Raw genomic sequence first — 72,089 nt, forward strand, 5'->3', positions numbered from 1 at the left:
TCATATACTATTCATCAGCGATTCTAAAGAAATTGTGCATTCAAAAAATGAGCCTATTGAATTTGTTTCTACCACTTGCACATATGGTTGAGTATTGTTAGCAAATTGTCCTCTTATTTATTGAAAATAATATATCTTGAGCCTTAATGGCTTTATTGCCCTGTAATCAAGGAGATGGCAGACACTTAGAATCTTTTCTGAGAGCATGGTAACCTAGCCACTATTGGAAGATCCAGGTAATTAAGAATAGTCTACTTAATTATCAGGAGCACTTATGAATACAAGACCGTCAGCATGTGGGCTTATAAAGAGGCTGAAAAAAAAGTACATGCGTGATATTCATCTGAATTGTAGGAAGACTCAGCAGCCTTAAATGGGAAAGTCTGTAACGCAAGTAAAAACAGGATAGATGGCCACACTCTTTGCTCGAATTAACCCAACTTTAAAGGTAGGCACTCTTGCCATTTGATTATGCAGTAGGAAGACAGTTTGGGATATTAATTTAACCAACAAATAGCAAGAGATGCCTCATAAGAATTGTTATAGTAGAACAAAGGAACCAAATTCTTGGCTTGTTTTGTAAGCTTTAAAAATGAAGGTGTGCCCATACAACACTGATGAAGTAAGAGACAGCAACCTCTTTCTCTACGTATCTTTCCCTTCGAAGATAAAGATTCCATGGGCTTGGCATGAGGTGAAAATCAAATTTGAAAAAGAAACTTTTGATTCTGGTAGGTTCTTGGCCCAGATCTAGCTTGGGCAAAGAGGAGAGAACACACAACTGAAACCTCAGGTGTATGAGCTCACTTGAGAGTTGAGGAGACCTACTCTTTGCTTCCTGGGCACAGCTGTTAGATATGACAATTTGCTCAGTTTATAAGACACTCTTCATGGCAGGGGTACTCTGAGCAGAAGTGTTTGGACACATGGGTCAGAAATCACTATGCAGAGTTTCTTCACTCCTAGTCATAGATTTCCTGTGTGTTCATGAGGCACTTGGATATGGAACTGGGGATGTCTTAGGCCAAGAGGAAGAGAGACCACAGGAGCTCTGCAGATCCACCATTGAAGAGCTGAGACCCTGAAAACATCTCATGGACACGGACAGTTGGTGTGTCCGTGCTTCTAAGTCTTGATCTTTGCATGCCTGTGGGACCAAAGGGCTATCTCTGGGGACAACTCTGCATTTCGTGAGATTGTGTTTCTCTCTTCCTTATCTTTGCCCAAGGAAACGGACATTCCAAATGAAAATGTGAGTTTTTTTGATTGTTTCCTTGGCAGTGCAGAAACTTTTGATCTTGACGAAGTCCCAGTTAGTTCATTTTTGCTTTTATTTCCTTTGTCTTTGGAGATGTGTCAAGTAAGAAGTTGCTGCAGCTGAGGTCAAAGAGGTTGTTGCCTCTAACTCATCATCAGGGAAATACAAATCAAAACCACATTGAGATACCACCTCACACTGGTCAGAGTGGCTAAAATGAACAACTCAGGAAACAACAGATGATGGCGAGGATGTGAAGAAACGGGAACCCTCTTGCATTGTTGGTGAGAATGCAAATGCAAACTGGTGCAGCTGCTCTGGAAAACAGTGTGGAGTTTCCTCAAAAAATTAAAAATAGAACTGCCCTATGACCCAGCAAAAGCACTACTAGGAATTTATCCAAAGGATACAGGAGTGCTGATTCATAGGGGCACATGTATGCCAATGTTTATAGCAGCGCTTTCAACAAATAGCCAAATTATGGAAAGAGCCCAAATGTCCATCAACTGACGAATGGATAAAGAAATTGTGGTTTGTATACACAATGGAATACTACTTGGCAATGAGAAAGAATGAAATCCTGCCATTTGCAACAACGTGGACGGAACTGGAGGGTATTGTGTTAAGTGAAATAAATCAGTCAGAGAAAAACAGATCTCATGTTTTCACTCATATGTGGAACTTGAGAAACTTAACTGAAGACCATGGGGAAGGGAAGGGGAAAAAATAGTTTCAAACAGAGAAGGAGGAAAACCATAAGAGCCTCTTAAATACAGAGAACAAACTGGGGGTTGACAGGGGGTTGGGGGAGAGGAGAAAAAGTGTGATGGGCACTGAGGAGGGCACTTGTTGGGATGAGCACTGGGTGCTCTATGTAAGCAATGAATCACGGGAATCTACCCCTGAAATCAGGAGCACACTGTATACACTGTATATCAGGTAACTTGACAATAAATTATATTACAAAAAAGAAAACATGAGTTTATTGTAAAAATAAAAAAGGTTTCTTTCTTGTAGATATGAGTTTGGGCTTGAAGGTCATGGCTACTACAACCGTACAGCAGCAGTCGATCTTAACTTGTTGCTTGTGGAAACCAGTTGCCACCAGGAAGAGTGGAAGCATTTTGTATTTGGGAGGCCTGTGTAGAAAGGAGAGAGATTGTCCAGCAGGTCCCTTTCTTGGGCCTCGAATACCCACTTCTGTAACTGACTGACTTTGAAATACTGAGAACTTATGCTCTAAAGATTGATTGCTCTACTAGGGCTTTGTGGGGGAACGTTTGCTTCTAATTCTTTATTTTTGGTCTTGTTTCAAATTCCCTGAAGAGCCTACTCACAGCCTAATCCTCAATCTGGAGATGTGTATAGATTGAAGGTTCGGTCGTGGTTTCGAGTGACTCTCGGCAAATGAGATTCTTACTACTAACCGGGGTAAATGCAGCAACAGACTGACCTTGGAGCCATGCTGGCTTTCTTAGAACATGCTGGATCTTGGAAGAACTGGATCAGGGACAGAGGCACTAGCTGGAGAACAGCCCAGGGCTTGCCCTTCCCCAGTGTGCATTCATCTTCTTGGTGTCAGCTAGAACCAGAATGGTCTCCAGGTGACTAGATCTTCCCCTACCTTCAGCCCAGAGGGCGTTCTCTTAAGTGCACGCAAACAAGTATCATTTACCCACGTGATTCCATTCCAGATTCTGTTCCAGGCCACATTCATAATGAGAGCAGATATGATATTATTCTTTGTGTGTCCTCTTATAAAAACTACCCTCCACACCCGATGCTTTGCAAATAGCTCTTTAGCTCTTTTTTGGCTTGGTAAACTCTTGAAGGTCTGCAAATATTTCCTCCTAGGGACAGAAACTCCAATTTCTCCTTTGGGCACTGTAAAAGCACAACCCACCCGGTGTATAATAAGCAAACTTTCTTACTCTTTTGCCATCTACCGATCTTCTTGAAATGGCCGGCTTCTTTTCTGCCTTCTGCTACAGAGCTGTTGTAGACAGGAAGGTAGAGAACAGGGTATACGATTTGCCAGGTGCTACCTGAATGAGTATGTTTTGTTGTTGGAGGCAGGGCTGGGGTGTGCAGTGTCAGAGAGAGCTACAGGGGAATTAATGACCTAAATAGGAGACATAGCTGGAGAGGGATTGGGTGTTGAGCACTGGGAAGAGACCCCAAGGTAGGACTAATAGCCCAAAGCTTCCTTCCGGCAATCGCCAAAGCGAAAAAAAAAAAGTTAACATATTATTTCCCAATAAGAACAGTCAATAAGGCAAGGAAATAAAGATAGAAACCAATGTAAGAATGCAAGTTAGAAGATATACTTTTGGTTCTAGTGATGTCGAACTTGTTTTTCCTCCCAGGGAGGGAGGGGCGAGTCTCGTGTATAGTTAAACAAAACTCATTAGCTGAAAACAGTGATTGCCCTCTTCCCCAACATGAACAGGATGGTACTTCCAGGCATGAGAGCCACATATTAGTTGAGATTGACAAATTGCAAAGACAAGAATGCAGTGAATCCCAACAACACCTTTGTGCAAGGGAGAACCACACCCTCAGACATTCAAATATGTTCATTTCCTCCAACCAAGAAAAAGAGTTCTGCTCACTTCCAGAGCAAGCAAAGTTTAGCAAGGGCCATAGAACAGTCGTTCTCAACCAGGGGCTATTTTCCCCACCCCTCCCTACCTGACATCACAAGGGACATTTGACCATGACTGTAGGTATTTTTGGTGATCAGAAATGGGTGTGAGGAGAATTGTACAGCCATCCATGAGCAGAGACCAGGCTTGCTGCTAAATATCCTACAATTCAAAGGTCAACCCCGGACACCCAAGAACTATCCAGCTCAAAATGTGAATACGTTGCTGTTGAGAAACTCTTGTCTAATGTTAATTCCAAATGTTTCAAAATCAAGTGGGTGCTCAAAACACAATATCGCTCATCAAAAGATTGCTTTTTAGACACCTGCTATGGACTAGACATAAAGAAAAGTGATTGATAGTTGAAATCACTGTAAAAAATGACTTACAGTTGAAATATAAGCTGACAAACCTGCTTCTCCTTTTGAAGGAACTGATTTATAAAGAAAGGAGGCTGCTTCTTTGTTGTTGTTTTTAAAATTTGTTTCTTTATTTCTGGAAGATATTCTTGCTTTTGTGTGTGTCAATGAATGTGAAGTCTTCATAGAATTTCCACACATTTTTGAACATGAATAGTGAACAGACACTTAAAAACCAATTTATTAGACTATGGGATGATTACAGCACTCTGGTGCACACACAGATTTTTTATTCCACATCTTGTAAAGAATAAAAGTGCTTATTTTAGATGAAAATGGACACTGTACTCGAATGCCCTACAGAATATGCATGCATTTCAGCCTTGAGAAAAGAATCGATCATTCAGTATGAGGAAGATTACAGCTTGTTCCTATTACATTTGAAGCCTGAGTCATTAAAGTTTAAAAGTTTCACAAGGACCTTATACTTTAACCACTTAGAAATTGTCCCATGTCCTTGGGAATGAACAGGTGGATGACTCAGTGTTTACTGTGGCATTTTACGCACGTGTGGTGGTTCACCTTGCCGTGGGACCACTCCATTTTGCCTGTGGGGAGATGACAAGGGTGTTGGAAGACTCTTAAGTCAATAAGAGCATGAGTTTCCCATATGATGTTTCATCAGGCAGTCGGATTGATAATGAAAAACATTTTCAAAGACAGAATCTTAATATAGACCTTTTAAGCTCTTATGAATTCACATCAATAGAACTAATAAGCTCACTGTCGCTAGGCTAGTGTGTATGTCTATTAAGTGAAACTAATTTCACTTAATCTTAATTAATTTTCAATTTTTATCTTGTCTCCTCAGTTCCTGAATATTCTCTTAATTACAGCTTATGCTTAGCTTTGCTTATACTGGAAATAAAAATTAAATGAGGCAAGGAAGCCAAATCCAAAGCTGCCTAGGTGGGAGGGTGTCTAGGACCAAAGCATCACTTGGAGAGGGACGTTCCTCTCTAGGTGTGCGCGTGTGCCCACGTCCGTGGGTGTGGGCGTGTCCGTGAGTGTGTGTTCACCTCCAGTTTCAATTTCCACAGAAACTAGCTCCTTTCCCAATGTTTCAGTGCCTATTTGAAATGGTTGGGGCCTTTCTTCCATCTAGAAATACCTTCTTGAACTATCGAAAATCATACTACTGCTCGTACTTAGCAGTTGTATAAACTTGCTAAATCATAAGGCATAAACTCTAGCAACCATTCTTCCTAACTGACCTATTTACTTTAATATACACACAGAACTGAAGAATCCTAGAGTCTTTCCTAAAGGGAATTGTTAACTGTCATAGCCAGTCATAAACTAGACATTCAATGTCAGTTGGTCCTTATTTAATGTAATTTCCAAGTTACATGATCTTGCTTCCCAAGTGAATGTTTTATTTTGTAGTATTGGGTTGAATTTTTTTATCTTAATTTCTGTTGTTTTTTTTTTAATCTTAGAGACTGGTTTTTAAAGATTCATCTTAGAAATTTAAAAAAAGAGTTTTTTTTTTTTTTTTTTAATTTTCTTCTGAAAAGAATCTGTATCACCCTGGGCCTGTATGAGAGCTGTCCCTGAGCTCCCTCTGCTCCTTCAAACATAGTCATACTGAGTTGCTGCAGACTGTTGTAGAAGCCACATCTTTTTTCTTTAAAAAATTTTTTTTAATGTTTATTTATTTTTGAGAGACAGAGCATGAGCAAGGGAGAGAGAAGGGAGAGAAGGAGACACAGAATCTGAGGCAGGTTCCAGGCTTTAATCTGTCAGCACAGAGCCTGACGCGGGGCTCGAACTCACGGACTGCGAGATCGTGACCTGAGCCGAAGCCCGACGCCCAACCGACTGAGCCACGCAGGTGCCCTGAAGCCTCATCTTATTCACTGCAGCTCCATGTGCTGCTAGAAGAGCTCAGGTGTCTGAACTTTCACCCTTCTGCATAACACTGTCAGAAAAGGAACACAAGTATCTCATGGCTCTGGCTAATATATTGCCACGTCTACTTTGTCACCAATAATAACGTAATGAGGGTAGAGGAAAAACCCCTTCCTTAGTATCCACTTCAGAACTTCCAACTTAAGAATAACATCTGGTTAGTGGCCCCCCCCCTCCCCACACAAACTGTTTTACAGAAAAAGGTAATAATTTATACCGGGACCCAAACGTCAAACCAAACCATTTGCCTGTGGCCGGCAGCTTGAACAGTCACAACTAAGCTTTGTTGACTGGTGGAATGAATCTGAACAATACATTCAGTGGTCCTGAAAGTGGACATGACACCCTTTTAACCATTTTCCACCCTCTGCCAGTAACGTAGAACTAAAGTCTTTATCGACCGGAAAATACGACAGCTTCCCGGGTGTCACAGGGCACCCCAGTCCTTCTTCTCTTTCTACTTCCAGACTGACACTCCCAGAAAGCGACTCACTGAAAGGGAGAAGGGGGATGAGGCAGGGGAGGGGTGGAGGGGATAATGGTAGATGCAAGCAGACACAGAGGGCATCCAGGGTGTATTGTATTTTCTTACTTACCTTTGTTCAAAGCCAGAGAGCCAAACAATGGGCTTGAGTAGATCCCTTCTCATTCATTGGAGTTATGTGTGCTAGTGAAGGGAAATTCTCCTAGGAGCTCTATATGCATCCATCTGCCATCCACATGGAGATCTGAGAAAGGAGAGAGAAATTTGACCAGAACCCAATTGGGCAAAGAACAGATCCAAAGTTAATGCATACATCCTGCCTTTTGGATGCTGGGTCTGGACAGATCTCTTATTTAAACAGAAACACACACACACACACACACACACACACTTATGTTTATATAAGCCTAGTTTTATATATCTATCTCTATATATCTATATATAGTTTCTATATATTTATATATAAATATATATTTATATAAAAACTATATATAAAATATATACTATATATAAACTATATATAAAAACTATATATGTACACACATATATCTTGTTGTGTTATATATATATATATTTATAACACAAGATATGTATAAGATATATGTAACACAAGATATATATATATATAATATATTTATAACACAAGATATATATAATATATATAACACAAGATATATATATATATAATATATTTATAACACAAGACATATATATAATATATATAACACAAGATATATATATATATATTTATAACACAAGATATATATAATGTATATATAACACAAGATACACACACACACACACACACACATACACATATTAGAGCAAGAGAAATGGAACATCATTCGGAAGACACAAAGGAAGAGCACACCCCTGAAAAAGATTTACTATAGGAATAAGAAAAAAAATGTAGAAAACTGGCATCATCTATGAGATTAAAAAACAAAAAGACATGGGCACCACAAAATAGGAACAGGAATCCATATTAGATGAAATTGTTGGGTAAATTAGAAATATATTGCAGAAAAAATAAAGATTCACTAACAGAATTAAAGCAGCAAAGAATAGAAGAGGCGTTCTAAACAATCAGAACAAAGAAGAGAGAGAAATTGTACCAGGATATAGAGGAAAAGACAAGGGTTGGGAACAATGACAGAAAATGATATGCATAAAGGATACAGAATGGAGAGCCAACCTGAGAATTATAGGTGTTCTAGGAGAAAAGTAAATAACAAGTAGAACAGAAGCAATTATTCAAAGATATAATTAAATAAAAGTTTCCTGAGTTGAAAAAGAGTGAACAAGCACAGATCAAAAGGGCTCACTGTGTTCAAAGTAAATTAAATGAAGGGAGAGCTTTGTAACATTTGAATTACAGGGACAGAAAAAAAAGAGACTATAAGCACTTGTGCAGAAAAAAATAGGTGAAAAACAAAAGAACAAAGCTATACTGGTCTTAACCAGACTTTTCCTTGGATATAATAGAGCTATGTCTTCAGAATTTGAAGGAAAAAGTTGTTACATGACCATTTAGCCAAGTTTTAACATATCTGTTAATATAAAAAAAAAGACATTTACACATACACTAGAAATATGCCAACCATCTGATTTTTTTTTTTCTGAAAAAGAAAATGATCCTTTAATGTATGAAAGTTGAGAAGAGTTAAGCCAAGTTACAAGGTGACTGCTCCAGGACCCAGTGGCACAAGAGTTGGGCACAAATACAATTTACTTCTCAAGTCCTGGGGCAAACTGTCATTCCAGCAAATGTGTTTAAACTGGCCACATTAATAAAGCTACAAGAATTTGAAGGAATTGTTGCCTCTGTCTGCAATGTTATCTGGGGGGGTAGGCTACAAGCAAATCCTTTCACTATAAATTGTTGCTCATTGTTATGGGAATAGAACTAGCCACAAGTTCATCTGAGAAAGCTCATTTTATTTTTTAGATGAAATTTACCACCGATCTCAGAAATATATACGTACAGTGATAGTGAAACAGGGAATACATACAAATATATTTGTGTTTTCTTTGCACTGGTTTCTTTTTATCTATTTATTTATTTTTTATTAAAAATTTTTTTTTTTTATAAATTACATCCAAATTAGTTAGCATATAGTGCAACAATGATTTCAGGAGTGGATTCCTTAGTGCCCCTCCCCCATTTAGCCCATCCCCCCCCCTCCCACAACCCCTCCCGTAACCCTCAGTTTGTTCTCCATATTTATGAGTCTCTTCTGTTTTGCCCCCCTCCCTGTTTTTATATTATTTTTGTTTCCCTTCCCTTATGTTCATCTGTTTGGTCTCTTAAAGTCCTCATAGGAGTGAAGTCATGTGATTTTTGTCTTTCTCTGACTGACTAGTTTCATTTAGCATAATACCCTCCAGTTCCATCCACGTAGTTGCAAATAGCAAGATTTCATTCTTTTTGATTGCCAAGTAATACTCCATTGTATGTATATACCACATCTTCTTGATCCATTCATCCATCGATGGACATTTGGGCTCTTTCCATACTTTGGATATTGTTGATAGTGCTGCTATCAACAGGGGGGTGCATGTGTCCCATCGAAATAGCACAAATTGTATCCCCTGGATAAATACCTAGTAGTGCAATTGCTGGGTCGGAGGGTAGTTCTATTTTTAGTTTTTTGAGGAATCTCCATACTGTTTTCCAGAGTGGCTGCACCAGCTTGCATTGCCACCAACAGTGCAAAAGAGATCCTCTTTCTCTGCATCCTCGCCAACATCTGTTGTTGCCGGAGTTGTTAATGTTAGCCATTCTGACAGGTGTGAGGTGACATCTCGTTGTGGTTTTGATTTGTATTTCCCTGATGATGAGTGAAGTTGAGCATTTTTTCATGTGTCGGTTGGCCACCTGGATGTCTTCTTTGGAGAAGTGTCTATTCATGTCTTTTGCCCATTTCTTCACTGGATTATTTGTTTTTTGGGTGTTGAGTTTGGTAAATTCTTTACTGGTTTTGGACACTAACCCTTTATCTGATATGTTATTTGCAAATATCTTCTCTCTTTTTTAAAATTTTAATTAAAATTTTATCTTCCTTTGAAGTATAATTGACACACAGCATTAAATAAATTTCAGGTATACAGTGTGGTGATTGGATATTTGTAATCATTGCAAAGTGATCACCACAATAAATTTAGTTAACTTTCCTCACCCTACACAGTACAAAAATTTTCTGCGTGTTGTGTAACATTTTTTTTTTAGTGTGATGAGCACTTTAAGATTTCCTCTCTTAGCAACTTCTAAATCTGCAATACAGTATTATTTACTGTACTCATCATACTGGAGATTACATCTCCATGACTTATTTATTTTATAACTGGAAGTTTATGCCTTTGACCCCTTTCATCCATTTCTCTCCCCTACTCCCTGACTTCTGACAACCAAAATGTTCTCTGAATCTATGAGCTTGTTTTTTTGTTTTTGTTTTGTTTTATTGCATTACGTTTTTAGATTTCATATATAAATAAGAGCACATAGTATTTGCTTTTCTCTGTCTGACTGATTTCACTTAGCAGAATACCCTGGAGGTCCATCCGTGTGGTCGCAAATGTTAAGACTTCGTTCATTCTTTTTTACGGCTGACTAATATCACATTGTATTTATATAGTGGTGATTTCTTTCTATATTTCTCTGGTTTACAAGATTTTGCTTAATGAACTTGCATTCCTCGTTGAACAAAGTGTAATTTTAAAGAAAAGCGGCCGTTTAAAAATAAAAACAAATTATAGTTAGATAATTCCGCACTTATTATAGCAATAATGGGCTGTGCAATTAAAGATAGCTCTTTTTTTTATTTTAAGTTTTGTTTATTTATTTTGAGAGAGAGCGAGTGAGCAGGGGAGGAGGGGCAGAGACAGAGAGGGAGAGAGAGAATCCCAAGCAGGGTTCCTGTGGTCAGCACAGAGCCCGACATGTGGCTCAATCTCATGAACTGTGAGAGATCATGACCTGAGCAGATATCAAAAGCTGTATCCTTAACCAACTGAGCCACTCAGGCTCCCCCAGGTAGTTCTAATCCTGTCACTTTTCTATTACCTGGACTTCAATTTTTCTTAGGATCTAGGAGGGTGGTGACAATGTTTCCTTTTAGGGGTTCTTGCAAGTAGACATCGTTTTTACCCTCACTTTGGTCACATTGATGATTCCAAGGCTATGCTTTCCTGTATAAAAGGTTTTGTCCTGAAAAAGTGAGTAGGAAGAAGGGTGTCTGGGTGGCTCAGTCAGTTGAGTGTCTGACTTTGGCTCAGGTCATCATCTTGCGGTTCGTGGGTTTGAGCCCATGCTGGGCTTTGTGCTGACAGTGCCCTGATTGCTTGGGCTTCTCTGTCTTCTTCTCTCTCTGCCCCTCCCTCCCCACACCCCTCAAAAATAAATAAACATTAAAAACAATTTTTAAAAAAGTGAGGGGAAGAGAGAAGAGCCAAGGAGGTCTGGGACGAAATCATTATTCAGATCTGTTCCATTTCTGACATTCCTGCTTGCTCCGTCAATCTGTCCCCAGCTACAGCAGTGAAGGAATAAATTTGTTCCAACCGCCTCTGTGGTGTTCATGGTATGGAAGCAATTCTCCACGGTCTCATACGTCCACGTTGAACATGACTGTGGAATCAAACAGCCGGCTTCTGCTTCATCCTAGCGGGAAAATTAGGCAGATTGAGGTATTTAACAGATGACCACAGTTTTGAAGCAATGGGGGAATGCTATTGTACCGGTTTGGATTTCCTAAGTTTTAATTTTGGCCCCTCGGCCTGCCCTTTGTTCTTTTGTGCGTTCTTCCAGGGTATAGAATGTGCTAGAGCACGTTTAAAAAGACCATTCTTACGTCTGTGCTATAATGCCACATCTCATTCTTACAAAACCTCTATGGTTTTAGTGGCCAGGTCCTTGACCATGTACTGCATGTCAGTAATTGAACATTTCACTTTTGGAGAAAACCAGGCATGTAACCATGGTTTGTAAGTAACTCATAAAGCATATTTTGAGATGTGTTTTTTTACCAAGCTTTTTTTTTCTTTGCACATTATCTCATTTCTTCTGAATAACAGTTTTTTGTCCAGTGTCACCGTTAACATACCGCTTACTTTGAAATCAATCTCTCCAGCTGTTTACAATTTTTCTACAATGTTTTTTTGTTTGTTTTTGTTGTTTTTGTGCATGCCTTAAGTCTCCCTGCTCGAGGATTTTAATTTGGTGTCTGAGTAACGTGCCATTGTTATTAGCATCCTTTTTATATCAGTTTTATGAAAGTCAACCTCCCAGATATGGGATAATTATAAAAACAACCCACATGGTAACTGTCTGGAGTTTTGGTTGCTAATAACGATGAGCTAAAATTATCGACAAAGTGTACTGTGTGACAGGCACTGAGCTAAGTGCTTTATTTCTGTGGATTATCTTAACAAACCCTCCCAATAACAATAAGAATCAGGCACTATTTTTGATTACTATTTTCCAAACGGGACTACTGTGGTTTAGATCCAAGTTTATGCAAAAATGACAAAGGTCTTAGGTCTGATGATTTCCTAAGCCCATTCTCGTAATTTCTAGATGAAATTGCCTCCAAATAAACAACTCCTGTGTATTTCTGCTTGGTTTCAGCGGACAAATTCTGTACCTAAGAGACCAATGCGTCTTGAACACCACAAGGATGTTTTTTCTTTACAGCTTCCAAGAAGAGTGATAAAAATCAGAAAAAAAATTTCCTAGAATCATCAAATATTAGGAGGTTCCAGGAAACTAGTTTCTGACTAGTGTTAGTAATCTGTTAACAAGTAGATCAAAACAAAATTAAATGGATTTTTAACTATATGGAAGTATTTAAAACACTGGGAGCTTTTGGGCCCCCGTGAGCTTTGGCAAGGAAGATTTGCAGGAGTCTTTCTTTTGTTTCAGTTTGGGCCCTGGACGTGTTGTGATGGAAAAGAAAAGGAAAAACATTTCAACTGCAAAAGGCGCACATTCAGAAACCACACCTCTTGTGAATATCATTATCAGCCTTTTCAGAAAAGAGGTTTTGCTCTTGAGGGCGCATGTCATAAAGCATCAAACACAGTGAGAAGCCTTACTGAGTTAAGGCTTCTGAGTTAAAAAAAAAAAAAGCATGACTTCTGAGTTTAAAAAAAAAAAAAAAAAGGCAGACCTGCCTTGTCTGAAAAATGTTTACATCACAGATAGTTTTGCTTTTGAGGTTCTAGACAAGACAAGTGACTGTACCTGCGGGAACCGACCTAACTCATCCAAATCCTTGCTCTCAATAAAGGGTGAGGGGAGGTTTGCTGGGCAAGAAATGTGCTGATGTTGTTGGGCCCAAAGCCCCACCGGGAGCAGAAATCCTTTCCACACCCTGTACTTTGACAAACCTGTTCTTGCTTTGCTGCCCATGTGCAAGTTTTCTAAATAGCTATGTTTAGATTAGAACTAGGTCTAACAGAAGTTCTAACATGTTGTACTGATTAAACACATTGAGATCAAAACAGACAGACAGAGGTACAAACAGGCATCCTTCTCTGCAATGGCCCATTTCTTAGAGGGCACGGAAAAATGTCTTTAAAATTTCAGAAAAGTTTTTCTTACCCTGAATAGAACAAAGAGCCTTTGGGCAATAGACTTGCTATTTGCTTGGTGGGGATAAATGAAATGCAGGAATAAATACAAAAAAAAAAAAAAATACTTGCGTTTGCTTTGGAGATGGGACCACGCGCGCCTGACCCTGAGAGCCTCGCTGTGAAGGATGGAGCGGTGACCCTGAGTCATTTGGGGGTCATAGCAATTGAGAATCAAGAAACCTTGCCTGGGGATGTGTCCTTGCACCAAATCCCTCCAGCCCGTTTGCCAGATGCTAACTCAATTGGAAGAGTGGGGATTATGCCCAAGGAATGGATAAATCTTCTCACTGATACTCAGACACGGATGTTATTTTATGGTTCTTTTTACAAAGGCAGATGATCGGATTTAAGGAAGGAAAGTGGAGAGCCCGGACAAGTGTAAGCTGTCATGGTGATCTTACTACTTTAATCTTTTAAGTGCATTACCTTATTTTCTATAGTAGACATAGTTCCTCAAAAGCTGCGTGCCGTGAGGTTTCTTGCAGTTTCAACAGTTTTGACACATGTATTATTTTAAAAGCATCTTGAAAAAAGAGTGCCTTAAAAAGGCAAATGGCATTTTCTAATTTAATTATTTAACAATAGTCAGTCCGTGTTCTGGGTTTATTAGAGCTCGGTGCCCTTGTAGAAGATAGGGCAGAAGTAAAACATAGCAGAGATCATGATATTTACCAAATGGCTACGTAATACTTGGTTATCTATATAATTGTAACTTGCTGAGCAATAAAGCTGAAAATTGACTTTTGAGATCCCCAGTTCCAGCTGTGTTGTATTAAAATAGGAAAGTTTTAAAACTTCTCCTGAAGCTGGACTTAGGAGTCTCCAAGCTGCTTTGCTCTGCTGTTTACTTGCTCTGATTCAGAGTAGAATACTTCTCTTTTTAAGTGGACCGAAGACGTATAATTTGGAATTTGAAATGCAGGCAGTAAGGAAAGCTATATTTAGGATAACTTCGAAGTTTAAAGGGAAAGTATTCGTATCCTAATAAAGATCTTCTTTTGCAATTCTTTTTCAGTCGTGTGCTTACTTGGGGGTGCTTAGTAAATGCACTTGTGATTGTTTTCTAACGTAATAAAGGCAATAGTATTTGAAGCTTTGATAAAGCATGACCCAGGGGGTGTAGGGAGAAGGGGCCAGGGCAGGAATGGAAACATTTTTGGCCTTTCATCACAGAGGCTAAAGCACAGTTGTTAATTGCCAGTTGTCATAGACTTTTGGATAACCTGACCTTCGACCCTGCTTAGTAGAGATCTTCCCTGCCTCCCTCTGGCTGTGCTGAATTCCTTGCCCAGTCTAGACTTGGACATATCCCTGTAGAGCATGCAGACCCTCTGTCCAGTTCTCCTGTGAGCCTCCAGTTAGGTCCCGACCCTCTGAATATCAGCTTACTCATAGTAAATCACATTGGACTCCATTGGGAAGCTTGAGCCCTGAAGAGGCAGAGCTAAGCCTTCCATCTTGTTTTCTTTCAACATGGGGGCTCATTAAGGTCAAGAGTGTTGACCTTGGTCTCCCCTGGCCCATTCCCTACTCAGATTCAGCTTGTCCTCTAAAGATGAGTCTTCAAACATACCTGGAGTTCCTAGTGATGCTACAGATGCACCTCCAACATACACACACGCACACACACACACTCACACTCTTCCTTTGAAGGCTCCCCTCCAGGTTTCTGAACCTTCCCACTTTATTTGGGGGAAGGTTACCTGGACTGGTTTAACCAAGAACTGGCTTTGGGGCTGGATCCAGAGACTTGCCAAGATGTCCTCACCCAAGATAAGGGGAGTTGGCAGTCCTGGGAAATCAGGGTAGGACAACTGAGGGCCAAATGCCAGGAGAAGAGTTCGTAGGAGCGCCAAATCCAGGAGGTACTGAAAGCAGAGAAGGAAGAGAACGAGGCAGTTGGAACAAGCTCAAGGCCAACAAAGCAGTATTCAGGAAGCAGGGAGGGCCGGATCTCTCCCTGAGAGGCCGCTTCAGCAGATAGGCAAGCTTGGGTTTGTTTTCATGGGCTATAGAAATGAGATATGTATGTGAGTGGGTTAGTGAACAGAGGTACTTGTTGACATGCTGTTTCTGTTTTTCCTTTGATCATCAAGATTCGTGAATGAATTGGCTATACCTTTCATATCCCCTTTATAATATCTACTCCCTCCTTATCTACCTGTGCAGAGGAAATCCTCAGTTCATTAAAAGCCAGGAGGAGGTTGGTTGCTAATCCCTATGTTAGTGAGCTAAGGCTGCCCTAACAGAATACCACAGTCTGGGGCATTAAACAACGGAAATTTATTTTCTCACAGTTCTGGAGGCTGGAAGTCCCAGATCAAGGTGCCGGCAGGTTTGCTTTGGTTTCTACCGTGGCCTCTCTCTTTGGCTTGTAGATGGCTGCCTTCTTGCTGTGTCCTCATGCCGTCTTTCTTCTGTAATCAAATCTCTTCTTCTTTTAAGAACACCAGTCAGATTGGATCAGGGCCCACCCTCACGAGGTTATTGAACTTACCTCTTTAAAGGTGCTATCTCCAAATATAGTCACATTCCAAGGTTCTGGGGTCTGAGATTCACCATGTGAATTTCGGGAGCGCACAATAGCTGGTAAAACTCCCCAGTCTCCAAAGCCACGCAGCCTGGCCTCAGTCCCAGCGGGTGGGTGAGGTGCCACCGTGAGGGACCCCGCAGCTCCCACGTCCCATGCCGGCACTCCACTGGCAGCTTGGCTCTTTCCTCTGTCTCCGCTGACACCTTTTCTTCCTCAAGGTTGGAACCGGCCTGGTCTTAAGCCAAGTCTGGCCTATGGCCAGGTTTCGTTGGACTTACCCTGTGTTCGAAAAGTTTAATTGGTGGCTAAGATGAAAAAGCAGATGCTGATAGTTCACATAAGTACCTCACTTTCTGGCCTTTCCTCAAAAGCTGGAAGACCTGTGAACACCGGGCTTGATTTCCGCGTGACAGCCCTCCTCGAAGAGTCTGGTGGTCGCCTCCACCCGCTAGTGCCTTCAGCTCCCATCGCTCCTGTAATTGGCCAACCTGAGCCCTGAACGTATTTGGAGTTTTGATTCCTAAATTATTGACATACCCACTAGGCACCCGCCACCCCCGCTGCTTTGACTTGGTTCTAGTCTCACGTCTTCGTTTGCAGCCAATACCTTTCCATTTGATGCCATTCTGACCCTTTTTTTATTTTTATTTTTTTTAATGCTTATTTATTTATTTATTTATTTATTTTTGAGAGCTCGATGTAGGACTCGAACTCATGAACCATGAGATCATGACCTGAGCTGATCATGACCTGAGGCGAAACCAAGAGTTGGGCACTTAACCGACTGAGCCACCCAGGCGCCCCCTATTCTGACACTTTAAATCACACCTGTTCTCATGTGTTACCACAGGTCAGTCCAAATGCCTGAATTAAAAAAAAAAAATTTAATGTTTTTATTTATTTTTGAGACAGAGAGAGACAAAGCATGAGCAGGGGAGGGGCAGAGATAGAGGGAGACACAGAATCCGAAGCAGGCTCCAGGCTCTGAGCTGTCAGCACAGAGCCCAACGTGGGGCTCGAACTCACGGACTGTGAGATCATGACCTGAGCCGAAGTCGGACGCCCAACCGACTGAGCCACCCGGGAGTCCCCCAAATGCCTGAATTTTATGTTAAGAAAACCTTCTTCTTTCACTGAGCTCCATATCCAATGTCTCCTTCTACTCTGTCTCATTCACCTGCCCAAAGTGTCTTGCCTATCTATTATTTCACTCTTGTTCAGGCCCTCAGCACCATGTTATTTCAGGCTGTTAAGAACTCCTCAGCTCCTCTCTTCTTTTCCAGATATAACATGCTGTCTCCAAAACACTGAAACATTATTTTCAATGTGTTACCTCTCTGTTTACTCTTTTGCCTACAAGTCTAGTCCTTTACAGCCTTATTTTCCATTTTAGCTTCCTTTCCTTCCTTTTTGGTCAGCAATTGGCATGTGTTCAGTCATTGTGTGTTGAGAAGTGATTGATCCATTCAGAACCCCTGAGTGTATCATTGTGCTAGCTTTGCCTTGATTCATTTCATCCATACCTTTCCACCCCCGGCTATCCAAATTTGCCTTCGTAGAACAAAAAAAAAGTGCCTTTGCTTTTTCTTTTGTGTGTGGTCCAGGGCTTTGCACATAGTAGACATTCTACCAATACTTATAAATTTTATTTTAAATCACTAACATCCCCAACAGAAGTCTCTGTGTTCTCTGATTCCCAACCTAGTTCACTTATTGTGAGATGGTCCTCAACAAACCCTGTGGTTTTCTCTTACTTGTAACCCTGGTAAATATTAATGAAATGAATACACAGCTTTTAATTACAGTGAAGATACTTTGGAATTTACCCCTCTAGTCAGTCAGTCAGCCAGGAATTACAACCTGACTTCAACTTAATGAAAGGGTGAAATTTCTACCAATCAGAAGAATGGAACAGGCTATCTCATAAGCAGGAAGCATCTCATTCATTTGTCCCTTTGTTCAACAAGAACTGTTAGGGGCATACTAATAGATTGACACAGTACGTTAAAACTGCCTTCATTTCTACTTTCTTCTTGAGAAAAGTAGGTCAAGGACACAATTTTTCAGGAAGCAGAGGAAAGTGTATTAGTTTCCTATTGTTACTATAACAAACTACCACAAATATTTGTGGTTCGAAACCACACAAATCTATTATCTTCCAGTTTTGGATTTCAGAAGGTTGAAATGGTTTTCACTGATCTAAAACCAAGGTTGTTCCCTCTGAATGTTCTGAGGGAGAATTACTTTCATTGCCCTTTTCCAGCTTCTGGAGGCTAGACTGCCCACATTCCTTATCTTTGGGTCATAGACTTCTGTTAAGTATTTAGTGATTTAAAATGAAATCTATACATATTGGTAAAATATCTACTATGTGCAAAGCCCTGGACCACACGCAAAAGGAAAGGCAGAGGCATGTTTAAGGCACTTTCTTGGATTATATTAAGAAGACCCAGATGCAAAGATAGTACAAAAGCCATAAAACAAATGAAAAAATATAATAGATTTCATGATGTTTAAGATGATTAATAAATAGACCAATATCGATGAAAAATGATCAAGTTTGAAAATAGGATACCATATTACAGGAGACCCCATCCTGGTCTCCAAGGGTGTTCAATCACTGTGAATGAGATTGCTGCCCAGGGGGAGTTCAAGGTCCATCCTTGCACCTCTGTGGACATTGGGAGGAACTTCAAATGGGCATTTTTGTGGAAAGGACTCAATGAAGAGCTCTTTATAGAAGAGGTGGAATAGTCTAGGAGCTTGAGATTGAATTGGTAAGTACTTTATTTTTGGCTGAGAAATTCTCATTTAGAATGATGCTAGAAAAGAAAGCACCGGGTGCCCAAGATGAAAGCTTCCAATCATAGGGAGAAAAAACGTGACTCACTTGGAACTCTCCTTGGTACCAGGATGTTCCTGCTTGAGTCTCTCCTGCTTTCTCAGAACCATTAGCCTAGCTTGTGTGACCTAGTGTGCTACTGATCTGCACTATACTCCTTTCTTCCGCTATGATCCTTCTTATTAAGCCTTCTATTTTGCTAGCTCTCCACGCACTGCTCTGCTCACTCTCCCACCTCTTCCTCTTCCCATCCTAATTGGCCAAGAACAACTGTCTCAAACTGAATCCTGCATATTTTTCACCTCAGCTCAAAATCGAATTTATCAAAAATTATCTAGCATAGCATGCCAACATATTAATGTAAAGTTCGTTTTACAAAATGCAAAACAGCTACTTTACATAAACACTCAAGTCTATTTTTATAAATGTACTCATTAGACACTTTCCTTTGAGAAATGGTTCAATAGAGCTCTTACTGTTTCTTCCAATTAGTAATCATTAGCGTTCTGTAACATTTCCCTGAGAAAGAATATTAAAGGGCTACAATGTCACCAGGGGCAGAACTTCTAAATTTGGAAGCTATGTGAAAATCAATGATTCTGGGATCAAACACTTAGTTGGTCTCATGACTGCATAACATGGTTCTTAGTCTTTAGGATGAAGATCATCAATATAGACAAACATTAAGAGAATAATTCTTTTGTTCTTTTGGCATATTGCAATTCAGGAAGCACTGGCTTCAGTCCAAAATTTAATTTATACTTATAAAATTACAGATTTTCTGTGAGTTACTAAAAGCTGAATAGGCATAGAAGGAAATACCACTCAACTGAAATGTTATTATTTGAATGCCAGTGATGGACTCTTTGACTCGAAATCCAGAAGGTTCTTCTCAACTTTTATTGTTAGTAATAATTAAAATACCTAACATGTATAACATTTTATAGTCCGTGGATTTTTACATAAATTATTTGATAATCCTTAACTTTTCTCTGTGTTCCTGTACAACGATATCCTGTATTGAATTGTCTGTGCTCTGGATTCTTTGAGGGCAGAAACTGTCTTTCCTCAGCACCTTTCAAAATGCCCGGATCATGGCTATGGTTCACTGCTGTTGAATGAATAAAAGGATGGTGTCCATATTCCTTATTGTTGCTCAGTCTTCTCCGTTTGAAATTTTCTTCTTCCTTGCGTTCCATCATGACACATTTCCCAGCTCTCCTGCCATGTTTCTTGACAATGCTTCCTTCTTTCTCCTTCTAACTTTCATTTCTCTCCTTAGACTCTAAAGTTCTCTCTGCTCATCCTTTGTTACATTCTCTCACTACACCCCCTTTCTTGGGTCATACACTAATAATTCTCTGTGTGTCAACTCTGGCTCTGTAACTCTCATGTTATTTTGAACCTTGAGTGCTCACCTGTATTCCAGCTCAGTACTTCTAAGGTGTCCTTCCAACATGAAGAATATAATGTTGAAATAAATACCACGGTTGTGTTGTTCAAGCCATTCAAGATTTTATCATAAAGAATTCCCAATTTCTTTAGTGCCATTAATAGTCTACATGTCACCCGATCTCAAAGTCATGAGCTCATTTGTTTTTAATGTTTATTTTTATTATTTTTGAGAAAGAGACAGAGTGTGAGCAGGGGAGGGGGCAGAGAGAGAGAGAGAGAGAGAGAGAGACAGAATCTGAAGCAGGATCCAGGCTCTGAGCTGTCAGCGCAGAGCCCAACGCAGGGCTCGAACCCATGAACTGTGAGATCATGACCTGAACCGAAGTCAGAGCTTAACCTACTGAGCCACCCAGGTGCCCTCATGAGCTCATTTTTTATTCATCTTTCCCATTCCCAATCCCACCAGATAGTTACCCCAACTTAGCCCTGAGTTTCAGTGTTTTTTGCATGGGAAAGTAATGTTTTGATCCTTCTATTTTAAACATACCATTTAGATTCAATTGTTTTTGCCTAATCTGTAAGAGATCAAGAACACTGAACCAAGAGCATGCCATTTGAGGGAAAAAGTACTCATGGACATTTTTGAAATAAGATTTTTGAGATTTTAAGGGATTTTCACAATTTGGCAATGCTGGAATAGCTAAGAAATTTTTTCATCAAAAATTTTGTATTTATTACCTGACAAATAATATAAGCTATCAGTCTATTCTTAGATTTCATAATGAATATTCTCAATGGGGTAATTAATGGAAAGTAAAACAAGCCATTGCTAAAAAGGCAAATCCAAAACTTGATAGGTCTAACAAATTGGTGGAAAAATCAAATTTTTTGACACAATTTTTTGATCCTTAGAAATGTGACCTGGGTAAGTTAGACTGGATAGGATTACTGGCCAAAAAAGAAAACTCACAATAATGGATCTGAAAGGGTAAAATTTGTTATTGAAAACAAAACAAAAAAATCCAAACAAATATACCAAAAAAAAAGGTGACTGATAAATCAATTATTGCTTTAAAACTTTGTCTGGAGAAAAATAATTTATTTTGATTACGATAATTTCAGTGAAATAAGAATAAAAATGGAACAATTAGGAGTAGTTTCTCTTCTCTGTTTACACAATTGATGAAGGAATTAAGGTGGTTTAAGGAATTATACTCTGGAGAATGCTTTCCCTTCAAAAATCCTTCAGCTGCTCTATATTCTGATTATACGTATACTCAGAATATCCTCCAGGTAAACACAATGTGAAAATATCTACTGGATGAAAATGGCGGAGTCGTAACAACATGAGCAACTGTTCCTCTCTGTTTTCCTCTGCTCACTGCCACCATTTGGAGCAAGATCTTCTTTTTCTTCTTCTTCTTTTTTTTTTTTTGTGTGCTTTTAGAGGTTCATTTTTCTTTTCTCTTTTTTTGAACTTTAATTTTATTTTTTATTTTTTAAAATTTACATTCAAATTAGTTAGCATATAGTGCAACAATGATTTCAGGAGTAGATTCCTTAGTGCCCCTTACCCATTTAGTCCATCCAGTTGCAGAAAAAAACATAAAATACCTAGGAATAAATCTAACCAAAGAGGTGAAAGATCTTCTTTTATTTCTGAAATGACTTTTGGGTTCAGTGTCCCTGCAATCGCTTTCTTCGTTCTCCAAACTTCCCCCAAATGACACGTCAACCTAAAATTTTTCAGGAATAATTCTTATATTGTCATTCTGTGTTGATGCTTAACCTTACGATTTATTTTAATTTTTAATTTTTAAATTTATTTGTTTGCTTGTTTTGTTTTTGTTTTTGTTTTTTTTTCACACAGCCTCTGGCTCAATCCCTGGGACATCACAAATGCTCTACAATTGTTCTTTCCACATTCTTTCCTTACGTCCAAATTCCTAAACCTGATTTTGAAGATGGATTCTCAATGTATTTAAATACTTTTTAAGATAGCAGTCTTTTCTTTCTCTCTTTCTTTTTGCATTCTCTTCCCCAGCCCCCTACTCTACTGGCTGGAAATCTACTCACTACTTTACTACATTTTTCTGTTTCCTGCTTTCCTCGAACAGGTGTCTCCTTTCAGATCATTCTCTTCTGTCCGTCTGAATCTTTCCTGTTCCCTGTAACTAATATTAATCCCTCCTTCTCAGAGCAACTTTCTCTTAGCTTCTCTTAAACAAATGTGAGGCCTCCCTACTAATAACCAACCTAGAGCTTGATTTTTATGAGGTGGGACTTTGCACACTTTTCTTCGATCTCCACCAGAACATCTAAGTTTCACAGGGGTACGAATTATTCTTGAACGCTTTTGAAATCTGAACAGGGCTGGCACGGTTTCTTACACAGGTTAGATGACCATTAACAATTGGCTGCTCAACTGTATGAAGACCAGAGGTGACCAGATGTTTCTGTGGAGACCAATTTGATAAGGGTTGTGGTCCCCTGTGGGGACTTGTTCAACTTGAGGCCCAGTGTAGGCAGAGGTGGAGAGATAGCTGGTGATGAATTAGACATCACTAAAAGGTAAAAATTTTCTCATAAATTCTTCTGGAGTTGCTGTTTTTTCCTTGTCTTGCACCTCCTTCCAAAATACTTTCCTTAGTGACCATGGACTTGGAAAACAAATGATGCATTGTATTCCCATTGTATTTTTTCTTTTGTTACATTCAGAAGTTTAGAGAGAGGACCTGCAAAGGTGCTTTCTGCAGGAAGGGTATTGATATTGACCCTGCAGTATTAATGGTTGGCACCTGCTTAAAAAAATAGCAGTGTTTCCAATCACTTCACAAGTGTCTGAAGGCCATCTGCTAGAAATATTCCCAATGTTCCTTGTAGTCAGAAGCTTATTTTAAATTTCTAGCTGCCTTTGAAATGAAATTTCTCTACTTACCAGATCAATGTTCAATACATTCACCTTCTTACATATTTGTCCAACTCTAAAGTTAGTCCCTGCTTCTTTACACTGTCTTGGCACCTTTTTTATTTCTTGACTTCTCACTATTACACATTTTCAAACAGTCTACTAGCCTGTTTATACTCAAGACAAGAGGTAAACATAACCATACTTTCAGAAAGCCTTAAGAGCATTTGTCTCTGGTCCTTATTACTAAGAACCTTGTTAATGATGTGCTGCCATTAAGAAGTCACAATATGCTTTAAGTATTTCCATCATGAGCTAAAAAATTGCCAATTATTTTCTCTTAATCCAGGACATGATTTTGTTATTATCTATCAGTTTAATAAGAGTAGAGATTAAGCCCATTAAGATGATCTCACTAGCTCAAATAATTGGTAAAAGAGCATGAGATAGAAAGGGTAAGTCATTTATATGTGCCCAAGTGTGTGACAAGAAAAGGGAGCGAAGTTGGCAAAGAAGGTAGCAAAAATGGCTTTGTTATTTGACTTCCAGCTCATTAGTCCCAGCCACATAAAATTGTCAGGTACCTATGGAGAGATTTAAATGCATTGCTGGTTTTCTAGCAAAATAAGCAATATGTTTACTAGCAATATATTTCTAGTCTGATGGGAAAAATGACATACGAGAACTTTGCAGATTTGAACAAATTTCTTAAGATTTCCAACCTCCTTTTACAGGAAACAATTTTCTCAAGTCCCAGACTCGAAAAATTTTCCTCACCCAAGAATAGAACCGTACTAATAAAACAGCCATTTTCTCTTTAAGTACAAACCATCCCCCAGGTTGTGGTACTAGAGACATTTTGGTTATTTCTCCCCTGTTAATTAACACATAGAAATCAATTAGGTTTGCTCCTGTAATTTTCATTTAGAATAGAGCATTAAATTTAACAGATGATCAGTCTTATTACTTTCACTGAGAGGTTTCTTGTAGCTAGTAGCCACCTGCTTGCAAGCATTTTTATATGGTGTTCCACACTTCCTTTTTTGAAAGCAGATTCCTGTAGCATCTGCATCAGAATCACCTGGGACGCTCATTAAATATGCATGTTGTTGGTTCTCAGGGACGTCTACGGAGTGTGCCTGGGGACTGTTAACCTTAACGAACACCTTCAGTGATTCTGGTATACACCAACATTTGAGAAATGATGCATCCGTGAGTATGTTTTTAGACAACTGAGATGATTCACATGACAATGAATTATGGCCATACAAATCACCAGTGTCCATAACCGGTATTAGCCAAGAATTCCTGTGTATACTCTCACTTTTGACACAAAGTGGGATGCTCATTTGTGTGTTGCCATTGAAATGAATTCAGGAAATTCACTCAAGAATTGCAAGATAATTGCCGTAGATAAAAACTTAGTTGGAAATGACAATGCCAATACAGCCTTAAGAGTATCTTTGTTTCTGAATGGAAAAGATGACCAAGGAAAAATGGTCAGAGAGAGGGAGGTAAATGCAGTTGGAGGTATAGTTTTAAGGAAACAAAAAATTTAATTGCTTTTTTAAAAAAAGCTTATTTATTGTGTGAGAGAGAGAGAGAGAGAGAGAGAGAGAGAGAGGAGAGAGAGAACATAAGCATACAAGGGGCAGAGAGAGAGAGGGACAGAGAGAATCCCAAGCAGTTTCCACACTTTTAGTGCAGAGCCCAATGCAGGACTCTATTCCATGAGTCATGAAATCATGACCCGAGCCGAAATCAAGAGTCAGATGCTCAACCAACTCAGCCACCCAGGAGCCCCCAAATTCAGTTGTTAATGAACACGTATTGTTCTAATTCAAAGAAAAGTATAAATGTGCATTGGTAAATCTTAGTATTGCATGTAGAAAATACTACTCATTGTCTTTTTAAATTATGCATAAAAGCTTAAAACAGACAAAATCAAGTGGATTTTTTAAGTTATTTTTTTGTGATTTTCTCTTCTTTTAGAATAAGAGATAGAAGTCAGAAAATGATAGAAGAATGTATCTTCAAGGGAGGATGCAAATAATTATACAATCAAAACAAATTAATAGATTTAATGCAACTAAGACTTCTTTGGTATCTGTTCCGTGAGCAGAACTGTCTTAGGTCCCAGAAAATCAAAGATTAAAAAGCCACTGATTCCACGAAGGAAACTTAAATGTGTACTACTAAAAGAAAGAAGCTGATATGAAAAAGGTGCATGCTGTAGGATTCCACGTGTAAGACATTCTGCAAAAGGCAAAACTCTGGAGATGGTAAAATGATTAGTGATAGCTGCTGAGAGTTAACGGGGAGGGATGAATAGAAAAACACAGAGGATTTTTAGGGCAGAGAAATTACTCTGTATGACACTGTAATGGTATATCACATCATTATATATTTGCCTAAATCCATAAAATGTACAACACCAAGAGTGGACTCTAATGTAAACTGTGGTCTTTGGGTGATAATGATGTGTCCGTGTAGGTTCACTGATTGTAACAAAGGTACCTTTGTGGTGAGGATGTTGATAATACAGGAAGCTATAGGTTTGGATGCGAGAGTGGGAGTTAGTGGATATATGGGAACTCTATTTTCTGCTCAATTTTGCCATGAACCTAAAACTGCTTTAACAAATAAAGTTTATTAAGAAATAGTTACTGAGATTTCTTGGAAGACACAATGGTCTAATGGTTGGGATTGATGCTGAAATACCCCATAGAGTCCAGAGTCATCAAGGCAATAGGGAAAGTAAATATTAAGAAGTGGGGCCCCATGTAAGAGGGAAGGGTCAGGGAAGACCTTCAAAAAGTGGGGCATCTGAACTGGATTGTGACAAACCTGTTAGATACATTCCATCATATTGACACTCCAGTGTATTGACCTTAGTTGGGGAACTTTAAGTCATCTGGTCTTGCTGGAGGAAAACTGGAAGGGTGGGGAGAGCAGTAAGAATGAGGATGGACAAGGAGGCAGGGGCCAAGTCAGGAAGGCTGACATGCTCACACACCCATTCATATATACATACACACACGCACATACACAAACACATACATACACATGCATATTCGCAAATATACAGACATATTCTAAAGACTAAGCCTTTTAACCTGTTGGGAAATCACTGAAAAACTTTTAGCAGGAAAATAATGTGGCCTGATTTACATTTTATAAAGAGCCGTAGGATATTTATGGGGAGATAGAAGGGAACAGATGATGGATGGAAATATCCAGTCAAGTTAACTGGATGAGGCTAAGATTCTATGACAATAAAGGAAAAGGCAGATTCAGATTCAAGAGATGTTTAAGAAATTGGGATCAGCTGAACTCGTTGAGTCCTCCCTTGTGGAAGGTAAGGGAGGGAAGAATCAGATATTTGCTCTCAAGTGTTGAGCTTAAGAAAATGAGTGGATGTTACACTTCTCATGGTGATGTCCATCCTCGGCTGGGTGCTGGGGATTCAGCAATGAACAACAGGTCCTTGTCACTGTTAGTGAGAAAAGAAGGCTTGACACAATAGCTACAAGTATGGCATCTGTCGTGAAAGAGGAAGCATAGCTATCTATCCAGGAGAAGTCTAGGATGGAGACCTCTGAAAGCCATCAGTATATAGTCAAGGGCTGACATCATAAAGATGAATGAGGTGGCCAGGAGAGGATGGCAAATGAGAGAAGGAGAGGGTTGCAGACAGAAATGTGGGCATCCCACTATGAGAAGAAGAGCAAAGGAGCCCATGAAGGAATGGTCAGCAAATCATGGAGGGAGAATCAAGGCATCAAGGGAGGAACTTCAAGAAGAAGAATGAAGTGGCCAGGACATGCTATGGAGAACTTAAATAAGATAAAGCCTCAGAGTTGTCCCTGGGTCTTGTGACGTGGAAGACTTTGTGATGCTTACAAGAACTGCTAGTGGCATGGGTGAAGCCTCATAGGAGTGTGCTGAGAATGAAGGACAAGTTTCAAGGGAAGACAACCAAAGATGACATCTTCCTGATGCTTGGTCCTTGAAGGAATGCGAGAGGAAAGGAAATAGACACAGGATAAAGGGCAAGTGCTTGAAAATGGGAGGCATTGGAACACTTTGAGTAATGAATGAAAAGAAGCTAGTAGAGAAGGAGGAGTTGAAAATGAAGCAGAGAAAGGCTAAATTATGGAGCTGTGTCCATCAAGGTCAGGAGAGCGGGGGTCCATTGATAAGTCTTGAGTGAGCTTTAAACAAGGAGAAGGTGGTTTTTCTTCAAAGCAAAATGGAGAGAGGTAAGAGTGTGTATGGATGTATGGAAATAAGGAAGGGGAGGCTGAGAGGAACCGAGGGGTTCTAAGATAGAAATTCAACTTTTTAGATGTCACGAAAATTGTCAGTCTTGATCATTTTGATATTTATATCCCATAACATACTATCCTCCTACTTCACCTTTTAGCTTATAAGATTAAGAAAAATGATAAAAAATTTAAAAAAAATAGTGGTTCCAAAACGAAGTGAATGTCAAACATGAAAAATGGACACAATTTTTAATGGTCTTCCCTAGGGCTTTATATTTAAACAAGGCAAGGGCCTCTGAACCCTATAGATCACAACAGGAACATGATTCCAGAAAATTCTGAGGTCATGTCATTCTTGGAGATTTTTCTAACAAACAGAAGCTTTGCTGTGGACTTCTATAAATATTTATCTGCCATGACTCTTACCCACAGGAGGTTAAAGATCTCTGAATTTTGGATGAGAATGCATGGCTGTGTGATTTGACCTGAATTAGCCGGCAAAAAGAAATCTTCAGATTTTAAACTACTAAGTGCAACAAAATAATGACATCTTTTGCAAACATTACAAGATAATAAGAGGTAGTCCGGTCATTTATGAAACAATGTAAGTACTGTAATAACTTTTATCATTATAATCATATTTAATACATTATATTTGCTTTCAGATCGGTTATGATTGCCTCACCAGAAAATAAAGTGGGACATATTCTTACAATGTTATGAGATGTTAACTGGGTTAATTTTAATTTTAGAAATTTGTTAACCTCCTCTTTACTTTTAAGCTGCTCCTAGTTTAAATTTGTCAGCCCGCATGCCATTTTATTCAAAGATTTGCCACGCATTCCTATTAAAATGCATGATCGTTTTTTACTTTACAATGTTAAGATTTTTCAGCTTCCAAACATCGGTAACTTCTTGATGCTTTTATTACACAGGTAGATCATTTTATTGATTTAAAAATAGACATAAGACAATGTATTCAATAGGTCATTCAAGAGAATGAAATATGAAGAATAGAAAGAAAAAGATACCGTTATCAATTTTTTTAGAAATGTATTTATTTGTTATTAGCTTGATCACCAGCACGGTGTGTCAGAATCCTTGAAAGAATATTAACCTGAAACAAATGCAATTTTTCTCTTGCAATTTTGTGGTGTTTATTGAGATAAACAGAAAGGTTTTGGTGTGAGGCAAAGTGGAATGGGGAAATATTGTTATATTTTATGGCTCCCTCCCTCCTGTCTGCAACAATTTGACAAGGGAGGGTATATAGTTATTAGTGTGACAAGTAGCATATAAAGGACAAGTTTGAGAGAGGTTTCCCAAATGTGACAAGTCTGATATTTACATGATATTACAGAAAATAAGCCATAAATCTGAAAAGAAGTTTTATAAACTGCCAATAATAAGAAATAGATTTCAGCCAACCATGCTAGAGCAAAGTGCATTTGTTTTCCTCCTCTCTATGGGAAATATGACAATGTAGTTTTCATATGAAGGAGTCATCAAATAATATGCAGGCAAAAATATAGGAAAAAGACTTAGAAATATGTTTAATTATTAAAAGGTGTTTAATTAATAGAAATGCTATTTTTCCAGATTTTGTGCTGTCAACTGTGAAGACTTTGTGATTTCTTGTATTTATTCTCCCATTGTAAATAAATATTCACTTTCATATTTACTTTTGTATTTTGCATTCTTTTTTTTAAAGGCTCCGCAAAATCTATATCTGCCCTAAGGCAGATTTTAGAATTTTCATTGAAAATAGCTTTTTCCAGGACATTTTCAAAAATGTTTTCGTATTTGATGTTTCCCTGGAGAAGCGTCCTTTATCCCTGTCCAAGGAGTCAGCATTTCATTGCTGTGAAATCTTATATTTTACAGTACTTACGTTTTTCTTAACGATCAATGTCTCTTTTTATGTTTAGTCTATTAGCTTTTATTTTTCTACTACTAGTGGCTCCCATTACACCAAAGAACAAACTCCATGGTTACACTACAATCATAAAACAACATTTACATAGTGATGTTTATGATTTGAAGGTATACATACATAGAAGTAAATGTAGCCACTAAGTGTTTCTTCGCAAAAATAGCCAGAGTGTTTCTCCCTCTTGTAATGTACTTTCTACAATTAAAAGCATTTCTGGAAACTAATACACACAAAATCCTGAGTATAAAAGGATATTTTTATACTCAATATCTAAGGGTACCGATTTTAGATGTAATAGATGTATTGCCCTGCAGTCATGATAGTTTTAGAAGCCCTTTGCATGACTCTATTTCAGGAAGGATTCAAAGGTAGTTATTTTCGCATTTATTTTCTAAAGTTCAATATCTGGGGACACAGATATATTTATATATATCTTCATAACACACCTTTGGCAGTCACATATGAATTGATTATTTCAGGATCACATGGTGTTTTCTCTTCCCTGCTATCTTTTCATAGCTGCTCCAATATTCTTGAATATAATATAAGGTGTCTAAATGGGTAATTGACGTTCTCCCAAGTCCAAGAAGACTTAAAACCTCTTACAAGTCAGGGCAACTTTGGTCCTCAGTGTACACAACCTTTTTTTTTTTTTTTTTTAATGAACATGATGAAAAGCAGGAGATCTATGGAAATGTTGTGTTCTGAGTTGCCCGTGTGAGACGGCAGTGTCCCAGCAAACGGCTGACCACTCTAGTTCCACAGCATGATAACTTGTGGATGTTTTCTCCAGTCGGCTTTTTCAAGGTCAAGATTGAGGGTGATCCTGAGAAGAGAGCCGTGGCCACCGCCTACACCCCGTTCCCAGCCAACTGTCTAAAGATGTGTGCTGATGTTCACATGTTAGAGGACGAGCAGAAATTAGGCAGGGATAAGTGCAAATGTACTCCTGAGAGTGACAGGCTTATTCACCATCTACCTACTCCGGCCCAGAAGATGGCCAATCTGTGGCATCATCTCCATAAAGGAAGGAGAGTCTGTTGTTGTAGACGCCAATTAGTGAGGGGAAAAAAGAATTGCTAGTTTGAAAGCACTTTGTCACTTCGAAAATCAAGCTCAGCAAACAGGGGCACATACAATGCAATTTTGAAATACTGCATAACTGTCATATTCTGGGAGGTTTGGCAATATTTCCATTTATGTGAAAGTGTGTGATGCGAATTTTTACTGTACTTATATCTAGGTGCTTCTGTTGATAATTGGCCAGAAGTTAAAAGGCTCTATGTAGTTAAGCCAAAATTCCATCCACACAAATGAAATAAAGGACATTTACTTCGGCTCCTATTTTATCATGTGAGGCAGCTATGGATTCCAGCTAGACGCAGTGTATATTTTCCCCTAGACTTGATGTTCTTTAACGTTAACACGGCAACAGATCACAGGATTTATTTTCCCCTGTAGAATCTACTGCAAGCTGCAACTACCTTGTTTTCCTGAATTCCACTTACAGCAGTACTTTGTCTTAGGAAATTGAGTTAGAATTGAGTGTGGTTGTGAAACATATAAATAGTATGTCTTGATGAACTACGGGGCTTGGCAAAAGTGGTTTCCATCTATGGCGGATACAAGTCAAGATGGGAAGATGATCTTTTATACCTAATTGATAAAAGATTTCTCTGTGCACCCTGCGGATCATTGACTCCCATAAGCGAAAGTGGGAGCTCATTAGGCATTGGCAAACAGTAGTACTTTGGCCTAGAAAAAGTAATTATGGAGAAGCTTTATCCGTAGGGCAATGGAGCTCACAGAGAATTTAGGAACAAAACAGTTTGTCACATAGTTTCTTTCCTTTGTAGAAATCCATTCCTTGTCCAGTCAATTTTACTACGTACTACCTTACCATGTTGCTACATTTTTGGGTGTGTTTAAAGATCGACACCCGGAATGGCGTAAAGCTAACAGGAGCCCACATAATTCAAGCATTGATTTTAATTCTCCTGTGCTTTTGCAATGCCAATTTAGATTTCATTTTGAAAGCTTGAATTTTTAATGAGTTATTATTACTTTGTATTAGTCCGTGGCTGGAGTCTTAGAAGTTTTGAAGGCATTGATAGGTTTCATTTTTTGCAGTTTTCAAGCAGATTACAGAGAAATAAATGTTCGGTATGGAGTCTCCCATCCAATGGCATCAAAAACTCCACAAAAAGCCCCTGTGAAGTTGAGTTTTATTTTTAACTCGGTGGAAATTCACTACTAATTCATAATAGATGGCTTATCCATTACAATAAATGCATGGGTTCATTATATATCGACTAAATATACTTATTTGTAAAAAGCCATGCCTAGCTATTCTTTTTTTTCATTAAAATTTTTTTTTTAATATTTTAATTTTATTTCTGAGACAGAGGGAGACACAGTGCGAGCAGGGGTGGGGCAGAGAGAGAAGGAGACACAGGATCCGAAGCAGGCTCCAGGCTTTGAGCTGTTGGCACAGGGCCTGATGCGGGGTTCGAACTCACGGTCTATGAGATCATGACTTGAGCCCAAGTTGGATGCTTACCCAACTGGGCCACGCGGGTGCCCCCCCCCCCCCGCCCCCAGAGCTATTCTTTATCATTTCAAATGACAACCTTTATTTTGGTCATAAATAGAATGATCAAGCTGACTGTGTCTGTTTTAAATTAAGATGATACAACATGTTGGTTTTGCCTGCTGATGAGTAGGGAACAAAATCAAGGTAAGGCAGATGTAGAGGAAGACTAGAAAAACCAGCTGTGATGGAATACATGGTTTTTTCCCCCTGCTTCCGCCCAAAAGTCCAACTGAATTCACATAGGCCTTCTCCATGGGCACTGATGCCTGCTGAGCAGACAACCAGGAAGGTGAGGGTAAAGTCAAGGTGACCGGAAGGAGACCAGAAACCAATTTTACCTCTGGATAAAGACAAGTTGGAATAACTTAACAAACAGCCCCCTTTTCATCACTCAATGACTAGACTGCTTCAGGGTGGGCTTGTTAGCTAGCAGTGGGAACCAGGAGCTGTCTGTGCTTCAGACAGATAGGGAGACACCATGTTCTCTTTTCTTACACTCTGAGTTGGTCATTTTGGCATCCATTTGTCACAACACCAGTTGTATTAACTATATTTTTTTGTTCTTTGTACCCTTGACGGTCTGGCGTTTGTGGTCTCACTGAGTGGAGAGTCAGCCCCTCCCAAGGTTACCTAGGTTTCATTGTTTTATTTTTATTTTTATTATTTTATTTTATTTATATTTTAATTAGTTAATATACAGTGCAGTACTGGTTTCAGGATTAGAATTCAGTGATTCATCACTCATATACAGCATCCAGTGCTCATCACAAGTTTTCTCCTTAATACCCATCACCAATCTAGCCCATCTCCCACCCACCTCCCTCCATCAACCCTCAGTGTGTTCTGTATCATTATGAGTCTCTGATGGTTTGTTTCCCTTTCTTCTCTTTCCTTTCGCCATTCTCATATGTTCATCTGTTTTGTTTTTTAAATTCCACATATCAGTGAAATCGTATGATATTTGTCTTTTTCTGTTTGACTTATTCCAATTCATAATACATTCTAGCTCCATCCATGTCATTGAGAATGGTAGGATTTTTTTTTTTCTGGTGGCTGAATAATATTCAGGTGTATATAGATACCACATCTTCTTTATCCATTCATCAGCAAATGGACATTTGAGCTCTCTCCATAGTTTGGCTATTGTTGATAATGCTGCTAGAAACATCAGCGTGCATGTACCCCTTTGAATCTGCATTTTTGCATCCTCTGGGTTAATACCTAATAGTGAAATTGCTGGATCATAGGGTAGTTCTATTTTTCTTGAAGAAACTCCATACTGGTTTCCAGAGTAGCTGCAGCAGTTTTCATTCCCACCAATGGTGCAAAAGTGTCCCCCCTTCTCTGCATCCTCACCAACATGTGTTGTTTCTTGTGTTGTGAATTTTAGCCATTCTGACAGGCGTGAGATGGTATCTCATCATGGTTTTGATTTGTATTTCCCTGATGATAAGTGATGTTGAACATCTTTTCATGTGTTTGTTAGCCATATGGATGCATTCTTTGGAAAAGTGTCTATTCATGTCTTCTGCCCATTTCTTAACTGGGTTATTTGTTTTTTTAGGCTGTTGAGTTTGATAAGTTCTGTATAGATTTTGGATACTACCCTTTTATCAGATATGTCATTTGCAAATGTCTTTTCCCATTCCATAGGTTGCCTTTTAGTTTTGTTGATTGTTTCCTTCAATGTGCAGAAACTTGTCATCTTGATGAAGTGCCAATAGTTCACGTTTCCTTTTGTTTCCCTTGCCTTCCGTGATGTGTCTAGTAGAAGTTGCTCTGGCCAAGGTCAAAGAGGTTGCTGCTTGTGGTCTTTCTAGGATTTTGATTGTTTCCTGTCTCACATTTAAGTCTTTCATCCATTTTGAATTTACTTTTGTGTATGGTGTAAGAACATGGTGCAGTTTTATTCCTTTGTATGTCACCATGGAAGCAGCAGAAAAAGAAATCAAGGAATCAATCTCATTTACAACTGCACCAAAAACAATAGGATACCTAGGAATGAACCTCACTAAAGAGGGAAAAGATCTGTACTCTGAAATAGAAGACTTATGAAAAATACTGAAGAGGACACAAAGGAATGGAAAAACATTCCATGCTTTTGGACTGGAAGAACAAACATTGTTAAAATGTCTATACTACCCAAAGCAATCTACACATTTAATGCAATCACTATTTCAGTACCATCAGCATTCTTGGCAGAGCTAGAGCAAACAATCCTAAAACTTTTATGGAACCACAAAAGACCCCAAATGGCCAAACAATCCTAAAAAAGAAAAACAAATTTGGAAGCATCACAATTCTGGATTTCAAGCTACATAGCAAAGCTGTAGTCACTGAGACAGTATAGTCCTGGCATGAAAACAAACACAAAGATCAATGGAATAGAATGGAAAACCTAGAAATGGACCCCCAACTATACGGTCAACTCATGTTTGACAAATCAAGAAAGAATATCCAATGGAAAAAAGGTAGTGTCTCCAACAATTGGTGTTAGGAAAACCGGACTGAGACATACTTATGTTTTAGAGATAAAAAAAAGCTCTTCTGGAACACACATTTTTCATATGTAAACTAATAATCTGGAGCCCACACCCTCTATCTCCTTTATCAAACTGTCTCACATCAAACCAATATTCTCCTTCTCTACATGAACTCAGGGCCATGTACCTGGCAACTGGATAGCTTCTATGCCCCAAGGTTCCCTGGAATTATTCAAACCAGCCAATCCTAAGCTGTTTAGTCTGTCCTGCCTTGTCTTTCCCGTGAAAGCCACTAAAGTCTCTGATCTGAATTTTCCTCTCTTTGCGTCTGCTTCCAGACCAAAACTGGTGCTTCCTTATGTTCCCTTGCATGATGTAGCATGTTCCTTCTTGGGAAATGTCAACAGTAAAATTCTCTCAATGCCACTGGTGTCTCACTCAGTCACCTCTATATATTAAAATCTTATGGGTACATTTTGAGACACACAGCCTTGATTATATAGTGAGTGGTCATGAGATAAGAGCTCTTAGCTTAAACTGTTTTCCAGTAGTTAGGGTATTTGTAAAGATTTTTCTTGGCTTGGGACTGAATGAGCCAAGCTTATACGTGACAGTCATCACCTTGGGAAGTTGGATCAGGCAGAAACAAAGAAATGGCTAAACATATCAGTATACAGCAATAGTTCAACCCATATGGACAAAGAAAGAATTTATATCCTGCTTTAGGAATGCCTTGCCATTTTTTAAAGTGCAAGTCTTCTGTTCATTAGTTAGAATGTTAATCTTAATTCCATGGTTCAGTTTATCAGCATATATCTTCCAAGCGCCCTGTTAAGTGCTGTGGAGGCCGAAAACAGAGGCAAAGCATTATTTTTACTCTTAAAGTTTATGCAATCTAAATAGTAGTAACACCATTTCTGCTAGCCTGAGTTTCTTAGAAGTTGAGGCCAAGGTAAAATTAGATGTAGAAGAAACTTTTTGGATGAAATGAGAGACTCATGGATCGCTTGCTTTTCTGTACAGCTCGTGACTGCCCTTGTTGTAGACTATCTTTTCAAGGGTATTTGTAGAGTAAACAGCCTTGGAATCAGAGATAGTACAGAGCACAGAACAGAATGTTTACTGTCTAGTGTATTAAAAATACTGTCTCCCTTCAAGGTACAGTTTAGGAAGACTTAAGAGTTGTTATAAGAAATTCAAATTTTCTAAGATTGGGCAACCTCTTATATTAAAAAAACAAACTTCTCAAAAACAAAACCCCAACACAATCCTCAATACGGGGGATGCCACCTTGGCCTTCTTAATGTCATCCTGTGGGATTTGGGGTTTGAATAACTAGAGCAAATGCTGCTGTGAGCAAGGTACTCTCCTTTATTTTTCATCCAAGAGTCTCTTGTCTTCTGCCAGCAACCATAAAATGGTGGCAGGCCAACTTGCTAGCTTGCAAGCAAGGTAAGCAAATCTCAGACCCTTCAGAATTCTTGGCAAAACACCTATGAAGGAAAACGGGAAGGAAACTGGCATACCCTGAGACAGCTCTTAGACCGTGATACACGCGCTTGTATTAGAGAGAGCAAAAAAAAAAAAAAAAAAAAAAAGGTTGGGTGAAGGAATCTTGGATGGTGTGCAGTTATAAGAACATTTTGAAAAGACTGATGAGGAGTCTTCCAGCCAATGACCCTCTTCAGAGCTGCCCCACATCTCATGGCTTGCTCACTATTCCTGCTGCACTCAATCACTGGCTGGAAGCAGCCTGTGGGAAGCATGGCCTTGGATCAGAAGTGATGGCGGATTCAGAACATAACATCTGGGGATGCCTGGGTGGCTCAGTCGATTGAGCGTCTGACTTTGGCTCAGGTTATGATCTCGGGGTTTGTGAGTTTGAGCCCCGCATTGGGCTCTGTTCTGACAGCTCGGAGCCTGGAGCCCGCTTCGGATTCTGTGTCTCCTTCTCTCTCTGCCGCTTCCCCACGTGTTCTCTGTCTCTTTCTGTCTATCAAAAATAAATAAATATATAAAAAAACCAAAAAGAACATAACATCTGGAACATTGGCCAGTACTTTATAGTGAGAGCTCTGAGAGTCAATTAAGAGCCCTGTGATTCCAAAATGCTCTATTTTAAAAACAAAGTTGACCACACTATAATTTAAAGAGCTCAGAAAAATCTAGTGCATGGAATATTTAAAGTTTGGGTTGAGGAGTGTGTTGAACAGAACTCTTGGTTATAAGCATCTGAAACCCAAGGCATAGTAACTTTCACAAAAAAAACCAAACAGAAAACAGAAAAAAAAAAAAAAGAAAAAAAGGAAAAAAGGGGTTTATGGCCTCACGTAACTGAAGAGTGAAGAGTCAAAGCTGGTATCGGTGTCTCCCAGGGATAGCTGGGCTGGGAGATCAGACGACGTCTCTTGTTCTACCTTCTGCTCTGTTTCCTTCTGTGTTGATTTTTCTTCAGGCAGGTTTTCCATGTGGTGCTGTGTTACCCTTATAGGTATTAATACCAGAGCAAAGGGAAATTGTCCTCTCTGATAACGCCAGCCAAAGCCCTTGGACTGACCCTCATTGGCCCACTTTGGATCAAAACTATTGTGATAACCAGTCGCTTGACTTGAGAGACATCGTCTTCTGCTTGCCCAGCCCTACTATGTGCTCAGCCTTCCGTGTGCTCAGCCTTACGCCAGGGGAGTGAACTGAAGCAGATCACTAACAGCCCAGCAAGTGAAAGAGCAACCACTGCTAAAAAAAGAATGATGCTGAGTAAATAAAGGTGTTCATTAGAAGGAGAACTTTTTTTTTTCCCCCCAAGCTTCAGTGGTGGTGGTGACTATTGAGATTGGTTGGTTGTGGCTGAAGAAGCTGAGACGTTTGGTGTCGGCTGAGGATACAGAGGTTAAGAAAGGTGTTGACAGAGGAAGCGGATGAAGTCAATGGTTGGATCTGGAACATTCTCAGGCAACCCGGAGCCTGCAGCCCGCATACTGATGCCTCCTACATTGTTGCCACTCTTCGTAATACGATTTTGGGCACCAAAAGATATCTTCAGATGGCATGGCCTCTAAGAATAGAAGTTATATTGGGGCGCCTGGGTGGCTCAGTCGGTTGAGCATCCGACTTCGCTCGGGTCACGATCTCACGGTCCATGAGTTCGAGCCCCGCATCGGGCTCTGTGCTGACAGCTGAGAGCCTGGAGCCTGCTTCAGATTCTGTGTCTCCCTCTCTCTCTGGCCCTCCCCCCGTTCATGCTCTGTCTCTCTCTCTCTCTCAAAAAAAAAAAATAAATGTTAAAAAAAAAAGAATAGAAGTTATACTGGAACATGGAAACATAGCTAGATAATACGACTTTTAGAAATTCAGAAAGAGAAGAGACACCTTTGAGTTTTCCCTTAGTTATATTGCTCTTTGGGAGAGAAGTCTTTAAAAGTTTGTTTTCCAGAATATTTGAGTTAGTGAATGGTACACTTGGCTTTGTGAAGACCGTCTTCAAATACATGAAATTACATGACAGTTTTTGGGCCCCCAAGAAGGTTTGTCCTGTTTCCTTCCTTCACTGAAGCTCAAGGTATCGACAGACTAAGCCAATGAATAAAGTTCTCTGGAGTGTAGTTTACCTGATGTCGTTTTGGACCCAGCGGTCTCAATATTTCTTTTCAACTCATTCTCAGAGGCAACTGTGGTACTAAGGCTAGGGGTTAGAATATGTGGGTCCTCTATCACTGCACACTATGTCCTCAGGAAAACCCTTTAGCCTTTTGAGTAAAGATGGGTATAATGATGCATCTCTAAAACTGTTGAGCCAACCAACTGAGCTAATACATGTGAAGCTGTACCCAGATGTAAAAAATGAAAGGTATTGTGACCTTATTCTCAAGGCTGGGACATTCAGGCCAAAGATGAAGATATAACAAAATCACCTATTTTGTTTCTTTGAAGTCGTAACACATAGGATAGATTCTCTTTTGCCTACCCCTAGGATGATTTTTACCAATCAGTTCGCTTTAAAAAGTGAGTAGCATTGTCCTAACTCAGAATTCAGCAAACCTGCAGATCCCCGTGATGCTGCGAAGGAACCCGCTTCTTTTTCCCTCTCTTTGTTTTGGTATTTGTCAGTCTCTAATTTCTGTCCTTTGAGAAAAAGCTTACCTCACCATCAACTCATTAGTGCCTTAATATGGGGAAAGCTGATTATAAGCAATCTGAACACGGAATGTTCACACAGAGCAATCAAGCTAATAATACCTTGCAAGAATATTTCCCCTGGATCTATCATTTTGGCTGTTCTTGTCAGATTTTATGTGTATGGGCATCTAAAGTGCTTCTAAACACTCTGCTTCTGGGATCCTGCATGTGCTAGAGTCTTTCCAGCCAAAAAAAAAAAAAAAAAAAAAAAGGCTGCATGAAGTCATATGTTTAGGGGGAGCGGAAATGAAATTGTTTATACGTTACCACTTAGCTCTCAATTTGTTACTTGATCAAGATATCCCAAGATTTGGTCCAAAAGCAAATATGTGATAATGTTACCATAGGGCACAGGGATTAGGTAACCAGAGTGGAAGGAAGGAAGATTCACACTGAGTGCCCAGGGAGAAATGAAGGAATTTGAAACTCATCCGAATCCTTTCCTGTTAGTCTGTCTCCAAGAGGCTAAAACATCTGGTGAATCACGTCAAAGACTCAATCAATCATCCCTGTGTTTGGTTTTTATGATGCCAGACATCTGGATTGACTGAGTTTCTCTTTTCTTTAATTAAATCAACTCGATGTTTTGACTTCCTGCAGAATCAGCTTCGGTCTAAATAATAGACACCACTGTCCTGTTTGTATTCCTACTCTGTTGGGATGCTTTTCATTTTCGTGTTAATTGCTATTGATTGAATGATGGATTGAAAATGGTTTTGAATATTGTATTTGAGCATTAACGTAAGTTTTTTTTAAGCTCTATTTTTTTTATTATATTGCAAAATTATTTCTGAGAAGATCAACATTACACTGTAACTGGCCACAACAGAACTTGGATGTCAATAAAAGTAATTATTCTTTTTTTTTAGCTTGTTTTATTTTTTATTTTTTAAAATTTACATCCAAATTAGTTAGCATCTAGTGCAACAATGATTTCAGGAGTAGATTCCTTAGTGCCCCTTCCCCATTTGGCCCACCACCCCTCCCACAACAGAGCATTAACGTAAGTTTTAATAAATAAATCAGAAAAACAAAATTGACTTGATTGATTTGTTTTTTTTCTGGAAGGAACACGGGATGTTACCTACAACAAATGGTGGTTGAAAGAGTTGAGGAAATGTTAAATAATTATACAGCTAGCTCCCTGCAGAGATCAAAATATCCTCTTTGATGTAAAGACAGCTGGCACTGCAGTCCTTTTAACTGTGTGTGACAAGGACACACAATTTATCTAATTTACGCATTCCTAGCTTTTCTGGTCTATAAGAATTTGGTCTGGTTTTGTATTATTTTCAGATATCCTCTGCTTCCTTATCTGGAGAGGCTTCTGGGCAAGTTGATACCGGGAGGACATTTAAAAAGAAGTGAAAAGAAACTCTGGACACATACTGGTTTAATGAAATATTATATTTTCCAGGAGATAAATGAAGCCTCAAAACAGACAAAACAAAGTTTATCACGCTAAATATGGGAGAGAAAGCAACTGAAGAAGTTTGGAATAACATCTCAGACCTCACTTTTTTATGGTGTTGACATGGGGCCTGACTTGCACACAAGTCAAAAACGGCTGCTTTCTCACGAAGGTGATTCTGTCCCTTGGTTTCAAACACGTCTTGATGTGGTTGTAGTTAATCTTGAAAAGCAGGTGAATTATGAGTTTAGGATTCTTATAATCATTGAGCCAAACTGGCTATTTGATATCTGTGTTGTAAGCGTTATAGGACACATGTCTAAATACAATACCTAAAAGTTTTCACCAAAATTAGGCACAGCTCTTTTCCTGCAGAAAGTGCCCCCCAACCCCACCCCAGTGTGCCTTTAGTCAGACCAGTTGCTAAAAGTAAAAACGTAAAAACTACTGTGAACTTTAATGTTACTCTACTAGACGTGGCTATTTCTTCATACTTTTTCTGGAGTTGAGTTTACAGATGTTTCCAGTGCATGACCCGGCTTTGACAGTAGTTTCCACTGATACTCTGTTGGTGGATAGAAAGTTCCAGGCACTCACATGCAGTTTACATATATTATCTCTTAGCTACTGCTCACAAGACTATAGAACATACCATTAGTAACAGTGGCCAATACTGAAGCTCAGGGAAGTTAAGCAACTGACTCAAAGTTAATTCAGTTTTGAATTAGCAGTATTTATTTTAAGCATATGTTTATATACATACACACCTTTTCACTGCAGACATTTTGGAAAAGATAGAAAATTTATTACAAAATTTTTTTAATGTTTATTTTTGAGAGAGAGAGAGAGAGAGAGGCAGAATCCAAAGTAGGTTCCAGGGTCTGAGCTGTCAACACAGAGCCCGATGTGGGGTTCCAACGCACCAACCGTGAGATCATGATCTGAACCGAAGTCGGATGCTTAACGAACTGAGCCACCTAGGTGCCCCAAAGATAGAAAATTAAAAAAAAAAGAAAGAAAGAAAGAAAAAATACACTCAAAATGTTATGTCCCTGAGATAATGACTATTAATTTTTTGGTGTACTGACTTACATACACATACATACATAAATCTTTAAATAAGTACATTTAAAACCATAGACTCTTAGCAAGCACATTATTTTGTAATATTCCTTTTTATAAACATAATTGACAATTTCTTCCCTATCATAGGCCATTTTCTAGGGCAGGGATCAGCGAGTGAACTTTTCCAACAAAGGGCCAGAGGGTAAATATTTTATGATTTGTGGGCAAGCCCGTCCCAACTACTTACCCCGGAGAAATCAGCGATCCAGAACGCATCAGTGAGTGTGCGCGATTGTGCTCTGATAGTATTTCCCTTACAAAACAAACAACAGTGGGCCAGATTTAGCCACGGGCTATAGCCTTCTGATCCTTGTTCTACAGAATCATTTTTAAAAATGACACCGATAGGAGTTTGTCACATAGCTGTATGATTATTTTCTTGTAAGCATTTATTTAGTTCATGACTGTTGAGAAACAGTAATGTGATGAAAATTCTTATAACTGAAAGTTGGTACACATGCGCTAGACTCTCCTTAAGATAATTGCCTAGAAAAAAGAATATCTGAGTCCTATGGAAAGTCTTTGGAAAGTCCTATGGAAAGTACATGATATTTATTCCCAAATTACAGTGCATAGGGTTGTAATTTCCATTCTCACCAGTGGTGTAAAGGAAGGCCTTTTTATCTATATCCTTGCTAATCATGAACACTGGGAGGTTTCTTTTCTTTTCTTTTCTTTTCTTTTCTTTTCTTTTCTTTTCTTTGCCAATTATTGTTCGACGAAAACAACAGCCACTTGTTTGAATTTGCATGTTTTGATTTTTCCTGCCTTTGATAGTATTTTCTGCTTTTCACGTGCTTAATATTTAACCGTAAGTCAGCTATTTCCTTCAGATCAACCTAATTTTATAAATGATGGAAACATGCAAATTTAGTTTAGCATATTAAATACCTTATATCCCTAGTTCGATTAACACATGAAGTGTTAGATTAGCATATAGGTGCTGCTAAAGCAGTCCCTGCTAGTCCCTCTTTGTTTACGAAACTATTTCTTTTCTTTTCTTTTCTTTTCTTTTCTTTTCTTTTCTTTTCTTTTCTTTTCTTTTCTTGTCTATCTATTTACTTTTGAGAGAGAGAGAGGGCAGAGAGAGAGGGAGAGAGAGAATCCCAAGCAGGCTCTGCACTGCCAGTGAAGACTTGAATTTATGAACTGTGAGATCATGACCTGAGCCAAAATTAAGAGTCGGATGCTTCGCCCACAGAGACACTCAGGTGCCCCAAACTGTGTTTCTTTTCTAGTCTCACTTCCTTTGACTCTTGTCCATAAAATAAGAAAGTGTCTTTTTTGAAAGCTTTTGCTCTTCATTTGGCCCTCACTGGACCCTCCCCATGGAAAACACACTTTCTCTGACTTATTGGAAGGCAAAATTTTGAGATTCCTTTATCCAGACTTCTCCATGAGGTGGAATAAATGTGCTGCAGCTTATGGGCATTGTTACGGGTTGAAATATATCTTCCAAAAAATAAAGTCCAAATCCCCCAGTACCTGTGAGTATCACCTTATTTGGAAATAGGGTCTGTGCAGACGTAATCGAGCTAAGATGAGGTTGTTAGTGTGGGCCCTAATCCAATACGACTGCCAGCCTTATAAGTGAAAGACACAGAGAGACAGGGAAAATGTGAAGGTGAAGGGGGAGGCAGAGTTTGTAGTTATGCTGCTATAAACCAAGGAAGAGCTGGGCTGCCCGCAGGTGGAAGAGAGAAGGAACGGTCCTCCTTAAGAGGCTTAGGAGGGAGCATGGCCCTGCCCACGCCTCGATTCCAGACTTTTAGCCTCCAGAATTGTGAGAGAATGTTTTAAGCCACCCAATTGGTAGTACTTTGTTATTGCAACCCCAGGACCCTTGTACAGGTATGGATGTCTGTCAGCTACTTTGGAACTACACAGTCCAGAAATTCTCCCCGCTCCTTTCTCCTTCAAGTGGGGCTCTTGTCAGAGCAAAGCTCTTGTTCTCTGATGGCTGATTTGCCTGTGGCCACTGGGTTATTTATTACAAGAAGTAAGGAGGAGGAAGTTGTTTAGGCTCTGAGTCAGATTGCTGTCTTATCCTTAGCTGAGCTATCATTAAAGATGATATTGTAGGGGGCGCCTGGGTGGCTCAGTTGGTTAAGCATCCAACTTTGGCTCAGGTCATGATCTCACACTCCGTGAGTTCAAGCCCCACATCAGGCTCTGCGCTGACAGCTCAGAGCCTGGAGACTGCTTCAGATTCTGTGTCTTCCTCTGTCTCTGCCCCTCCCCTGCTCATGCTCTGTCTCTCTCTGTCTCAAAAATAAGTAAAAAAATTAAAGTAAAAAAAAATAAAGTAAAAAAATTAAAAATAATTGCCAGGGGCAAGCGTCTGATTTCAGTTCAGATCATGATCTCGTGGTTTACGAGTTGGAGCCCCGCCTAGGGTTCTGTGCTGATGGCTCGGAGCCTGGAGCCTGCTTTGGATTCTGTGTCTCCCTTTCTCTCTGCCCCTCCCCTGTTCATTCTCCCTCTCAATCTCTCTCTCTCTCTCTCTCTCTCATTCTCTCAAAAATAAATGAAAACATTAAAAAAAACCCCAAGATGATATTTTGATCTCCTACCTCATTTCCTCCAAAATCTCCACAGGAAGATGGACCTGGAAGTCTCAAAAATAACACAGGACACTGGCATTTTGGTGACCAAAATACCACCTAGAGAGGCCTGGCTCCTTGCTTTGAGTGTGGTGGCTGGTATCTGAGTGGAGATGTGGATGATTTATCTTAGATTTACAGTGAGTATGGCTTCAGGGCCCTTGTGTCTGATATTCATCCAAGAAGGCATGTTGTGGTCACATCTGGTATCATAGATCTTTGATTATTAGAAAGGGAGATTTTATTTTTTTAAAGCTTATTTATTTTGAGAGACGGAGTGGGGAAGGGACAGAGAGCAGAGAAAGAGAGAGAATCCCAAGCAGGCTCTGCATTGCTAGTACAGAGCCCGACACTGGGTTCAGTCTCACAAACTGTGAGATCATGACCTGACCTGAAACTAAGAGTCAGACGCTTAACTGACTGAGCCACCCAGGCGCACGCCCCCCCTTTTAAAGTTTATTTATTATTTTGAGAGAGAGAGGGAGGTTTTAAATTCCAGTTAGTTTCTACCTTAAAATGGAGAATACATCATACAGATTTTTTTCTGCACTGGTGGAAGAAATGCTTTGTTTCCCTTTATCTGTATATTTTTTTTCAGCCAACACTTTGAACTGCAAAGGCGGATAACGTTTCCACTGGGCCTCACGACACTTGTGTATGAGTATTTTATTTAGTATGATCATGAGTAGGTGGCACGAGGTGCACTGCCCTACATCTATGCCTTCTCATCTTATTTTGAAGTACTTTGAAGGATGAAGAAGGAGCCGTACAAGGGTTAATCTCGTGAATTCATGAAAGCATCAAGAAGAGTGGAAGTCCTTATCACACACCAGATAACTAATCTTGGGTTGAAAAAAATACCCTGCGATTATTATTAGAAACTCAAAGGTTAGAATGGAATTTAAAAAGCTTGTTCCTGGAGCACTGATGTTAGAACAGCTTACCCAGAAAAGCTGGGAGGAATGCAGCTGGTGGATGTAACATGTTTTCATCTTTATGTCAAAACATGAACTGTAGGACAGAGAAAGTAACCCAAGTCATGCTGACTTCAGCGGGGCAGGCGAAGGATCTTCTTATTTAGAAACACGAAAACCTTGGTTGATCGATAAAAAGGCGGTTGGTCCAGACCCGTTTATAAAGGTGGGACCGGGCGGCTCTCTGTGATGAGACTGAAGGGTCAAGGCTGGCAGAAGACACAGAGAATTACAGAAGTGTTGGCATGACTGACGGGGTGGTGAAGTCCAATTAGCCAGAGTTCATGACTGAGCTATGATGGACCTGGAGGGATCAGGCTCTGAGTGCTCCCATCACAGGTTCTCGTGACAGACAGGTGCCCAAGGGTGAGGCCGGTTCAGAGCAGCAGGTGTTGGGTGGGGGCCGCTGGGACCAGTCATTCAGCTACAAGGTCCAGGGGACACCAGGGTACCATGTGGATTTAAGGACTCCATCTGATGGCCATGCCTCGACTTCATGAAGCCAGAAGCCAACTTAGAGGAGAGGACCCAGAAAACTGAGCATTGAACTCAAGAAACTATTTATTTTTATTAAAAAAAATTTTTTTTAGAATTTATTTATTTTTGAGAGACAGAGGCAAAGTGTGAACAGGGAGGGGCAGAGAGAGAGAGAGAGAGAGAGAGATAGAATCCTAAACAGGCTCCAGGCTCCGAGCCATCAACACAGAGCCCCACGCAGGGCTCCAAGCCATGAACCGGGGAGATGATGATCTGAGCTGAAGTCGGATGCTTAACCAGCTGAGAGCCACCCAGGTGTCCCTCAAGGAGCTGTTTAAACTATTGTTTCAAACTAAGTGAATCTTCGGAAGTGAAGTATAGTTTCCTCCCTTACTACCCAGCAGATAGGGTGCCATGAATGACGGGATGATAGGTCACATGATATTTCTCAGTTTTAGGGAAATTAAGTACCATGTCTTTTTGTTGCACATTTGACTACAGTGTAAGTTAAGTCCAGTCCTCTAGCATAAAGGGGTTCTCTTATGTGAAAACAGGCTCACGCACATATGCTATTTCTAGTGGGCTCCCAGATGAGATGGCCCTTCTCCCTACCTGCTGGCCCCTAGACTGTACCCTAATACCACAACCTCTACATGCCCACACTTCATGCCTGGACTCTGCGAGAATGTGCTATGCTTTAGTGGTTTACTCCAGAAACAGGTGTGGAGGAGGAGGAACCAGTTACATAATTTTAGGCCACCATCTCCTCCTAGCTGGCCTTTTGTCCAACTTTGGAAAGTTGATCTGTCAAAGAGGACCCAGGATGAGACTCACTGCCGTGATTGCTGTGTGCAGACAGAACTAACCTGTGACCCGAGCTGGCCGTTAGTCTGGGTTGCTGATTCCTTGTCCATTCATTCCTTCATTCGATAAATGTGTGCTGACGGGAGTAAGTCGCAATCTCACAACTAGGAAAGAAGAGTTGTCACACATTTTCCCCTCAAGGAGCTTCCAGTCTGAGAAGTAAACAAGGTATTTTTCACACAAAACTTGTTTCAGAAGTTGAATGTGGGAATATAGAGCTTGGTGAAATTTGAAAAATGAAATTATGTATTTGGGTTGACTCTATAATAGAATGTCTTTGGCAATCAGATATCAGAAGGGCTCGAGAAAGAACACTGAACAACAATGACCTGGTCCAATTATCTCTACATCTGATTTCATAAAATAATTTCTTATAGAAAGAGGTACTTTATACATGAACAGTAAACTGAGGAAAGAGTGGTATGGAACATCAGAAACCTTTCTTAATTTGGGGGAAAAAAAAGATTTTTTTCTGTTGTTGGGTTATGATGTCATCTTCGAATGCTAGGGAAAAACCATGTTTATACACATCAGGGAAAGGAAGCCCAAGTATAGCCAATATTTATGCAGGAAACGAACACAACATGTGGGACCCAAACTTGCCTCTGTCCTACTTCCCAGTCTTTTGCTGTTTTGCCATACGTGGCCACCCAGTGTCATCGACTTTTGAGGCCCACCCAGGGGATCTTGGTGTCAGCAATAAAAGATGCCATTGCAGTTAGGCGTAAACATGAAAATTTGTGTTAAATGTGCTAAATCACAGCTAATGAGATTCCAGGCATTTCTCTGTAATATGCAATGGAATTTATAACAATACGCTTGTATAAACCATGCTACTGGGATTACTGGGCTTCCAACTTATAAATAAAAAAAAAATTAAACATGAAGATACTGAATATGAAGAAATACAGTAAGTGATAAAGATTATGTTCTCCCGAAGAGATGAGGGTGCTTTGATTTCTGGTCATCTGAATTCAGTTCTCCGGCACAGTCTACAGAGCTAGGAAAAATGTCAGCATCAGAGTTTCCTCCCAAAGTGGGGTGAAGTTTGATGGTGTTCCTTCTTCAGAGCCTTCCTTCTTTGAGTACAAGAGCAGTTGTACATTGTTTACAGAGATAAATGTTTTGTAGCTGACCTATAATTGCTTCACTCAAATGCATTACTTCCTCACTTTTACAATTTAAAAACCATAGCCTATTAATGTATTTGCTAATGGCAAGGCCAGCTCAAGTACACTAATTGTACATGTCATAATTTATTTAGCTTTACATTGACTGTACTTTTCAGTTTGTCTCTGAGAAATCTTAATGCATGTTTGTAGTCCAGTGTATTTATTAATAGCAGCTCTGACTCTCAGAAGTGTCCTGTTTTGGATGATAAATTATACAGTCAACTTAATTTAGCACTATTTGTATCCCTGGCTCTGTGCTAAGTATTTCATGGGTGTTATCTCATTGAATCCTAAACTAGCAAGCAAACAGACCTACATGATTTCTGCCACTGCCTTTAACTGCTGTATCAGATTCATCCTCACACTGAGATTTGATGGGTCAAGATCTCAGAGAAAAAGGAAGCATATTCTCTGCTGATTTTTCCCTTAGGACATTCGTCAAATTGTTGGCTGTGCAAGGAAAAGAGGCTAAGAAGAAATAGTGGTTCAGAATTGTAACAAATATATTACGTACAGAAAAATACATAAATCATAAGCATATAGCTCAATAAATTTTCACAAAGTAAACACTTCCATGTAACTACTGCCCCAACAAAGAAATAGCATTTCCAGCAAACTGTCAGGTGTCCATGTACTTTTCCAGGGCATTAGTCACCATGACAGCAGCTGCTATCTTGACTTCTCTCATGTTAGTTTTAATTGATTGTGAACTTTATATAAATGGAAGCATATAGTGTATACCCTTTGTTTCTAGATTTTTTTCCACCCAACTTTATTTTGTGAGATTCATCCATGTTGTTCTGTGAACTAGCAGTTTGTTTATTTTCATTGCCGTAGAATATTCTATTGTATGAATGGGCCCCCATTTATTTGCTCATACTACTGTTTGATGGGCATTGTTTCCACTGTCTGGCTATCATACATAATACTGATACAAACACAATTTTGTTTAATATATGCTTAGTGGAGATTAAGGTAATAGAATATGTGTATGTCCAGGGTTAATGTATATTATTATCTGAGGTGGTTGTACCAGCGTATATTTTTAACTCCCAACATGAGGCATATTCAGGCAAAATTTATGATCTGGCAAAACCATTAAATTAGGGAATTGTTATGTGGTTTCAAAACGACTCTTTGTTTTATAAGAGAACAGTTAAGGGTAAGCTTATTTCATATATTTAAAGATTTTTCCAAGTTTCCATCTAACTTCTGAGATAGAAATTTAATGGGAAAAGCAATATGTAGAGCAATTTTCCTTTTGTTGTTTTTTTAGGTAAAAATCCTGAAAGTGAGACATAGGGTGTACAATCATATTACTTAGTTGTTACTAAATCAAAATTGGAAATTCAAACTATGTGTGTTATTCTGGCACTCACTACTTGAGGGTTGTGGGGAGGAAATAACTTCTTAGAGGATCAATTTTCCAGGTATTCCAAGATAAACTTTGGAATTTAGCCACATAGAGTTTGTTCTTTTATTTCATCATACATCTGAGAGCACAACATATTTCAGTGTCATTTATATTTACATTTATTTTATTTTTACTGAGCTTGATGACTTTTAAAAGGGTTTATATTTCTTAATTTGGGAATTCCCTTTTCATATGTTTTGCCTATTTTTTTTATTAATGTATGTAGAAGAATGAATGGTGGCTCCCAAAATACATGTCCACGTTTTAACCCCTGGAACTATGAACGTGAAATTATTTCGAGAAAGAGTTGTTTTGCCCATTCCAGCCCACGGACGGTGATGCTCTTGACTAGAATGCTTTGAGGCTCCTGCCTAGGCAGTGGTACAAGTAGCAAGCACCACGGACACTTCCCCACCAGGGTCAATTTGTGAGTAGACCAGCCCTTGTAATTCTTCTTATGATCACAGGATGCATTCCAGCAAAAAGCCATCAGGAAACATTGAGGACCAAGATTTATTACTCGTAAGTCTTCAAGACTTATAAGTCTTGAAGGGTACATGACATGAAGGCACAGAAATGAGGGGGAGAGAGACAAAGAAAGAGAGGGAGAACCTGGGGCTCTGCCTTTATTAGGATCCAAGGGTGGGGGTCTGAGGTTTTAAGAGGCCACTCATCATTGGCTAATTTGAACACTAAGAGCAGGAATTAGGGTGTGGGAGAGTGGTGGCAGGGTCACCCAAGCTACCAATTAACTAGATTGCCCTGGTTTTTTGAAAGGGTAACTTCATCCGTCTAGGGAGCTTGGTTCCTTATCTGGCTTTTTTTTTTTTTTTTTGTATGTTTGTTTTTTGTTTTTTTTTCGCTGGTAGCTGTGTCATACAGCTGCCACTCTGTTAATAAACAGATTTAATAAATCCATAAAATGGATTTCTCAAAAATGATTGCCTTGGCAATCAAAAGCTTATAATGTCAGGCATTTACACTGCAAGGGTTTTTGCAGCTATAACTAAGGATCTCAAGATGAGAGCATCCTGGGTTATCTGGGTGGGACCTAAATCTAATGACAAATATCCTTACAAGGGATATGAGATGACACAGACCTGGAGAGGACCAGCTGGAGATGGAGGCAAAGTTTGGAGTGTTGTAGCCACAAACCAAGAGACTCCTCGGCCACCAGAAAGAAGTTGAGGGTGGAAATGAAGGATTTTTCCCTACAGCCTTTCGTGTATACTGTGACACCTTGATTTTGGACTTCTGGCCTCCAGCACTGTGAGGCAATGAATGTCTGTTGTTTTAAGCCACTAATTTATAATAATTCCCTACAGAAGCTCTAGGAAATTAATATAGTGTATTTTCAGATTTTCTTTCATTGAGCACAATTTGTGTATTAAGACGATTAACCATTTTCTTATTATGCATATGGCAAGTATTTTCCCCTTAATTGTTTATTTAAAAAAATGTTGTTTATGTTTGTATTTCTCCATAGAGAAAATTTTTGGCTGTTTTGTTTTAAATTAACAGACTTGATTCTTTAGAGTAGTTTTAGATTCATAGCAAAATAGAGCAGAAAGTACAGAAAGTACCCATATACTTACCCCACCCCTCTCACACACAAACCACCCCCACTATTGACGTTCCATGCAACAGTGGTACATCATAGCATCATTATCACCCAAAGCCCATAGTTTACATTAAGGTTCACTCGTGCCGTTGTATATTCTGTGCATTTTGACAAACATATAATGCCATATATTCATCAATGTAGTTTCATACAGAGTAGTTACACTGCCTTGAAGACCCTCTGTGCTGTGCCTGTTCATCCCTCCCTCCCACCTAAGAATTTTTATTTACTCAAATTTCCCAGTCCTTTTTGTTAGTATTTCTGATTTTGGAGATATTTTAAGAATGGTTACAATTATACTTTTAATAAGTTGATAGTTTCACCTGTGACATTTAAATCCGCCATTGTCTAGAATTTATTGTGGCATAAGGTATTCTGGGAGAGAATACGACTTACTACATCGTGTACTATTTATTATATGACAACAGTGCTTCTTTCTTCATAACCTTGATATATACATCAGGTGAAACGAACTTTGCTAAGGTAGCCATCGCTTCTTGAACTTCGGCTTATCCAGCCCAGTCAAAGGTAACCATGGGGTGGGGATGTAGGAGGCCAAAGACCACTGGCATAGTTGAGCATGAAACTCTGCCCAAAGGGAAAATTCACCTAGGATGGGGCCAGATTGATCCCGGGACTCATCCATTTGGGAAGAGACAATGTTGTGTGCTGTTTGAGAAGGTAGATTACATGAGCCCGGGCTGTGCTCTGTTTCCTGCACATCCTCTGCTCTTCCCATTCTAGGCAGTCTTGGGATCAGAGGAGATGCAGCTTGGGTTTTGTGCTCTTTCAATGTTTAGTATGCCTGTACTCATTATCCACCAAAAAAAAATCATCTGTGTGCTTTCCATCCTTTTTACTGGAAAGAATCTAATTAATGTAATTTTGTAATATATTTGATTAACTGAGAAGAGCTTGTTCATTACTCTTGGTTTTCTAATTTTGTCTATATACCTGTGCTCATTCTTCCAGGTGAGTTTGAGATCATGTTGTTAAGTTCCCCGTTCTCCACCCCTACACCTACAACTAAAAATTCCTGAGTTTTATTTGGAGTATCTTTATAGTCTAATTGGAAGAGAATTGACATCCTTAGAATATTGAAACTTTCCATGCAGGAAAACCCATTTTTGATAGGAGTATAAAGATATTGTGAGTCCGTGGGTTAAGATCTAAAGTATTTTTTTGTTAAATATGGACCTTTAATACTGTGTTTCCATATTCAAATCTTTGTATTTAGAAGATATTTTGTCTATTATATTTTTAAAATGGTGATTACTAATATATTCAGTAATCACTTTTGTTTTGTTATTTGTGTTGTTTCTATTGCATAAAATGAGAATTTCGTTTCTTCCTTTCAAATCTTCTACACCTTATTTCATTCCATGGCTAATTGCGTTAGCTGGCCCTTCCATAAATCATCTCATAAGGGTAGAAATATGTCTAATGTTTCAGTATTAGATAGATCCTTATAACTCTTATAATAAGAGTTAAACCCTTATATAAGTTTATAAGTTAAACTCTCATAAACTCCTATAGTCATGAGTTTCAGATGCTATTCTGTTATAGCAATTCCATACTTTTCTTTTCCATTGGTCTTTTATCTCATACTTTTACCATGCAGGATGCTTTTCAGTAGAAAGGACAGGCTACTTGTCCTCATTGTAGAGGTCTAATATCTTTCTCACATTTTCAGATGAGGTGCATGCTGTTTTGTACAAAACCTCATTTTTAGAAGCCTTTTTAAAAAAGTTTATTTATTTTGAGCGAGTGAGAGAGAGAGAGAGAGAGAGAGAGAAGGGGGAGCAGAGAGAGGGATGGAGAAAGAGAATCTTAAACAGGCACCACACTGCCAGCACAGAGCCCCATGTGGGGCTTGAACTCACAAACCATGAGATCATGACCTCAGCAGAAACCAAGAGTGGGATGCTTAACCAAGTGAGCAGGGGGCGTCCCCTAGAAGCCTTTCATTTAGAGTTCTGGTGCAACTTGACTGTGTTAGTGTCTTCTCTACCCCACTGTTTTTGATAATAATGTTAAATATAAAATGAAACATACTATTCTCAGTACTGCTTCAAGATCTGATTCCTCCTTGCGCATGCGTAGTGTTAGTTCTGCCTGCTGCCAGCACTGAGCGTGCCTGGAAGTCAATGTTGGCCTCTTAGAGTGGGACCCAGGGATCTTACTGCCATCTGCGTGTTCTCTGCTGGGTTGGGACTGTGCATTTCTCCATCTGGGCAGCGGTGCTGTAAGAGGTGCAGAGCCTCTCTGTCAAATAGACTTTATTCACTTCCCATACCATGTGTTTGAGCCTCCATATATGTTTCACAGTCCAGGTCCAACTCTTCTATAATCACTGCCAATTCCGTCTGGATTCTGCTTTTAGGATGATGATTAATCACAGTTTTTCTGAGAGTTGTCAATGTGTGCCTTTTTTGGTGAGTGTTTGTTTGTATTTAATGAGTGGCTGGGGGAGGTTATGATGGGGACTGCTTGCCACTCATCATTTTGAACCTGTCTGTTGTATGGTTACTCCTAAAGATACCTGTTTATATTTAACTTACCCCGGTCACATCTCATAGGTTACGCTTGGTCAAAACATGTTGGTTGTGTTTCAAAATCTTGTACTCTGATCTCTTTGAAAAGTTTGCAGAGTCATGCTGAGTCATTCACAAGAGACCTTCTGGATTTGGTTAATTACAAGTAGTTTAAATAAAATCTCTGACAGAAATAAAACATAGGTAGAAAGAATAGGACAACCATGGTTGAAGAAGGAGGGGCTAACTCTATAGGGTCTCCCAGTTACCTAGCTATTTTTCTTCTTTGTAAAACTTACCACAATTATGATTAAATTATCATGTAATTAATGTCCCCCTACTCCTCTTATTGCAAATTTGATGAGGATGAGGACTGTGTCTCTTTCACTGCAGTATTTCCAGTAACTAGCGTAGAAACTTGCACATAGAAAGTGCTCAAAAATCTGTATCAAATAAACGAATAAGGGTTACTAGTGTCCTCACCCACTCCTATGCCTTCTCCAAAAAAGCATTCTTGCCTCAAAAGAAATGATAGTGTTTAGTAGAAACTAGTTCTGTTGAAAAATTCTAATATAGGTAAAGGAAAATTGGCAATACTGCGTGGACAAAAAAACCCACTTTTTTGTACCTGAACTTTGATATTGGGAAATGCTAAGCAGAGATGACCAAGGAAAACACTCACAATTAACTTTATATTTCATTAAAAAAGTAAAACACCAAACAAAACAGCACTCAACATCACTCATCATCAGGGAAATACAGATCAAAACCACAATGAGATACCACTTCACACCTGTCAGAATGGCTAACATTAACAACTCTGGCAACAACAGATGCTGGTGAGGATGCAAAGAAAGAGGATCTCTTTTGCATTGTTGGTGGGAATGCAAGCTGGTGCAGCCACTCTGGAAAACAGTATGGAGGTTCCTCAAAAAATTAAAAATAGAACTACCCTACAACCCAGCAATTGCACTACTAGGCATTGATCCAAGGGATACAGGTGTGCTGTTTCAAAGGGACACATGCACCCCCATGTTTATAGCAACACTATCAACAATGGCCAAAGTCTGGAAAGAGCCCAAATGTCCATCGATGGACGAATGGATCAAGAAGATGTGGTATATATACACAAAGGAGTCTTACTCAGCAATCAAAAAGAATGAAATCTTGCCGTTTACAACTACGTGGATGGAACTGGAGGGTATTAGGCTAAGTGAAGTTAGTCAGTCAGAGAAAGACAGAAACCATATGACTTCACTCCTATGAGGACTTTAAGAGACCAAACAGATGAACATAAGGGAAGGGAAACAAGAATAATATAAAAACAGGGAGGGGGACAAAACAGAAGAGACTCATAAATATGGAGAACAAACTGAAGGTTACAGGAGGGGCTGTGGGAAGGGGGGATGGGCTAAATAGGTAAGGGGCACTAAGGAATCCACTCCTGAAATCATTGTTGCACTAGATGCTAACTAATTTGGATGTCAATTAAAAAAAAAAATAAAACGAGTTAATTAAAAAAAAAGCACTAAAAAATAACTGTCCTTAGAAATTTTTGTCATTAGTTTAAAAAACTAAAATATAACTTAAAATAATAGTATTAACCACACATATGTGTTTGTACACCTTTTGGATGTGCTCAGGTTTTTGGAGAGTGATTGTCAGAAACATAAAGCAATTGCACGCTCTTTCCAAACATTCTCAAATTATGTTCTAATGTCTTAAATCATAAGAAGTACCTCTAGTCACTAAAGTAAGCGTCTCCATTTGGCTTGATGTATGTTTAGTCTATTTCTTCTTGGCAAAAATATTTTAGTGTAAGTGTCCGAGCATAAGGCTGACAAAATGTTTTCTTTCCTACCCATTTGTGTGGTCTTCTTTTAACAAACTTTATGTTTAAAAAAACTAGAATCTGTTCAGAGGAAGATATATATCTACATAAGCAGTTTATTTGGCATTGAGAATAATTGAAAGGTAGGTGAATTCTAATTGAGAAAAAGCAAGAGAGCACTTCTAATCATCAGTGTTTCAGCTACTTAATTACAATTTTGCCTCATTTTGAAAAAAAAGAAAAGAAAATAGCACAATAATAAGAAAATAATTATAATTTTTGTAAATAATTGTATTTATAAGACCTAATCATTTTTACTCTTTACCATTTAATTTACTCTTTACCGTTTAATTTACTGTTTACATTTTACCGTTTAATAATACACAGGTGTGGATTATTTCTACTTTTGTCTTTTTTGAAATCTGGATAGGAAATTCTGAATTCCATGACATTGTTCTTGTAATATTAGCACATGGAATGACAATTAATCTTAACTCAGGAAGTATGCATTGAATTTGTCTTAGATCTTTAATACTGTTGCTGAAGCATTAAAAGGACCTTACAACATAAATGACGAGATATATGCACATGGTATAATTATATGTTCCTCAGATCAGAGTGTGACAAGCTATTGTAGTGGACGGTTGAGATTTGGTATAAAAATAAAGAAAGAACAATACTGCAGTGGGCTGGAAGAGATTGAGTATGCCTTATAGTTTAATCCTAATATGAATCCTGAGAAGAGTAGGTTTAAATAAAATCAATGAACGGTGGAGGTCATTTCCTCTCAGGAAAACAGTATGAGGAAAGATTTTTTTTAGTTAAAAAAATGTTCATTTATTTATTTTTGAGAGAGATAGAGAGAATGGAGGGGAGGGGCAGAGAGCGAAGGAGAAAGAGAATCCCAAGCAGTCTCCCCACTGTCAGGGCAGAGCTCAACACAGGGCTCAATCCCACAACCCTGAGATCATGACTTGAGCCAAAATCAAGAGTCAGATGCTTCACTGACTGAGCCACCTGTGCACTCAAGGAAAGATTTTAAGTGGGGAGTGGGTACAGGGCAGGAAGTTTGAGTGTGATGGGATTGACCATGAAAGGTGGGACTAATTTCAGGATGGTCGCGAGGACCAGACTCATGAGTTTGATCCTGTATTTTAGATAATTAGGATGAAAGTTTTGAAAAGGGGGACAAAATGTTGACATTTATTTAAATGCAGACACAACATATAGGATCGACTGGAACAGGGAGGGAGTAGAGGCCGAAAGACTATATCTGCTATTCAGGAAGTGACAATATTAGGGTTATGGTTGTGGCTTTCTTCTCCTTCATACCTTGTGTTCTTAGATGTCTTCAATTTTTTTTTTTTTTTCCGCCTGGACCAACCAGGAGAATGTAAGTGCCAAAGAGGCTAAGGTAGAAGACTCTTTTTTTTTTGTTTTTTTTCCAACGTTTTTTTAATTTATTTTTGGGACAGAGAGAGACAGAGCATGAACGGGGGAGGGGCAGAGAGAGAGGGAGACACAGAATCGGAAACAGGCTCCAGGCTCCGAGCCATCAGCCCAGAGCCCGACGCGGGGCTCGAACTCACGGACCGCGAGATCGTGACCTGGCTGATGTCGGACGCTTAACCGACTGCGCCACCCAGGCGCCCCAAGAAGACTCTTTTTTAATGGATGATGAATTTGGTTTTGATTATGTTGATTTGGGGGCAAAGCTTGATTGTGCAAATACAAATTCCATGAGGTAGATGGAGATCTAGACTAGAATTGCTCAAGGAAACAGAATGGAGATGAAGATCTGCATCACCAGCACAGGAGCAATGATTAAAATACTAAGACATGATATATAATGGTGCTTTAGATAAAGGGTAAGAAGCAGCTTTGGATCATTTCCCTGGTTAGTGACTGGGGGAAAAAAAAAAACTAGAAATGAGAAGTGAGACTCAGGAAAAACAACAACAACAGTGTCAGTGTCACGTACAGTCTGAAAAAAAAAATGGGTGTAACTTGAAGGTCAAGTGTGAGGATTGTGGAAAAAACAATCTTTAATTCACCCAGAGAAGAGTGATTTAGCCTTTTGTGGGGATGGAGTACATGTAGGTAGAAAAATGTGCAGAGAAGTAAAATAGGATTTCAGGGCCTGGGGAGTAGACTGGTGTTTTAGAAACAAGCCCATGATTGTATGTTGCTAGTTTAAGAAATTTGGTAGGGAAAAGGATAGAAGTATGGCTGTAGTTGGGGAAAACAGAAGAGTCAAGAAAGACATTTTCAGAATGGGTAAATGTGTGAAATATGCAAAATAGAGAGATTTCATCAGAGAAAAGGAGCTTTCCTGGGAAAGGAAAGAATGTGTGAGGTACAAGAAGACAGGAGACAGGCAGAGACTTCTTTACCTTTAAAGTGGTCACTTTTTATTTTCTAAGACATGGGGAAGAGGGTCTAAGGGAGGGTAGTGAGGGAACTAAGGGCTGATAGATCTGTTGTTTGCAGGAAAATAAGGGCAGGCCTGTGCTGGCAAGAATAGAATGGAAGAGTGAAAGAAATAGAAATATTTATACAGTAGAGTCATATATCAGTCCCACATTTAATTTATGTGAGTATTGCCAAATATTCTTTGGAGAAAAAAGCAAGGTAACAAGTGCCCTCAGTTTCATATGGACAAAATCATTGAATCTGTTCTTCATATAAAAAATGATTTATTTTTAAGTTTTTCTTTGGCCGTGAAATGAAAATATTAAGTGTATCTTGCATGGTAGACACTGTGATATGCACCCAGATCCTTTCTGGGTTGAAGGATCTATTTCCCCAGCTGCTGGGAATACTGCCAGACAATACTCTTTAGCTGTCATTCCACTTTGGAAATTGCCTTGGCCGAAGAAATATGCCTCACCCAAGGTCATGTCCCCTTCTGGACAGCCCACAACCAGTGACTGATCAATATAGGAGATAAAGACTCTATCCCTTCTCCTCAGCAGACAGCCAATCTGACGGTCCATTAAAAGCTTGAGAGCTTCCGACAAGGTTTGCTGAGTTCTTTGCTGGGGTGTATCACAGCTCTTGCATTTTTTCCCCTCTCCTTTTAACAAGTGTTCAAGAACACTCCCTAAACATCCTTTATGCTAATCTATGTTTTGAAGTCTTCTTGCGAAAACAAACTTGCAACATTTGAGAGACTTATTTCCCCAGGGGCTGGAAAGGCTTCTAGAAGATAGCCATCACATGTTAGTCTCCTTTAGGATTTACTTCAGCTGGAGAAAACTTTCTCTACCAAGTCATGTCTTCTTCCAGAAACAGTCGACATTCAACGACTAATCAATGTGGTGGCATAAAGGGCTTGTCATTCTGAATCCAAGTTGGGACAATTCTGATAGGCCAACCCACAATCAAAGCTTTCTATGACATTGGCTGAGGCCTTAGCTGGGACTGCATTACTGCTCAACTTTTCCCACTGCTCAATTTCCCTTCTTTCCTTTCCTTTCTACAAGGGCACTCCTTCAGCCTTCTCATGCTGAACTCCATCTGGCAGTCGGCTTCCCGTGACCCCTGACCTGCACTGTCTTGCCAACCCAGGTTTTATTTTTTAATACTAACTTTTACCTTAGCAAAGTACTCCTATAAAGTTCAATTGTCTTTTGTGACTCTTCCAAAAATCAACAAGTTGTTAGTACATTTCTTTCTTTTCATGAAGATATTTCCTTCCAGTGCCCATAGTTTAAAGTTTTCAAAGGTCCACTGATAATATCACTTGGGTTAGAATGTTTATGTGTCGTCTTTTGCTTATTGATCTCAATTACTGAATATTCATTTTTAAAAATTTATTTGAGCTTCGTTTTATTAAATTAAATTTCTTTTAGTTTTTTTTTTTTTAGTTTATTTATTTTTGGAAGAGATAGAGATAGAGATCTATCTCTAGAAATGGAGAGAGAGAGAGAGAGAGAGAGAGCGCACACAGGGGAGGGGCAGGGAGGGGGAGAGGATTCCAAGCAGGCTCCGCACTGTCATCACGGGGCTCGACTTAAAGCTCAGACTCATGAACCATGAGATCATGACCTGAGCCGAAACCGAGAGTCAGACCTTTAACCATCTGAGCCACCCAGATGCCCCTAAATTAAATTTCTAATTGCTTGATAACTATAGAATATTAGTCAACACCTATGCCTATTTAGTCACAATATCTAGAAGATGATTTCTGTTATTCTTTTATTCTGTTGTTCAATAGAACAAGTGGTCTTGTCATACTGATACCACTAGTTGAGTGTGACAGCACTTGTTGGTTATTCTCTAATATCCACTTCCTCCTCCTGATTTAGTTGTAGTTTTTTTTTTTCCTTTTCGTCTCTCTTTTGTGTTCTTTTCTTTTCTCTACTCTCTCTTCCTCTCTCTTTCTTTCTGCTTTCAGTGAGTATAAGACTATCTTGTTAAATACTATTCTCCCTTGCAACTAGGTGTGGCCATGTGACTAAATCCTGGGCATTTGCAATGTGAATGGAAATGATGTGTACAATTTCCAGAGATGGGTGTGAACACGAGGGCAAACGCTAGAGGAGGGACTTTGAACCATGTTGAGGATTGCAGAATGGCAAGACAGATGGAGCCTGGCTTCCAACATGGGCCAACACATTAGCCAAGACTTTACAGGAGAAAGAAATACATATCTTATTTAAGTCATTATTATTTTGGGTCTTTCCATTACAGCAGCCAAATCAATTCCTTAACTAATCCTTTAGGAATATGCATATCTTAGTATGCTTCCTAATGTTATATTCATGTAATCAGTTAGTAGCTGCTTGCCAAAAGATGGGGAAATATATGAATTCTTCTAAAACTATGCTTATTAACCTGGGCTTTTTGTGTCCCTATGGATAAGTGGTGGTGTGCAGAATTCAAGAACCCTCAGGATCAACATGACCTATCTGGTCTATATATTGACTTTAGGCAAAGCTTAACAAAGATTAAATTTCAAAAATTTCCCAAAGATAATTAAATTAAGTCATTAAAATTTTTACACAGATCTATATTAATATTTAATGCAAAACTACCATGATGTTTTAAGTGAAAGACAAAACCTAAAGACATTTAATGCTTGAGATGAGCTATTTTTGCCGTGTTCCCCTGCCTACCAGTGGGCTCATGTTCCCAGTTCATTTGCTTTTATGGTGCGTCTGGGGAAATTTTCAGAAAGCACTTTTCTATGGAGATGTTCTGTCTCAATGTCCAGAGCTCTCAGGCTGCATCAAAATGATGTTTTTCTTATTTACATCGGCATTTAATTTATTGCACGTGGGTCCAGAAACCATTTATTAAAATGATGCTTTGATGTTTTAGAAATAATGTATTTTAGAAATTTTAGAACCAAGTTTTATAATTTTTCTTGACTTTATTCTTTGAGGGTTTTTTTTTTTTTTTTTTTTTTTAGGTATTCTCATTACCATTTTCAACAGAGGTCTTATTTATTCCAGCTCAGTAGTTATACATGGCTGAGTCTGGCTCAGACCATGGAGGCCAATTTATTGTTTTTGGCTGTCCTTTTCCAACTTTGTTATTCAAACCCTTGGGTGGCTGCATGCTCATTTTTGAGTCTCTGATAGAGTTTGAGAGATTCCAAGCACATAAAACAGAATGTTAGAATGCTTCTTGGGTACTATTCAGTGATATAAGTTTTGGTATACAGTTCAAAACTATAATTATAAATGGATTTTCTAACTGGGTGCAACTAAACTTTAGCCTCACTTTAACCTCCAGATTATTAAGCCTTAGAGCTAACAATAGGGACAAAGTTCGGTTAGAGAGCTGAACGTGTTTACTATAGTTTTGGAGAAGGACCTTTTAGGGTGGCTTTGGACTGTTGAATGGAGTTACTCAAGATACGTAATAGCTGGCATTCATGAAAACCAGGTAGAACTCCTTCTGTTTATGTCCTTATGGAATGGATGATTCTTGAAAGGATTGCAGTAAGGGTTAGAGAACACGTTAACTTCACACTAATCATAAACAAGGGGTCCCTTCTCCTTAGCTGGGCCACTACTGAAATTAAAATATTGTATAACAGGAGGCAATTATCTTATATTTGTGGTTTCAGATCAATCTCAGAGTGCTAACCTTATGCTGAGAGGCATGAGGACTATAAAGAACAAGGGACAAACAAACACATGGGAGAAATGGCACACAAAACAAAGAACAATGCAAAGCCACCAGTGATTAACTGCCAAAATGCTGTAGACGTTGCACTTGGAGCCTGTTGGGCAATTGATCATGGTACTTGGCAAAGTCCACTGCAGCTGAAGAAAAGCCTGAAAAAAACTGAGGTGTTGTAAAGGGGACTCTTTACACAACCACAGCTATGTTTCAACAACTCAGTAACAAAAGGCTCTCACTTGGCAAGAAGATGGAGTGGAGAAATGAGTGCTGGTGAGGGGCCTGATACTTGTGCCCATTCTGTGTGGAGGAATGTTAGCAAGTCACAGGTCTGCTCTGGGTCTTGTTCTTGTCACTCTGAGATGTTTCTTGATGATTCGGCGAGGGTACTCGGTCTGCAACAGCAGGGCCGAGTTTTGCCGACATAAGCAGAGGAGGAATTTACTGGAAAGCCATGGGCTTGTTTACAGAATCGAGGAGAATGCTGAAGGAACCAGGTTAACCTTGGGAGTTGAGGTAGTAAAAAAGGAAGAATGTCAATCCTGGAATGAATCCAGTGTTTGTGCCCTTTGCTCTAGGATCAATTTTTAGGAATACAGAATCTGAAACTTGACAGAAGAGAGAATCAGAAGACAGAATCAGAACCCTGAAACTCTATCTAGTGGAGAATTTAGAAAAAGGGGAAAATTATACTATCTTTTCCCACCTTCCAGTTAATGCACAGCACCCTTCTGATTTTGAGTGTTGGTTGTTATATTATATTGAGCAAGTTAATTAAAAGGTTTTGAACTTCAATTTCCTCATCAGTAAGGACAGGGTCAATTTAAAGGGTTGTTGAGAGCATACATTGAGGTAAGGTATGTTACATCTTAGGCTATTGAATGGAACATAGTAAATACTCAATGAATATTCTTTTCTTTCCCTTAGTCTTTAGAAGACAGTCCAGTGTATGGTTTAGGATGTGTCACATATCCACAAGTATGTTCTTCTATGTGTAGATGTGTTAATGGCACTCTCGTGTCAATCTATGCTTGTCTATTTCTGATTATGTTATTATCAAGGAATGCTTATGAGTACTTCTTTGGGTATTATACAGTGCTAGAGATACAAAAATGCATATTATGGTATTTGCTCTCAGGGGAAATTATAAAATGCTAAAAAAGGTAAGCTAATGAGCACATTAAATGTAAAACATATATGATAATGTTTCCAAGTGCTAAATAATAACTTCTAAGCAAAGTGTAACCACTGAAGTTTAGAGAGGTTATATAATTTTTTCGAAAGAAAACTGGACCACTGTCTTACACCATACACCAAAATAAACTCCAAATGGGTTAAAGACCTAAATGTGAGACCCAAAACCATAAAAATCCTAGAAGAGAGCACAGGCAGTAATTTCTCTGACATTGGCTGTAGCAACATTTTTCTAGACATGTCTCCTGAGGCAAAGCAAAGGAAATCAAAGCAAAAATAAACTACTGGGACTATCTCAAAATAAAAAGCTTCTTCACAGCAGAGGAAACAATCAACAAAACTAAAAGACAACCTATTGAATGGGAGAAGGTATTTGCAGATGATGTATCTGATAAAGGGGTGGTATCCAAACTATATAAATATATAAACAGTTCAATACCAAAAAACCAAATAAACTGATCAGAATATGGGCAGAAAAACATGAACAGACGTTTCTTCAAACAAGAAGTACACATGGCCAACAGACATGTGAAAAGATGCTCAATATCACCCATCAGGGAAATGCAAAGCAAAACTACAATGAGGTATCATCTCACACCTGTCAGAATAGCTAATATCAAAAACACAACAAACAACAAGTGTTGGTGAGAATGTGAAGAAAAAAAGGAACCCTCTTGCACTGTTGGTAGGAATACAAACTGTTGCAGCCACTGTGAAAAACAGTATGGAGTTTCCTTGAAAAATTAAAAATAGAACTATCCTATGATCCAGTTATCACACTATGGAGTATTTACCCAAAAATATGAAAACACTAATCTGAAAGAATATATTTGCCCTTATGTTTATTGCAGCATTATTTACAGTAGCCAAATTATGGAAGCAGCCCAAGTGTCCATTGATACATGAATGGATAAAGAAGATGTGGTATATATAATACATATACAATGAAATATTATTCAGCCACAAAAATAATGAAATCTTGCCATTAGCAACTATACGGATAGAGCTAGAGAGCATGATGCTAAGCAAGATAAATCAGAGTTAAGACAAATGTCATATATTTCACTCATATGTAGAATTTAAGAAACAAAACAAAAAGAGACAAACCAAAAACAGACCCTTAAGTACAGGAAGGAAACAGAGGCTGACCAGAGGGGAGGTGGATAGATTGGTGATGGGGATTAAGAGTACATTTACCATGATGAGCACTGAGTAATGTATAGAGTTGTTGAGTCACTATATTGCACAGCTGAAACTAATATAACACTGTATGTTAACTATATTGGAATTAAAAAACTGAATAAAATAAAAAAAATTGAACTACGTAATATATTCAGAAAAATAAGCATTTCATAAGTAAGTGGCTCAATGAATTTTCAAAGTGCACATTTCCATGTGATTACTACCTGAGTCAAGAAAGAGAATGCTTCTAGGGACTAAGAAGCAGCCCTTTGGCCTCTGTTCATTCAATGACCAGCTTTCACAAAAGGTTAAAATTCCTGACTTTTACCACCAAAGATTAGTTTTGCCTATTTCTGAATTTCATCCAAACAGAATCATACATTGTGTATATCTTGGTATCTGGTTTCTTTGGCTCAATGTTCTACTTGTGAGATTCTTCCTTGTTGTTGTAAATAGCGGTGGTTTGCTTATTCCTATTGTTGTTTAGCATCTCATAGCGTGGATATATTAACATCTACTTGTCTATTCTACTGTTGGTGGACATTACTGCTGTTACTGATTTGGGCTATATGGACATATATGAGCATTCTTGTACCAGTCCAGAAATCTTGGATAACTATAGAAATTAGAAGTCTGAGGATATGGTAGTAAAGGGAACCACAATGTATTAGCTTCCTAGGGCTATTGTAACCACAACCACATCCTGGGTAGCTTAAGCAATAGAAATTTATTGTCTCACAGTTCAGGAGCCTTGAAGTCTGAGATCAAGGTGTTGGTGGGGTTGTTTCCTCCGAGGGCTGTGAGAAGAATATGGCTTGTGTCTCTCTTCTAGTTCTGATAGTTTGCTGGAAATCTCTGACCCTCCTTGTGGATACATCTCCCTGAAGTCCATCTCTGCTTTCTTCTTTATGTGGCATTCTCCTTTGTGTGTGTCTTTGTGTCTAAAGTTCTCCTTATAAGGACACCAGTCATATTGGATTAGAGCTTATTCTAATGATCTCATCTTAAGTTGATCACTGGCAAAGATCCATCTGCTCAAATAGGGTCATCAGAGGCTCTGAGGGTTAGAACTCCAACATTTTTTTTTTTTTTTGGAGACACAATTCAACCTACAACATAGAGTGTAGAACTTATCAGATCACACTGTTGTTGAGAAAGATGGAGTATTTCAAGTCGGAATATAAGGGAATTAGATATCTGACTATGATTTATGATATCTTATATCTTGTCATATATACTGTCATATTTCACCATTATATAAATGTATGGGAATGCAAAAGTTGAACATCAGAGTATAAAAATATCTGGTGAATGTTGATTTTCTAATGAGTAATAGTTTCTACTTTAATTCTTTATCCCTACAGAATTGCCTGCAGCTATTTGTATGCTAGATTTTGTCCAAAGATGTTCTGAATTTCATTATTCTTCTTTTTTCTAAATGTTTGTTTATTTACCTTGAGAGGGAGAGCATGCATGCATACATGTGAGGGAGGGAGGGGCAGAGAGAAAGGGAGAGAGAGAATCCCAAGCAGGGTGTGTGCTGTCAGCTCAGAGCCCGCTGTGGGGCTGGATCTCATGAACAGGGAGATCATGACCTGAGTGGAAGCCAAGAGTCGAATGCTTAACTGACTGAGCCACCTAGGTGCCCTGTTGTTATTCTTAATTAAGGGTGTTCTCATTTGTAGTTCGTTAATAGCTCCTTCCATCTTCCCTTCCTTGTCAATATTTTCTTCTCAACAATGGGAAATTGGCTTCCTGACTCTATATGCTTGAACCACTGGAACAGAGCACATCCTCTATGTCAGCAGCCTCTGCCCCTTCAACACTCTTATAGTCTCTGTTTGGCTACTTAATTATGGAGTTAATCTTGCCTGTAAGAAAGGGAATTTGAAAGCGCTTCAGGCCAGCAGCTCAGAGACTGATTCCATTATGATGCTGAACCATGACTCTTACACAGCCCTGCAAGTACGTATCTCTCTCTTTTACTTTGTATAAGAGACCTTTAGTCCTGGTCTTTGATCTCCGAGTCTCCTTCATTTTCACATTATCTGGATTGTTTGATGACAGTCAGCAGAAGGAGAGGACTTTGGGAGAATAGGTGTTTGTTCACTGGGGCTAGACTACCAAGATTTTCTGGCTTGTAGATTCTTCTCTCACGTATCTTTTGGTATCTCCTTTGTGTGTGAGCTTCATTCAGAAGCTCCCAGAATATGCCTGTATTTTTTATCATTGCTTCTATTTCTGTACCATCAAGAAGTACAGCTCTCAGCACTCTCCATCTTTCCTTTTCTTTCTAATTTTGTCATTCAGGCTCTGGGCGCAGCAGTGACCAGCACCCTTTGGAGCAGTACTCTTGGTGTGCCTTTGAAATACTCCTCCTGGAGCCAACACCCTAGACTTAAGTTCTCCTCATGGGCCCTAGGATTCAGGACTGGAACCTGGCTACCTCCTTCTAAATGTGGATTTAGAAGGTTTCATGTGTTTAAGAAAGACTCCTCTTCTAGGTGGATGCAGTCATGCTCCCAGACACACTCCATGGTGAGTGGCTAGAGGTCGTACCACTCAGTTGCTCAGTGAATGAAGGACAGCCCTGTGCTTGGGTCTCTGACTTTTGACTTCCCTTAGTTGTCTTTTTTTTTTTTTTAAGTCTCCATAAAGTTTTGTCTCTTGAATATGCAGATCCAGGCTTCTTAGCTCTGGCCCAGTCTACCACAAATTTAAACACAATGGTGAATTCAGGAACAATCACAGAGCAACTGAAATAGCCATTTAGTCGTGTTGGGGGGGCAGTCAGTCAATAGGAGTTCCCAGAATCATGGATGAGAATTTTATATCTAAGGCCAAAAGTATAAAAATATATAAATCTACTGAAAGATGGGGTACAGTTTACATTCACTCTTTCAATACCCACAAGTGATTGAGATTTCACAAAAACATAAAGGAAGTATCGATATTCCTCATAATATTACATATGTGTGCTCAGAATCTAGGTCTTTCAATTGATCCAAGAGAAAACATGAAGGCAGCATATTCATTATAATAAGGTCTTGGTTGATTAAAAACCATTGTACATTTGAAGTAAATTGACCACATTTTATGATGGAGTGTTTAAATATAGCAATAAGAAAATGGATGCATATTTAAAAATTGGGTGCCAATACTTGGTTCTGAAGCTCATTAAAACAAATGAAAGATTTAGAATAGAATATTTTCTTGTGTGTGTGTGTGTGTGTGTGTGTGTGTGTGTGTGTGTGTTGGCAGAAATTATACATCCTCATTGCAAGTTTAATGATTCTATGCTTGTGATTAAAACTTAAGTAATAATTTTTTTCCCCTTGAAGAACATAAAAAAATGCATGTGGCATCATAATTTTCAGTACTTCTCTGTCATATGGTAGAGTTTCTGGGTGCTTAAAAATATTAACTCCTTTGCATAATACCACTTGGGAATCATTTTCATCTTACGGATCCCATTATATCAATAAGAAAATAAACATAGTAGGATTGTGTCAGGTCAGTGGCAGGATCCCAATAAAAATCCAATCACTCATGTAACCCAAGCCCAGGGTTAGAGCCCCAGGTGGGGAATTGGGGTGACCTTATTGGATTATCTGCCATATGGGCTCATGAAGTCAGGATCACAGCACCTTGCCTCCCTCCCCTTCTTCCTATCATATGGACCTTACATGGATGGAATTAATTTATAGGAACCCTTATGCAATTCTACTTGCACTTAAGCTAAACAGAATTAAAAACACAAATCTTGTCCCCAAGGGGGAATGTAGAATACATCGCTGCAGAACTGCTCATCTATTCCCTGCTTTCCCAAACAAACCAGTTTATTAATTCATTAGTGTGTTTTCCCTGTTCCAACACCCCACCCTAAACAAAAAGGAATCCAAATGCAGGGGAAGCACACAGTAGGTCCCTAAATCATATAGAGGCAAAATCAAATGGAAACTCCTCACAGGAAACCTTAACCTTTTCTGATCCGTGAACCTCTCTCCCCTTTCTGGCCATCTTCTGTCAGCCTAGGAGCTTGTCAGGTTGGCTTTGGGCAGCTGGCCATTAAAGGGTGACCCTGGCTGTCTGCTTCCCAAAGGTGGAGTGTTTACCCTTGGTTTTGCTCAGTTGCCTGGCCAATCAAATAAGATTCTATTTAAAATAGCATTTTTTTTTCAACCTTGGCCTCTGAAGTCTTCCAGAATATTGGAAACCTGCTAAAGCATAAACATATGTCATGCAGAGAGAGGGATAGTCAAAGAAATCAGGATAGCAAAGTCAAAGATGCAAATTAAAACCCAAGAAGAATCAATTAAGAAGGCACCAAAGGTCTGTTTAAGTGATTGAATGAGACAGAAGTGCATCTTGAGATGAATAAATTACAGGAATGTGTGAGAAAAGAAATGAAGGCATTCAAGACTCGTGAGCGGGAGGATAAGTGGATAGATGTGAGGGAAGGTATTTAACACGTAGGTGATAGGCACATGGGCTCGGGTTCTGATTATTAGATTGATTAAGGATGCAAAAACATCACCATAGCCTCTGGGTAATTGTACAACCCATGACTACAAATGGTGATCTCTCCCCAGACAGAAGCATAACAAGAGGAAAGCCATGGCATTCCTCATGGCTAGTGAGGCACGTGTCTCCTGACCCCCCACTGTTCCTCTTTGTACCAAATGCCGTGTGTCCTCAGGCTTAATCATGACCAACTGTGCCTTTCAGTCTCTCTCCTCCCTACTGGCCTGCTAGAGAGACATGGGTTAGGCTGCTCTGTGATAATGTCTGTCATTGTGTACGCTTCCCTCAGTGCTTCTATGTACATCACATAATCTTTAAAACCAGGCAAGAGTGGCAAGCATGACTATAATTCCAGCTTTCCAAGGGCAGAAACCAGAAAGCAGAGAAACCCGGGTGCCCAAGTTCACACAGAAGCGGGAGCTGGCACGTGCGGGTGGGGAAGCTGCGCAGTGCATAGGATCCCTGGTGAAGAGGACAAATGCGGGCTGAAATACAAACCCTGTGCACGTCACCGCACTGTGCAGCATGGCATGAGGCTTGTCTGCCTGGGGCAAGGGCATCATTTCCTAGTTTGCAAGCAAAAGATTTAAAGGCCAGTGGTGGCCCTAAGCTGAAATTAGGTCTCTCGCTGCTTTTCCTCTCTGTTTTGGTCCTGCCCTAAAAGAATTCTCTTCCTTCCCCATACGTATCGAATCAGGGTCGGTTTCTTCATCTCAGACCCACCAGCCTGAAAATAACAGTTACCCTTGAACAACACAGGTGTGGGGGCACTGACCTCCTGCGCAGTTGGAAATCCACATATAACTATTGGTCCCACCAAACGTAACTGGTAACAGCCTACTATTGACCAGAAGCCTTAGTGATCACATAAATAGTCGATGGACACGTAATTCGAATGTTACGTGTATTATATACCGTATTACGATAGAGTAAGTTAGAAAAAAGAGAAAAGTTCTTAAGAAAATTATAAGAGAAAATACATTCACAGCCCTGTACTGTATTTACTGAAAAAAAAAATCCATGAATAAGTGGAACCATGCGATTCAAGCCCGTGTTGTTTAAGCATCAATGTACTACTATGTTCAGTTATCTAGCTCTTTTAATGGTTTCCCAGTTTGTTTCACATAATAGTCCTTTCAATTCTTATTGTTCTTCACTCTTTCTAAGGGGTTTCCATAGATTTTCTTAAAAACAACCTCTCCAGAAATGATTATTCCACCTGCAGAAAAGCACCTCAGAGAGAACGTCATAAGGGCATGGTGCTTGTAGGAGGCAACACTGGGATTAGAACCCAGGTGTAGATGTCTAGCTCTGGGCCCTGTCCACCGCGTTACATGGCCCTGAGCCTGCTTCCTCCCCTACTCTATCATACTCCCTCCTGGCTTCTCCCCAAGTAACCGTCAACATTTTTACTTCTTCCACTGATCTATGTATGGATTAACTAGAGGCAGGCCAATAGCGCTTGTGCATCTTGCCTGCTGAAATTTGATGAAATGTCCACTTAGTCTTGGCCCAAGGCAAGTAAGACCAAGAGTTTGGCCTTGGGTCGGTGCCTTTTGTTAAAGTTCCTACTTGATGTAGATTTTCTATGGGATCTGTCACTCTTCGCCTCTTGTCCTCAGAGAAGCCTCTAAAGGGACAGTAGATCTCATCTCCATGTTTCTCCTGACCAGACTCTGAGCCAATTCTGAAATTGTCTCTGGTGTTCAGGAGAGGGAAATGAGTTTTATTTATGGATATAAGGAGGATGTGGCCAGGACTCAATGCCGTATCTATCTACCCTGCCACAGGTTGAACATTTGTGGGAGGAAGCCTTCCTGCAAGACAGGTGAACAAAGAGAAGGAAAAAAAAGAAGTGTTTGCTTCAAGGGCAGGTTGTTTCCAGAGAGGAGAGATCCATGAGCAAGGAGTATTGCTAATTAACTCCCCGCACCCGAACCCCCAAGAGAGGCCCTCACCATCTTCCTCTTTACTTGGGAAGACAGAAGGGGTGGTGGGTAGAGAAGCAGGAACTTCCTCTTGGGTATCTTCCTTTTGGGGGACAGTGAAGGGCATGGCAAAAGGGCAGAAGGGCCGTGGCAGGAACGTGTGCCCCAAGACTATCTAGTTCACAGGAATGGCATGGCCACAAAATAGCTTTTAGGTGAGCTCATTCTTGGAGTGAGCACCTCTGCAGTTTTCCCCTGTCCTCCCCACAGAAGAACCATGCAGAATGTACTGCCTCCTCCCCAGAATGGCTCTACTGAGAACAATTTCTGGAGTAAAATGCACTTTGTAGAGTTGAAGGACTCATCCCACCTGCTCCATGGAATGGGAACCCCCGCCCTATGTGTATATTTGCAGGGGGTGATATTCCCAGGGCAGAGGGGAAAAACTCTTCCCTTTTTCCTGACAAGCTATTGATGTTTGACCATACCATCCTCTGAAATGGAATTTTATCCTGTATACAGAGCAAAAAGAGAGACAAAACCATTATGAAATTATTTACATGTCAATATGTTACTGGATAATTTGAAGACCAAGAATACTGAGACTTAATTCAGTCAGACTTACGCCACTTGGACTGGCCTGAAATTTAGAAGACCAGCTGTTGGTCTGACACTGGTCTGATGGTTGGATATGTCTGGATATGTCCCTTATCATGTTGGGTGTCAGTGTTGTTCCCCATCTATCAAGGTTATCTGAGGTGCATCCTTCTAGGCATCATGTCCCCCATGCAATGACCTCTGAGATATTAAGAACAGTAAGGAGGATCCTGGTTAATTGGTGTTAAACATCAACTGGCTCATCTCCAAAATAACGTTTCAGAGGAAAAGGAAGGAGTTGAATTTGACACAACTATGTAAGATACCTCTAGCTGTCTGCGTCCTGCCCAGTGGCCAGACCGCTTCCTTATCTGGTTTACCGGAGGAACTATTTTACTTGCAAACACTATCTAATCAGAAAAGACAGAATGCACCACAGAGCAGAGTAATGGTACCAAGTTAAAAGACTGCTGGGTAATATTTCACAGGCAAATTATCTCTATGGATATAATCTTGTTGCCACTGGGAATGGGTTATTTCTTTACCTCTCTGGAGCATTAAGAAAGACACTGATTTCCCATAGATATAAATCAACAGAGAGGGTGAATATACATTTTATAGAAAAATCTTTAGAGGAGGAAATAAAGGATGAATAAATGGATTTCTTCAGTGGTAAGGACTAAGTATGCGAAAGGCTATGTTGCTACAGATCCTCAGTCTTCATTTCTCCAGGATGGCAAATGAGGATGGACCCGTGCGTGTTAATTGGACGATGTCCCTTTTTATAGAAATGTGAAGGTAAGGAGAAAAAGAGAGACAGCATTAAGCAGGATTCCAGGAATATATGCAGCAAAGGTTTTATTCTTTAAAGTTCAAAATTGGTATTCTGCCCTTTTCATTTTTTCTTTTAAAGGAAATATTTTGAAAACTGAAACTTGTACTGGAAACTAGTGACCAGTCATAAGTCTTTTCTACCCTGGAAACTTGGTTGAAATCCAACTTGGATAGATTAGCTAAGTGTTATTCCAGTTATAGTCCAGCTTGGTTTTCGTTTTTAGAATTGGGTAGTTTTATTACAATTAATTCACCTTAACTTCAACCAAGAGAAAATATTACACCATCTGTCAGATGTCAGAATTCCCGATTTTCTTTTAAGCTTGAGACTTTTGTATGTCCTGACAGCAGTATTTAACTTGTTTTTGCTGTTGAATCCCCTGAGTATTTCTGAAACTGTGTATTTCTGAAACTACCATCACAAACTAATAACTTTCAGCCTCTTTAAATTAAATATGCAACTGAAAAATTACAATACGACTCAGAAGTGGAAGTGACCTGTATGGGCTCACGTAACTAGTTCCTGGTATGGTTAGACGCCTGTTCTCTAGGTTTACGGAGAACTTTCTTCGGTGATTTCCATGGTTTTGAGTCTTTCTGTGTCTCACACACATGCGAGCACACAACTTAGAATTATGTATTTTATAGGAAGAAAGAAACCAAACAGATTACCTAAAATTATGGGCAAGACATGTGTGCCTGGAAAATTCTGTCATAATTTACAGCTTGTCAAAATTCAAAAGATAGCAAGGGGATGTGAATGGCTTGGGATAGTGTCCATCTTATAAATGCATTGGGAAATTCCAAACTAACATACTATCTGTTGGGTGGAGGAGTTTCTGAAAGTTTCTGAAAGACTAAATCTAATTTGATGTGTGTGTGTGTGTGTGTGTGTGCATGTGTCTGTGTTTGTAGGTATAGATATGTGCATATGTACATATATACATACACACAATGCATTTTAAGCAAATGACATATATACTGGGTCATTGCATTGTACACCTTCAGGGCTTACCATGCACATGAAGTACAACATGAATGGGAACCCCCTCCCCCCGAGCTGTACAAGGTGGAGTGCTGGGCATTTATATTTGAATGTCAGAACTCTCATCGTATAAATGCATAATTTCCTCAGGCATGTATTAAGATTCTTTTAAAACCTCTGAATCACACATGAGTTCTTACATA

Source organism: Lynx rufus, unplaced genomic scaffold, assembly GCF_022079265.1.
Source record: "Lynx rufus isolate CCGP_SWC_20201006 ecotype Redwood Valley unplaced genomic scaffold, mLynRuf1.p SCAF_2, whole genome shotgun sequence".
Taxonomy (NCBI): domain Eukaryota; kingdom Metazoa; phylum Chordata; class Mammalia; order Carnivora; family Felidae; genus Lynx; species Lynx rufus.